This window comes from Lolium perenne, chromosome 2, assembly GCF_019359855.2.
Source record: "Lolium perenne isolate Kyuss_39 chromosome 2, Kyuss_2.0, whole genome shotgun sequence".
Taxonomy (NCBI): Eukaryota; Viridiplantae; Streptophyta; class Magnoliopsida; order Poales; family Poaceae; genus Lolium; species Lolium perenne.
This window is the reverse complement of record NC_067245.2, coordinates 219,704,277-219,775,882: the sequence shown is the minus strand read 5'-3', so window position 1 is coordinate 219,775,882 and position 71,606 is coordinate 219,704,277. Positions and strand designations below refer to the sequence as shown.

At 43.6% G+C, this 71,606-nt stretch overlaps 4 protein-coding genes across 7 annotated transcripts; all 4 read left to right on the top strand.

Moving 5' to 3' along the window:
• The first annotated feature begins 32,020 nt into the window (after window positions 1-32,020).
• Window positions 32,021-39,857, top strand: LOC127334934 (regulator of nonsense transcripts UPF3). 3 transcript variants are annotated; one of them, XM_051361495.2, is made up of 13 exons: window positions 32,021-32,509; window positions 33,510-33,616; window positions 34,685-34,780; window positions 34,870-34,968; window positions 35,090-35,169; window positions 35,260-35,364; window positions 36,389-36,485; window positions 37,244-37,341; window positions 37,441-37,894; window positions 37,983-38,045; window positions 38,143-38,261; window positions 38,337-38,390; window positions 39,088-39,857. In XM_051361495.2, the coding sequence occupies exons 1-12, from the start codon at window positions 32,370-32,372 to the stop codon at window positions 38,373-38,375; spliced, it is 1,497 nt and encodes a 498-aa protein (XP_051217455.1). In that variant the 5' UTR covers window positions 32,021-32,369; the 3' UTR covers window positions 38,376-38,390; window positions 39,088-39,857. The 3 variants fall into 3 exon arrangements, with proteins under 3 accessions (XP_051217455.1, XP_051217456.1, XP_051217454.1); XM_051361496.2 differs by having other exon boundaries at window positions 32,022-32,509; window positions 37,444-37,894; XM_051361494.2 differs by having other exon boundaries at window positions 32,023-32,509; window positions 37,417-37,894.
• Window positions 39,858-44,529: 4,672 nt separating this feature from the next.
• On the top strand, window positions 44,530-47,521 carry LOC127334936 (uncharacterized). 2 transcript variants are annotated; one of them, XM_071826494.1, is made up of 5 exons: window positions 44,530-44,790; window positions 44,879-45,001; window positions 45,531-45,749; window positions 46,671-47,103; window positions 47,168-47,521. In XM_071826494.1, the coding sequence occupies exons 1-4, from the start codon at window positions 44,629-44,631 to the stop codon at window positions 47,100-47,102; spliced, it is 936 nt and encodes a 311-aa protein (XP_071682595.1). In that variant the 5' UTR covers window positions 44,530-44,628; the 3' UTR covers window position 47,103; window positions 47,168-47,521. The 2 variants fall into 2 exon arrangements, with proteins under 2 accessions (XP_071682595.1, XP_071682594.1); XM_071826493.1 differs by having other exon boundaries at window positions 46,671-47,521.
• A 349-nt stretch (window positions 47,522-47,870) lies between these two features.
• LOC127334932 (protein TIC 40, chloroplastic) lies at window positions 47,871-54,776 on the top strand. The gene is made up of 14 exons (XM_051361492.1): window positions 47,871-48,207; window positions 48,594-48,708; window positions 48,792-48,849; window positions 48,946-48,963; window positions 49,531-49,792; window positions 50,029-50,147; window positions 50,236-50,299; window positions 50,449-50,527; window positions 52,356-52,396; window positions 52,486-52,531; window positions 52,801-52,898; window positions 53,814-53,917; window positions 54,142-54,189; window positions 54,289-54,776. Exons 1-14 carry the CDS (start codon window positions 48,024-48,026, stop codon window positions 54,340-54,342), a joined length of 1,290 nt encoding a protein of 429 aa, XP_051217452.1. The 5' UTR covers window positions 47,871-48,023; the 3' UTR covers window positions 54,343-54,776.
• Window positions 54,777-61,799: 7,023 nt separating this feature from the next.
• On the top strand, window positions 61,800-64,594 carry LOC127334935 (serine/threonine-protein kinase-like protein CCR4). The gene has a single exon (XM_051361497.2). It carries the CDS (start codon window positions 61,896-61,898, stop codon window positions 64,272-64,274), a length of 2,379 nt encoding a protein of 792 aa, XP_051217457.2. The 5' UTR covers window positions 61,800-61,895; the 3' UTR covers window positions 64,275-64,594.
• The last annotated feature ends 7,012 nt before the right edge of the window (window positions 64,595-71,606 follow it).

Genomic DNA, 71,606 nt, shown 5'->3' with positions numbered 1-71,606 from the left:
CATTTAAGTCTAACATGCTTCCTATGAAAAGGAATCTTGTAAATAAACAAGTTCATGAAGCATAATGCAACAAGCATAGAAAGATAAAACAAGTGTAGCTTCAAAAATTTCAGCACATAGAGAGGTGTTTTAGTAACATGAAAATTTCTACAACCATATTTTCCTCTCTCATAATAACTTTCAGTAGTATCATGAGCAAACTCAACAATATAACTATCACATAAAGCATTCTTAGCATGAGTCTCATGCATAGAATTATTACTCTCCACATAAGCATAATCAATTTTATTAGTTGTAGTGGGAGCAAATTCAACAAAGTAGCTATCATTATTATTATCATCATCAAATATAGGAGGCATATTGTAATCATAATCAAATTTATCCTCCATAACAGGCGGTACCAAAAGACTACTATCATTATAATCATCATAAATAGGAGGTAAAGTATCATCAAAGTAAATTTTCTCCTCAATGCTTGGGGGACTAAAAAGATCATGCTCATCAAAACCAGCTTCCCCAAGCTTAGAATTTTCCATATCATTAGCAACAATAGTGTTCAATGTGTTCATGCTAATATGTTCCATGGGTTTTTTAATTTTCGGATCAAACCATCCATGTCTTAAATCAGGAAATAGAATAAGAAGCTCATTGTTGTCCATTATGCCTTACTAGTGTAAACAAGAAACAAAAAGATGCAATTGCAGGATCTAAAGGAAATAGCTTCGAGCACAAACACAATGGCGCCAGAAAAGTACTGTTACCTGGAACCGGAGTATGAGTGCCTTTTACCTTTCCTCCCCGGCAACGGCGCCAGAAAAGTACTTGATGTCTACGGGAGCTTCTATTCTTGTAGACAGTGTTGGGCCTCCAAGAGCAGATGTTTGTAGAACAGCAGCAAGTTTCCCTTAAGTGGATCACCCAAGGTTTATCGAACTCAGGGAGGAAGAGGTCAAAGATATCCCTCTCATGCAACCCTGCAACCACAAAGCAAGAAGTCTCTTGTGTCCCCAACACACCTAATAGGTGCACTAGTTCGGCGAAGAGATAGTGAAATACAGGTGGTATGAATAAGTATATGAGCAGTAGTAACGGCGCCAGAAAAGTGCTTGCTGACGTGCAGTAAGTAAACATGCAGTAAAACAGTAAACAAGCGGAGATTGCAGTATTTGGGAACAAGGCCTAGGGATCGTACTTTCACTAGTGGACACTCTCAACATTGATCACATAATAAAACCACTCTACACTCTCTTGTTGGATGATGAACACCGCTATTTGTGTAGGGCTACAAGAGCACCTCAATGCCGGAGTTAACAAGCTCCACAACATTCGATATTCATGTTTAATTAACCTTAGAGTGCATGATAGATCAACACAACTATACCAAGTACTAACATAGCATGCACACTGTCACCTTCATACTATAAGAGGAGGAATAGATCACATTAATACCATCATAGTAATAGTTAACTTCATAATCTACAAGAGATCATAATCATAAACTACGCCAAGTACTACATGATGCACACACTGTCACCATTACATCATGAAGGAGGAATAGAGTACTTTAATAACATCACTAGAGTAGCACATAGATGAATAGTGATACAAAACATATTGCAATCATAAAGGGATATAAATAAGCACTTCACTATGCCATTCATAACAGTGAATAAGTATTCTGTGAAATATAGCCTAAGAGACCCACACGGTGCACACACTGTCACCTTTACACACGTGGGACAAGGAGTCTCCGGAGATCGCATAAGTAAAATTCACTTGACTAGCATAACGACATCTAGATTACAATCATCATCATATGGATCTCAATCATGTAAGGCAGCTCATGAGATCATTGTATTGAAGTACATAGGGAGAGAGATGAACCACATAGCTACCGGTACAGCCCCAAGCCTCGATGGAGAACTACTCCCTCCTCATGGGAGACAGCAGCGTTGATGAAGATGGCGGTGGTGTCGATGGAGAAGCCTTCCGGGGGCACTTCCCCGTCCCGGCAGCGTGCCGGAACAGAGACTCCTGTCCCCCAGATCTTGGCTTCGCGATGGCGGCGGCTCTGGAAGGTTTTTGCGGGTTTCGTCGATCGCCATAGGGTTTTCGCGACGGAGGCTTTAAGTAGGCGGAAGGGCAGCCTCGGAGGGGGCTGATGGCGTGTAACTCACACGTTCGTTGGGAACCCCAAGAGGAAGGTATGATGCGCACAGCAGCAAGATTTCCCTCAGAAAGAAACCAAGGTTTATCGAACCAGGAGGAGCCAAGAAGCACGTTGAAGGTTGATGGCGGCGGGATTTAGTGCGGCGCAACACCAGGGATTCCGGCGCCAACGTGGAACCTGCACAACACAACCAAAGTACTTTGCCCCAACGAAACAGTGAGGTTGTCAATCTCACCGGCTTGCTGTAACAAAGGATTAACCGTATTGTGTGGAAGATGATTGTTTGCGAAAACAAGAGAAACGATGTAAGAGATTGTATTTCAGTAAAGAGAATTGGACCGGGGTCCACAGTTCACTAGAGGTGTCTCTCCCATAAGACAAACAGCATGTTGGGTGAACAAATTACAGTTGGGCAATTGACAAATAAAGAGAGCATGACCATGCACATACATATCATGATGAGTATAGTGAGATTTAATTGGGCATTACGACAAAGTACATAGACCGCCATCCAACTGCATCTATGCCTAAAAAGTCCACCTTCAGGTTATCATCCGAACCCCCTCCAGTATTAAGTTGCAAAGCAACAGACAATTGCATTAAGTATGGTGCGTAATGTAATCAACAACTACATCCTTAGACATAGCATCAATGTTTTATCCCTAGTGGCAACAAAGACAACACAACCTTACAACTTTCTCATTGTCCCGGTGTCAATGCAGGCATGAACCCACTATCGAGCATAAATACTCCCTCTTGGAGTTACAAGCATCTACTTGGCCAGAGCATCTACTAGTAACGGAAAGCATGCAAGATCATAAACAACACATAGATATAACTTTGATAATCAACATAACAAGTATTCTCTATTCATCGGATCCCAACAAACGCAACATATAGAATTACAGATAGATGATCTTGATCATGTTAGGCAGCTCACAAGATCCGACAATGATAGCACAATGGGGAGAAGACAACCATCTAGCTACTGCTATGGACCCATAGTCCAGGGGTAGACTACTCACACATCACTCGGGAGGCGACCATGGTGGCGTAGAGTCCTCCGGGAGATGAATCCCCTCTCCGGCAGGGTGCCGGAGGCGATCTCTGGATCCCCCGAGATGGGATCGGTGTTGGCGGCGTCTTCCGGAAGGTTTTCCGTATCGTGGCTCTCGGTACCGGGGGTTTCGTCACGGAGGCTTTAAGTAGGCGGAAGGGCAAGTCAGGAGGGGGCACAGGGCCCCACACCATAGGCCGGCGCGGCCAGGGGGCCGCGCCGCCCTAGGGTTTGGGCACCACTGTGGCCCCACTTCGTTTCGTCTTCGGACTTCCGGAAGCTTCGTGGAAAAATAGGCCCCCGGGCGTTGATTTCGTCCAATTCCGAGAATATTTCCTTACTAGGATTTCTGAAACCAAAAACAGCAAAAAATAGCAAGCGGCACTTCGGCATCTTGTTAATAGGTTAGTTCCGTAAAATGCACGAATATGACATAAAGTGTGCATAAAACATGTAGATAACATCAATAATGTGGCATGGAACATAAGAAATTATCGATACGTCGGAGACGTATCAGCATCCCCAAGCTTAGTTCTGCTCGTCCCGAGCAGTAAAACGATAACACGTATAATTTCTGGAGTGACATGCCATCATAATCTTGATCATACTATTTGTAAAGCATATGTAGTGAATGCAGCGATCAAAACAATGTATATGACATGAGTAAACAAGTGAATCATAAAGCAAAGACTTTTCATGAATAGCACTTCAAGACAAGCATCAATAAGTCTTGCATAAGAGTTAACTCATAAAGCAATAATTCAAAGTAAAGGCATTGAAGCAACACAAAAGAAGATTAAGTTTCAGCGGTTGCTTTCAACTTGTAACATGTATATCTCATGGATATTGTCAACATAGAGTAATATAATAAGTGCAATAAGCAAATATGTAGGAATCAATGCACAGTTCACACAAGTGTTTGCTTCTTGAGGTGGAGAGAAATAGGTGAACTGACTCAACATTGAAAGTAAAAGAATGGTCCTCCATAGAGGAAAAGCATCGATTGCTATATTTGTGCTAGAGCTTTGATTTTGAAAACATGAAACAATTTTGTCAACGGTAGTAATAAAGCATATGCATCATGTAAATTATATCTTATAAGTTGCAAGCCTCATGCATAGTGTACTAATAGTGCCCGCACCTTGTCCTAATTAGCTTGGACTACCGGATCATCACAATGCACCTGTTTTAACCAAGTGTCACAAAGGGGTACCTCTATGCCACTTTGTACAAAGGTCTAAGGAGAAAGCTCGCATTGGATTTCTCGCTATTGATTATTCTCAACTTAGACATCCATACCGGGACAACATAGACAACAGATAATGGACTCCTCTTTTATGCATAAGCATGTAACAACAATTAATAATTTTCTCATTTGAGATTGAGGATATATGTCCAAAACTGAAACTTCCACCATGGATCATGGCTTTAGTTAGCGGCCCAATGTTCTTCTCTAACAATATGCATGCTTAACCATAAGGTGGTAGATCTCTCTTACTTCAGACAAGACGGACATGCATAGCAACTCACATGAAATTCAACAATGAATAGTTGATGGCGTCCCCAGTGAACATGGTTATCGCACAACAAGCAACTTAATAAGAGATAAAGTGCATAATTACATATTCAATACCACAATAGTTTTTAAGCTATTTGTCCCATGAGCTATATATTGCAAAGGTGAATGATGGAGTTTTAAAGGTAGCACTCAAGCAATTTACTTTGGAATGGCAGAAAATACCATGTAGTAGGTAGGTATGGTGGACACAAATGGCATAGTGGTTGGCTCAAGTATTTTGGATGCATGAGAAGTATTCCCTCTCGATACAAGGTTTAGGCTAGCAAGGCTTATTTGAAACAAACACAAGGATGAACCGGTGCAGCAAAACTCACATAAAAGACATATTGAAAACATTATAAGACTCTACACCGTCTTCCTTGTTGTTCAAACTCAATACTAGAAATTATCTAGACCTTAGAGAAACCAAATATGCAAACCAAATTTTAGCATGCTCTATGTATTTCTTCATTAATGGGTGCAAAGTATATGATGCAAGAGCTTAATCATGAGCACAAAAATTGCCAAGTATCACATTACCCAAGACATTAATAGCAATTACTACATGTATCATTTTCCAATTCCAACCATATAACAATTTAACGAAGGAGAAACTTCGCCATGAATACTATGAGTAGAAACCAAGGACATACTTGTCCATATGCTACAGCGGAGCGTGTCTCTCTCCCATAAAGTGAATGCTAGGATCCATTTTATTTAAACAAAACAAAAAACAAAAACAAACCGACGCTCCAAGCAAAGCACATAAGATGTGATGGAATAAAAATATAGTTTCAGGGGAGGAACCTGATAATGTTGTCGATGAAGAAGGGGATGCCTTGGGCATCCCCAAGCTTAGACGCTTGAGTCTTCTTAGAATATGCAGGGGTGAACCACCGGGGCATCCCCAAGCTTAGAGCTTTCACTCTCCTTGATCATGTTGCATCATACTCCTCTCTTGATCCTTGAAAACTTCCTCCACACCAAACTCGAAACAACTCATTAGAGGGTTAGTGCACAATAAAAATTAACATATTCAGAGGAGACACAATCATTCTTAATACTTCTGGACATTGCATAATGCTACTGGACATTAGTGGATCAAAGAAATTCATCCAACATAGCAAAAGAGGCAATGCGAAATAAAAGGCAGAATCTGTCAAAACAGAACAGTTCGTATTGACGAATTTTAAAATGGCATCAGACTTGCTCAAATGAAAATGCTCAAATTGAATGAAAGTTGCGTACATATCTGAGGATCATGCACGTAAATTGGCTTAATTTTCTGAGCTACCTACAGGGAGGTGGACCCAGATTCGTGACAGCAAAGAAATCTGGAACTGCGCAGTAATCCAAATCTAGTACTTACTTTACTATCAAAGACTTTACTTGGCACAATAAAACACTAAACTAAGATAAGGAGAGGTTGCTACAGTAGTAAACAACTTCCAAGACACAAAATAAAAACAAATTACTGTAGGTAAAAACATGGGTTGTCTCCCATAAGCGCTTTTCTTTAACGCCTTTCAGCTAGGCTCAGAAAGTGTGTATCAAGTATTATCGAGAGACGAAGTGTCAACATCATAATTTGTTCTCATAATAGAATCAAAAGGTAACTTCATTCTCTTTTTAGGGAAGTGTTCCATACCTTTCTTGAGAGGAAATTGATATTTTATATTACCTTCCTTCATATCAATAATAGCACCAACAGTTCGAAGAAAAGGTCTTCCCAATATAATGGGACAAGATGCATTGCATTCAATATCCAAGACAACAAAATCAACGGGGACAAGGTTATTGTTAACGGCAATGCGAACATTATCAACTTTCCCCAAAGGTTTCTTTGTAGAATGATCAGCAAGATTAACATCCAAATAACAATTTTTCAACGGTGGCAAGTCAAGCATATCATAAATTTTCTTAGGCATAACAGAAATACTTGCACCAAGATCACATAAAGCATTACAATCAAAATCTTTAACCTTCATCTTAATGATGGGCTCCCAACCATCCTCTAGCTTTTTAGGAATAGAGGCTTCGCGCTCTAGTTTCTCTTCTCTAGCTTTTATGAGAGCATTTGTAATATGATGCGTGAAAGCCAACATTATAGCACTAGCATTAGGACTTTTAGCAAGTTTTTGCAAGAACTTTATAACTTCAGAGATGTGGCAATCATCAAAATTAAAACCATTATAATCTAAAGCAATGGGATCATCATCCCCAATGTTGGAAAAAAATTCAGCAGCTTTATCACGAGCGGTTTACAGTTTTAGCAGTTTCAGGCAGTTTCTCGCGCTTTGCATTAGAAGTGGAAACATTGCTAACACCAATTCTTTTATTATTATTAGTAGAAGGTGCAGCAACATGTGTAGCATTAGCATTACAAGTGGTGGTAATAGTCCAAACTTTAGCTATATTCTTCTCTTTAGCTAGTTTTTCATTTTCTTCTCTATCCCACCTAGCACGCAGTTCAGCCATTAATCTTATATTCTCATTAATTCTAACTTGGATGGCATTTGCTGTAGTAACAATTTTATTATGATGATTTTCATTAGGCATAACTTTCAATTTCAAAAGATCAACATCAGCAGCAAGACTATCGACTTTAGAAGCAAGTATATCAATTTTCCCAAGCTTTTCTTCAACAGATTTGTTAAAAGCAATTTGTGTACTAATAAATTCTTTAAGCATGGCTTCAAGTCCAGGGGGTGTGTTCCTATTATTATTGTAAGAATTCCCATAAGAATTACCATAGCCGTTGCCATTATTATAAGGATATGGCCTATAGTTGTTACTAGAATTGTTCCGGTAAGCATTGTTGTTGAAATTACTATTTTTAATGAAGTTTACATCAACATGTTCTTCTTGTGCAACCAATGAAGCTAATGGAACATTATTAGGATCAATATTAGTCCTATCATTCACAAGCATAGACATAATAGCATCAATCTTATCACTCAAGGAAGAGGTTTCTTCGACAGAATTTACCTTCTTACCTTGTGGAGCTCTTTCCGTGTGCCATTCAGAGTAGTTGATCATCATATTATCAAGAAGCTTTGTTGCTTCACCAAGAGTGATGGACATAAAGGTACCTCCAGCAGCTGAATCCAATAAATTCCGCGAAGAAAAATTTAGTCCTGCATAGAAGGTTTGGATGATCATCCAAGTAGTCAGTCCATGGGTTGGGCAATTTTTAACCAGAGATTTCATTCTTTCCCAAGCTTGAGCAACATGTTCAGTATCTAATTGTTTAAAATTCATTATGCTACTCCTCAAAGATATAATTTTAGCAGGGGGATAATATCTACCAATAAAAGCATCCTTGCATTTAGTCCATGAATCAATACTATTCTTAGGCAGAGATAGCAACCAATCTTTAGCTCTTCCTCTTAATGAGAAAGGGAACAATTTTAGTTTAATAATATCACCATCTACATCTTTATATTTTTGCATTTCACATAGTTCAACAAAATTATTAAGATGGGCAGCAGCATCATCAGAACTAACACTGAAAATTGCTCTCGCATAACAAGATTCAAGATAAAGCAGGTTTAATTTCAAAGAATTCTGCTGTAGTAGCAGGTGGAGCAATAGGTGTGCATAAGAAATCATTATTATTTGTGGTTGTGAAGTCACACAACTTAGTATTTTCAGGGTTGGCCATTTTAGCAACAGTAAATAAAGCAAACTAGATAAAGTAAATGCAAGTAAACTAATTTTTTTGTGTTTTTGATATAGCAAACAAGATAGCAAATAAAGTAAAACTAGCAACTAATTTTTTTGTATTTTGATTTAGTGCAGCAAACAAAGTAGTAAATAAAACTAAGCAAGACAAAAACAAAGTAAAGAGATTGAGAAGTGGAGACTCCCCTTGCAGCGTGTCTTGATCTCCCCAGCAACGGCGCCAGAAATCTAGCTTGATGGCGTGTAACTCACACGTTCGTTGGGAACCCCAAGAGGAAGGTATGATGCGCACAGCAGCAAGATTTCCCTCAGAAAGAAACCAAGGTTTATCGAACCAGGAGGAGCCAAGAAGCACGTTGAAGGTTGATGGCGGCGGGATTTAGTGCGGCGCAACACCAGGGATTCCGGCGCCACCGTGGAACCTGCACAACACAACCAAAGTACTTTGCCCCAACGAAACAGTGAGGTTGTCAATCTCACCGGCTTGCTGTAACAAAGGATTAACCGTATTGTGTGGAAGATGATTGTTTGCAGAAAACAAGAGAAACGATATTGCGGTAGATTGTATTTCAATAAAGAGAATTGGACCGGGGTCCACAGTTCACTAGAGGTGTCTCTCCCATAAGACAAACAGCATGTTGGGTGAACAAATTACAGTTGGGCAATTGACAAATAAAGAGAGCATGACCATGCACATACATATCATGATGAGTATAGTGAGATTTAATTGGGCATTACGACAAAGTACATAGACCGCCATCCAACTGCATCTATGCCTAAAAAGTCCACCTTCAGGTTATCATCCGAACCCCTCCGGTATTAAGTTGCAAAGCAACAGAGACAATTGCATTAAGTATGGTGCGTAATGTAATCAACAACTACATCCTTAGACATAGCATCAATGTTTTATCCCTAGTGGCAACAGCACAACACAACCTTAGAACTTTACATTCTTTGTCCCGGTGTCAATGCAGGCATGAACCCACTATCGAGCATAAATACTCCCTCTTGGAGTTACAAGCATCTACTTGGCCAGAGCATCTACTAGTAATGGAAAGCATGCAAGATCATAAACAACACATAGATATAACTTTGATAATCAACATAACAAGTATTCTCTATTCATCGGATCCCAACAAACGCAACATATAGAATTACAGATAGATGATCTTGATCATGTTAGCCAGCTCACAAGATCCGACAATGATAGCACAATGGGGAGAAGACAACCATCTAGCTACTGCTATGGACCCATAGTCCAGGGGTAGACTACTCACACATCACTCCGGAGGCGACCATGGCGGCGTAGAGTCCTCCGGGAGATGATTCCCCTCTCCGGCAGGGTGCCGGAGGCGATCTCTGGATCCCCCGAGATGGGATCGGCGTTGGCGGCGTCTACGGAAGGTTTTCCGTATCGTGGCTCTCGGTGCGGGGGTTTCGTCACGGAGGCTTTAAGTAGGCGGAAGGGCAAGTCGGGAGGGGGCACAGGGGCCCCACACCATAGGCGGCGCAGCCTGTGGGGGCCGCGCCGCCCTAGGGTTTGGGCACCCGTGGCCCCACTTCGCTTCGTCTTCGGACTTCGGAAGCTTCGTGGAAAAATAGGCCCCCGGGCGTTGATTTCGTCCAATTCCGAGAATATTTCCTTACTAGGATTTCTGAAACCAAAAACAGCAGAAAAAAAGAATCGGCACTTCGGCATCTTGTTAATAGGTTAGTTCCAGAAAATGCACAAATATGACATAAAGTGTGCATAAAACATGTAGATAACATCAATAATGTGGCATGGAACATAAGAAATTATCGATACGTCGGAGACGTATCAGGGGCCTGGTGGGCCCACACACTAGGGGGGCGCGGCCCCCCCTCTGGCCGCGCCAGGGTGGCATGTGGGGCCCCCAGGGCTCCTCTCCGGTACTTCTTCGATGCTCTGGAAGCTTCCGGGAAAAATAGGGATCTGGGCGTTGATTTCGTCCGATTCCGAGAATATTTCCTTACTAGGATTTCTGAAACCAAAAACAGCAGAAAACAGGAACTGGCACTACGGCATCTCGTCAATAGGTTAGTTCCAGAAAATGCATAAATATGACATAAAGTATGTATAAAACATGTAGATATCATCAATAATGTGGCATGGAACATAAGAAATTATCGATACGTCGGAGACGTATCACATATCTAGGTTTTTCCATTGATCCTAGTGATGAGAAATTGACTCCTATTAAGCTTGATATTGCTGCTATGAAGTGTCACCAATTTGTCACAACTGACTCTAATTTAGAAAATATTGTCTATAGAATGTTGTTTATTGACGAGGATGAGAGGGAAATCCCTTTGCCGCAGGCCGATTTGTTCAGTGTTCGCAGGAAGCCGTGGTCGCGTTCCAAGGAGGAGGTGGATGAGCAGCTGAGGATACTTGGCTTTCACCAGCAGCACGACTCCGAGGACGCCGAGCCCTCCGATGGGTACACTGTCACATATCCCGGTGCGTCCTCCAGCATGTACCAAGGACAGGCTCCTTCTTCATCATACTACGGAGGTGCCACCTCATGGGCACCGTGGGATTGATCTCCACTTAGGCCAAAAGCCTAAGCTTGGGGGGTATGCCGACATCACTCATTCATTGCATATTACAATTGCCGGTCATTTGTATATACTTGTTTCGCTTCTTTTGATTGTTTCTCTTTCGGTTATTTTCATTTTCAGTAGGTTCTTATTTTAGTTTTTGAAGGTTGTTACTACTGTAGTGACCTTTACTTTTACGTTTTTATTTCATTTGTGTGCCGATGGTTGCCTCTAATATGAGGAAGATGATATTTGGGGAAGTGCTGTCTAAAAAACAGATTCTGGACTGATACTAAAAATATTCCTAAAAATAGCCAGAACGTTATTTTGAGAAGCCAATTTTTGTGCATATTCCCCATATTATTATCTAACTTTCATTAGTTGAGCACTTTTCGAGTTGAGCAGCGGAAGATTTTCGAAAAAAATAATTACTGTACTGCTATCAAGTTTGACGGATTTCTGCCACTTTGTGTTTGTGTGACTCTTTTAGTTTTCATTCTCTTGTTTTTGCTTTGTTTCTTTTCTAAAACATAAAAAGACCAAAAATATTTCTGTTGTTTCTCTTGATCATTTGTTTATTTGGTTTCTTGTTCCTATTTTTTTATTTACTATCGTTAGTTTGCTATGAGAAAATCCAAAAAGATTTTGCTTTGTTTGCCTGTTTCCTTTTGTTCTTGTTTCCAATTCAAAAAAACCAAAAATATTTGTTGTTCTTCTTCGGTTTTGTAAAGTTTACTATGGAGTTCAGCGGTCTCCGGTGGTTGGAGCTTGGTTTTCATTTCATATTATTCAAGCCACACAAGTGAAAGGCAATAATGACGATCTACGACAACTCGACTGTGGTGAGAGGCTGGTATGAACTCTATTTGTTTTCATTTTTGTACATATACTCGTCTATGTGAGCATGCTTAGTTGGTTCATGTGAGGTATATGTCATTTAATGAAAGTCTAGTAGTTCATGATCTCTCATGCTTAGCTCCAATTTATTAATAATGAGTAGCAGGTCATAAATATTTGCTTGCATTGTTTTATTCATAGATAGGTATGACATTGTGGTATCCTCCTCTGAACAATTCACTTGAATTGACTTGGCACATGCTCACGCATGCATATGACTGAAAAACAAAAGTCAATTAAGCCTCGATGATTTACTTTGCTTCAGAGTTCTCGTATCACTTTTCTGCCTTCGTTAATTTTATTTTGTCACAAGCATGATTATGACAGTTATTGCTCTCTTGATTGTCGCTTCCCAGTCTATTGCTAGCCTTCACTTGTACAAAGCGGGAATGCTGCTCGTGCTTCCAAATCCCTGAAAACCAAGTTATTCCAAAGTGTCCACCATAAATACCTATGCATGGCATTTCAAACCATTCCAAGTAAATTTTCATGTGCTGCCTTTAAAACCTTCAAAGTACTTCTCAATTTGTGTCAATGTTTTATAGCTCATGAGGAAGTATGTGGTGTTTCATCTTTCAACCTTGTCATTTACTCCTGACAGACTTTCACCAATGGGCTAGTGGTAGATCCGCTTATCCAATAATTTTGCAAAAAGAGCTGGCAACGGGGTGCCCAGCCCCAATTAATTAACTTTCATCGATAATTCTCTTCACATGTTTTGCCCTGATTTATCAGTAAGAAACTTAATTTGTAAATAGACACTCCTCCATTGTATGTGAATGTTGGAAGGCACCCGAGGATTCGGTTATCCATGGCTTGTGTAAGCAAAGGTTGGGAGGAGTGTCATTGATGTCTACGCACGCTTCTATTCCTGTAGACAGTGTTGGGCCTCCAAGAGCAGAGGTTTGTAGAACAGCAGCAAGTTTCCCTTAAGTGAATCACCCAAGGTTTATCGAACACAGGGAGGAAGAGGTCAAAGATATCCCTCTCAAGCAACCCTGCAATCATGATACAAGAAGTCTCTTGTGTCCCCAACACACCCAATACACTTGTCAAATGTATATGTGCACTAGTTCAGCGAAGAGATAGTAAGATGCAAGTGATATGGATGAATATGAGTGGTAATAGCAATCTGAAATAAATATGGCAGCGAGTAAACATGCAGTAGAACAGTAAATAAGCGGAGATTCGATGTTTGGAAACAAGGCCTAGGGATCATACTTTCACTAGTGGACACTCTCAACATTGATCACATAATAAAACCACTCTACACTCTCTTGTTGGATGGCAAACACCATTAATTGTGTAGGGCTACAAGAGCACCTCAATGCCGGAGTTAACAAGCTCCACAACATTCGATGTTTATATTTAAGTAACCTTAGAGTGCATGATAGACCAACGCAATTATACTGAGTACTAACATAGCATGCACACCGTCACCGACAGACTATGAAAGGGGGAATAGATCACATCAATACTATCATAGTAATAGTTAACTTCATAATCTACAAGAGATCACAATCATAACCTATGCCAAGTACTACATGATGCACACACTGTCAACATTACATCATGGAGGGGGAATAGAGTACTTTAATAACATCACTAGAGTAGCACATAGATTAATAGTGATACAAAGCTCATCATATGGATCTCAATCATGTAAGACAGCTCATGAGATCATTGTATTGAAGTACATGGGAGAGAGATTAACCACATAGCTACCGGTACAGCCCTTAGCCTCTGGGGAGAACTACTCCCTCCTCATCATAGGAGACAGCAGCGGCGATGAAGATGGCGGTGGTGTCGATGGAGATGCCTTCCGAGGGCAATTCCCCATCCCGGCGACGTGTCGGAACAGAGACTTCTGTCCCCCGAATCTTGGCTTCGCGATGGCGGCGGCTCTGGAACTTTTCTCGTATCGTGACTTATTCGTCTAGGGTTTTCGCGACGGAGTCCTTAAGTAGGCGGAAGGGTAGCCTCGGAGGGGCTCTGGTGGGGCCACACAATAGGGGGCGCGCCCCCTATGGCCGCGCCGCCACCACGTGTGGGGCCCACAGGGCTCCCCTCTGGTCCCTCTCTGGCTCTCTGGAAGCTTCCGGGAAAAATAAGGTTCTGGGCGTTCATTTCGTCCAATTTCGAGAATATTTCCTTACTAGGATTTCTGAAACCAAAAACAGCAGAAAACAGGAACTGGCACTTCGGCATCTTGTCAATAGGTTAGTTCCGGAAAATGCATCAAAACGATATAAAGTGTGAACAAAACATGTAGGTATTGTCATAAAACAAGCATGGAACATCAGAAATTATAGATACGTTGGAGACGTATCAGCATCCCCAAGCTTAGTTCCTACTCGTCCTCGAATAGGTAAATGATAACAAAGATAATTTCTGAAGTGAGATGCTACCAACATGATCTTGATCATACTATTGTAGAGCACATGAAATTAATGCAGCGATTCGAAGCAATGGTAAAGACAATGAGTAAACAATTGAATCATATAGCAAAAACTTTTCATGAATAGTACTTTCGAGACAAGCATCAATAAGTCTTGCATAAGAGTTAACTCATAAAGCAATAAATTCTTAGTAGAAAGTTTTGAAGCAACACAAAGGAAGATATAAGTTTCAGCGGTTGCTTTCAACTTCAACATGTATATCTCATGGATAATTGTCAACATAAACAATATAACAAGTGCAATAAGTAAACATGTAAGAATCAATACACAGTTGACACAAGTGTTTGCTTCTAAGATGGAAGAAATAGGTAAACTGACTCAACATAAAAGTAGAAGAATGGCCCTTCGCAGAGGGAAGCATTGATTACTATATTTGTGCTAGAGCTTTTATTTTGAAAACATAGAAACAATTTTGTCAACGGTAGTAATAAAGCATATGTGTTATGTATAAGATATCCTATAAGTTGCAAGCCTCATGCATAGATTACCAATAGTGCTTGCACCTTGTCCTAATTAGCTTGGATTTACATGGATTATCATTGCATAGCATATGTTTTAACCAAGTGTCACAAAGGGGTACCTCTATGCCGCATGTACAAAGGTCTAAGGAGAAAGTTCGCATTGGATTTCTTGCTTTTGATTATTCTCAACTTAGACATCCATACCGGGACAACATAGACAACAGATAATAAACTCCTCTTTAATGCATAAGCATTCAACAACAATTAATATTCTCATAAGAGATTGAGGATTACTGTCCAAACTGAAACTTCCACCATGATTCATGGCTTTAGTTAGCGGCCCAATGTTCTTCTCTAACAATATGCATACTCAAACCATTTGATCATGATAAATCACCCTTACTTCAGACAAGACGAACATGCATAGCAACTCACATGATATTCAACAAAGGTGAAATAGTTGATGGCGTCCCCAGAAACATGGTTACCGCTCAACAAGCAACTTATAAGAAATAAGATACATAAGTACATATTCAATACCACAATAGTTTTTAAGCTATTTTTCCCATGAGCTATATATTGCAAAGACAAAGAATAGAATTTTAAAGGTAGCACTCAAGTAATTTACTTTGGAATGGCGGAGAAATACCATGTAGTAGGTAGGTATGGTGGACACAAATGGCATAGTTTTTGGCTCAAGGATTTGGATGCACGAGAAGTATTCCCTCTCAATACAAGGCTTAGGCTAGCAAGGTTGTTTGAAGCAAACACAAGTATGAACCGACAAAGAAAAACTTACATAAGAACATATTGCAAGCATTATAAGACTCTACACTGTCTTCCTTGTTGTTCAAACCCTCACCAGAAAATATCTATACTTTAGAGAGACCAATCATGCAAACCAAATGTCAACAAGCTCTACAATATTTCTTCATTAATAGGTGCAAGGTACATGATGCAAGAGCTTAAACATGATCTATATGAGCACAACAATTGCCAAGTATCAAATTATTCAAGACATTATACCATTTACCACATGAAGCATTTCCGTTTCCAACCATAATAATGATGAACGAAGCAGTTTCAACCTTCGCCATGAACATTAAAAGTAATGCTAAGAACACATGTGTCCATATGAACGAGCGGAGCGTGTCTCTCTCCCACACAAGCATGAATTTATTCAGAGAATAATGATGTCTACGGGTGCTTCTGTTCTTGTAGACAGTGTTGGGCCTCCAAGAGCAGAGGTTTGTAGAATAGCAGCAAGTTTCCCTTAAGTGGATCACCCAAGGTTTATCGAACTCGGGGAGGAAGAGGTCAAAGATATCCCTCTCATGCAACCCTGCAACCACAAAGCAAGAAGTCTCTTGTGTCCCCAACACACCTAATAGGTGCACTAGTTCGGCGAAGAGATAGTGAAATACAGGTGGTATGAATATATATGAGCAGTAGTAACAGTGCCAGAAAAGTGCTTGCTGGCGTGTAGTAAGTAAAGATGTAGCAGAACAGTAAACAAGCAGCGATAGCAGTATTGGAAACAAGGCCTAGGGACCGTACTTTCACTAGTGGACACTCTCAACATTGATCACATAATAAAACCACTCTACACTCTATTGTTGGATGATGAACACCAATTGCGTAGGGCTACAAGAGCACCTCAATGCCGGAGTTAACAAGCTCCACAATATTCGATATTCATGTTTAAATAACCTTAGAGTTCATGATAGATCAACACAACTATACCAAGTACTAACATAGCATGCACATTGTCACCTTCATACTATGAGAGGAGGAATAGATCACATTAATACCATCATAGTAATAGTTAACTTCATAATCTACAAGAGATCATAATCATAAACTACGCCAAGTACTACATGATGCACACACTGTCACCATTACATCATGAAGGAGGAATAGAGTACTTTAATAACATCACTAGAGTAGCACATAGATGAATAGTGATACAAAACACATTGCAATCATAAAGGGATATAAATAAGCACTTCACTATGCCATTCATAACAGTGAATAAGTATTCTGTGAAATATAGCCTAAGAGACCCACACGGTGCACACACTGTCACCTTTACACACGTGGGACAAGGAGTCTCCGGAGATCACATAAGTAAAATCCACTTGACTAGCATAATGACATCTAGATTACAAGCATCATCATATGAATCTCAATCATGTAAGGCAGCTCATGAGATTATTGTATTGAAGTACATAGGAGAGAGATGAACCACATAGCTACCGGTACAGCCCCGAGCCTCGATGGAGAACTACTCCCTCCTCATGGGAGACAGCAGTGTTGATGGAGATGGCGGTGGTGTCGATGGAGGAGCCTTCCGGGGGCACTTCCCCGTCCCGGCGGCGTGCCGGAACAGAGACTCCTGTCCCCCAGATCTTGGCTTCGCGATGGCGGCGGCTCTGGAAGGTTTTCTCTGGTTTCGTCGAACGTGATAGGGTTTTCGCGACGGAGACCTTAAGTAGGCGGAAGGGCAGCTTCGGAGGGGGCCTGGTGGGCCCACACACTAGGGGGCGCGGCCCCCCCTCTGGCCGCGCCAGGGTGGCGTGTGGGGCCCCCAGGGCTTCCCTCTGGCGGCTCTCGGGTGTTCTGGAAGCTTCGTCCAATTATAAGACTCTGGGCGTTGATTTCGTCCAATTCCGAGAATATTTCCTTACTAGGATTTCTGAAACCAAAAACAGCAGAAAACAGGAACTGGCACTTCGGCATCTCGTCAATAGGTTAGTTCCGGAAAACGCATAATAATGACATATAATGTGTACAAAACATGTAGATATCATCAATAATGTGGCATGGAACATAAGAAATTATCGATACGTCGGAGACATATCAAATAACAAAACGAAAATAAAAGCACACAGACGCTCCAAGTAAAGTACATAAGATGTGACGGAATAAAAATATAGTTTCAATAGAAGAAACCTGATAAATTGTTGATGAAGAAGGGGACGCCTTGGGCATCCCCAAGCTTAGACGCTTGAGTCTTCTTGAAATATGCAGGGATGAACCACAGGGGCATCCCCAAGCTTAGACTTTTTACTCTTCTTAATCATATATCATCCTCCTCTCTTGACCCTTGAAAACTTCCTCCACACCAAACTCAAAACAAACTCATTAGAGGGTTAGTGCATAATCAAAAATTCACATGTTTAGAGGTTACACAATCATTCTTAACACTTCTGGATATTGCCCAAGGCTACTGGAAGTTAATGGAACAAAGAAATCCATCCAACACAGCAAAAGAGGCAATGCGAAATAAAAGGCAGAATCTGTCAAAACAGAACAGACCGTAAAGACGAATTTTTCTGGGGCACTTAACTTGCTCACATGAAAATGCTCAAATTTAAAGAAAGTTGCGTACATATCTGAGGATCACTCACGTAAATTGGCAGATTTTTCTGAGTTACCTACAGCGAACCCTGCCCAAATTCATGACAGACAGAAATCGGTTTCTGCGCAGTAATCCAAATCTAGTATCAACCTTACTATCAAAGACTTTACTTGGCACAACAATGCAATAAAATAAAGATAAGGAGAGGTTGCTACAGTAGTAACAACTTCCAAAACACAACAAAACAGTAGCAAAATAAAGACATGGGTTATCTCCCAAGAAGTGCTTTCTTTATAGCCATTAAGATGGGCTCAGCAATTTTAATGATGCACTCCCAAGAAATAAGAGTTGAAGCAAAAGAGAGCATCCAAAATCAAATAAGAAACACTTTTAAGTATAATCCACTTCCTATGAAAAGGAATCTTGTAAATAAACAAGTCATGTAAGCATAATGCAATAAGCATAGGAAAACTAGACAAGTTCAACTTCAAGATTTTCAGCAAAAAGAGAGGTGTTTTAGTAACATGAAAATTTCTACAACCATATTTTCCTCTCTCATATAGATTTTCAGTAGCATCATGAACAAACTCAACAATATAACTATCAAATGAAACATTCTTATCATGAGTCTCATGCATAAAATTATTACTACTCCCAACATAAGCATAGTCATTTTTATTAATTGTAGTGGGAGCAAATCAACAAAGTAGCTATCATTATTATTCTCATCATCAAATATAGGAGGCATATTGTAATCATAATTAATTTATCCTCCATAGTAGGCGGCACCAAAAGACCACTATCATTATAATCATCATAAATAGGAGGCAAAGTATCATCAAAGAAAATTTTCTCCTCAATGCTTGGGGGACTAAAAATATCATGCTCATCAAAACCAGCTTCCCCAAGCTTAGAATTTTCCATATCATTAGCAACAATGGTGTTCAAAGCGTTCATACTAATATCATTGCTACTAGCATGCAAAATAGGTTTTTTAATTTTCGCATCAAACAATCCATGTCTTAACTCAGAAAATAGATTAAAAAGCTCATAGTTGCTTTCCATTATGCCTAACTAGTGAAATAAAAACAAGAAACAAAAAGATGCAATTGCAGGATCTAAAGGAAATAGCTTCGAGCACTTACAACGGCGCCGGAAAATAGCTTAGTTGCCTGGGACCGGAGTGTGAGTGTCTTTTACCTTTCCTCCCCGGCAACGGCGCCAGAAAATAGCTTGATGTCTACGCACGCTTCTATTCCTGTAGACAGTGTTGGGCCTCAAAGAGCAGAGGTTTGTAGAACAACAGCAAGTTTCCCTTAAGTGAATCACCCAAGGTTTATCAAACTCAGGGAGGAAGAGGTCAAAGATATCCCTCTCAAGCAACCCTGCAATCACGATACAAGAAGTCTCTTGTGTCCCCAACACACCCAATACACTTGTCAGATGTATAGGTGCACTAGTTCGGCGAAGAGATAGTAAGATGCAAGTGATATGGATGAATATGAGTGGTAATAGCAATCTGGAATAAATATGGCAGCGAGTAAACATGCAGTAGAACAGTAAATAAGCGGAGATTCGATGTTTGGAAACAAGGCCTAGGGATCATACTTTCACTAGTGGACACTCTCAACATTGATCACATAATAAAACCACTCTACACTCTCTTGTTGGATGACAAACACCATTAATTGTGTAGGGCTACAAGAGCACCTCAATGCCGGAGTTAACAAGCTCCACAACATTCGATGTTCATATTTAAGTAACCTTAGAGTGCATGATAGACCAACGCAATTATACCGAGTACTAACATAGCATGCACACCGTCATCGACAGACTATGAAAGGGGGAATAGATCACATCAATACTATCATAGTAATAGTTAACTTCATAATCTACAAGAGATCACAATCATAACCTATGCCAAGTACTACATGATGCACACACTGTCAACATTACATCATGGAGGGGGAATAGAGTACTTTAATAACATCACTAGAGTAGAACATAGATTAATAGTGATACAAAGCTCATCATATGGATCTCAATCATGTAAGGCAGCTCATGAGATCATTGTATTGAAGTACATGGGAGAGAGATTAACCACATAGCTACCGGTACAGCCCTTAGCCTCTGGGGAGAACTACTCCCTCCTCATCATAGGAGACAGCGGCGGCGATGAAGATGGCGGTGGTGTTGATGGAGATGCCTTCCGGGGGCAATTCCCCGTCCCGGTGACGTGCCGGAACAGAGACTTCTGTCCCCCGAATCTTGGCTTCGCGATGGCGGCGGCTCTGGAACTTTTCTCGTATCATGGCTTATTCGTCTAGGGTTTTCGCGATGGAGTCCTTAAGTAGGCGGAAGGGTAACCTCAGAGGGGCTCTGGTGGGGCCACACAATAGGGGGGCGCGCCCCCCTATGGCCGCGCCGCCACCACGTGTGGGCCCCCAGAGCTCCCCTCTGGTCCCTCTCTGGCTCTCTGGAAGCTTCCAGGAAAAATAAGGTTCTGGACGTTGATTTCATCCAATTCCGAGAATATTTCCTTACTAGGATTTCTGAAACCAAAAACAGCAGAAAACAGGAACTGGCACTTCGGCATCTTGTCAATAGGTTAGTTCCGGAAAATGCATCAAACGATATAAAGTGTGAACAAAACATGTAGGTATTGTCATAAAACAAGCATGGAACATCAGAAATTATAGATACGTTGGAGACGTATCAGTCATCCATAATGAAACTAAAGTACATGTGTAAAGAAAAGAGAAGAGGGATGATTTACCTTGCTGGTAGAGATAACGTCCTTCATGGGAGTTGCTCTTGAAAGTCTGGTTGACGAGGTAGTTAGAGTGCCCACTACCATTCGTTGACAACAACAAACACTTCTCAAAACAATTTTACTTTTGTTTTAAAAATGAAAAGCTCTAGCACATGTTAATCTCTGCTTCCCTCTGCGAAGGGTCAATCTTTTACTTTTATGTTGAGTCACCATCCTTTCTTTGAGCACCTTCTTGAGAACATAATTGTCATTCTTAGTATAATATGTTTGTCCCAGAATATGATTAACTGTGGTATAACTTTGATGCTTTTATCTTTGATAATCTTTACTTCCAGTCTTTCCATGAAATTCAGAGGTGCCTGGGCATTTATGTTTTGCTATACAAATACGGGCAAGCGAGATACCACTTTATCATATCTTTTTATGAGCATTGCAATCTTGCTGATAGACATGTTTCATGATACTTATTATTAATTTGTTGGTATCTTTTTCATGATAGACATAACTATTAGATGACTTTATTTGCATTTATCTTATCATGAATTGCCTAAGTACTAGTCCATATAATAAGAATGTTTACATCATATGAGCAAATGTGTTTGTGAAAGCTCTTTTATCGCACTCAGTTGTTAACTGAATTGCCTGAGGACAAGCAATAAGCTAAGCTTGGGGGAGTTGATACGTCCAAAACGTATCTACTTTCCCGAACACTTTTGCTATTGTTTTGCCTCTAATTTGTGTATTTTGGATACAACTAACAAGGACTAACGCTGTTTTTAGCAGAATTGCCCTGGTGTCTTATTTTTGTGCAGAAAATCAACTTTTAGGAAAATCCCCGGAAATAATTGCAATGGGCCTATTTTCACAGAAGACCTACGGAGCCAGAAGACGAGACGGAGGAGGGCCACGAGGGGTGCACACCACATGGCGGCGCGGTGGGCCCCTGGGCCGCGCCGCCCTATGGTGACGCCCCCTCGGCCAGCCCCCGACGCTCCCCTCTGGACTACTTAAAGCCCTTGACCTAAAAACGCACGGGGGTTCGACCCATTTGCCAGAAGACATCCAGAACTCCGCCGCCGTCGCGAAACTCAATCTCGGGATCGGAAACTCCATTCTGGCACCCTGCCGGGACGGGGAATTGGAGGAGATCATCGCCATCATCGCCATCGGTGCCTCTCCATCAACCATCCATGCTTCCCCCATCCATGTGTGAGTAAATCCCTCGCTGTAGGCTAAAGGGGATGGTAGGGATTGGATGAGATTGTTCATGTAATAGCCATAAGATTGTTAGGGCATGGTGCCTAGTATCCGTTGTTGGTACTTTTATGATATTGTTGCAACTTGTTATGCTTAATGCTTGTCACTGGGCCCGAGTGCCATGATTTCAGATCTGAACATGTTATTGATTCATGATGATATTCATTGTTTTATGATCTTACCTGCAAGTTGTATACACATATTGCTGTCCGGAACCCGAGGCCCCAAAGTGACAGAAATTGGGACAACCGGAGGGGAAGGCTGTGATATGAGGATCACATGTGTTCACGGAGTGTTAATGCTTTGCTCCGGTACTCTATTAAAATGAGTACCTTAATTACCAGTAGTTTCCCTAGAGGCCCGGCTGCCACCGGCTGGTAGGACAAAAGATGTTGTGCAAGTTTCTCATTACGAGCACGTACGACTATATACGGAACACATGCCTATGGTTATTTAGTACTTAGGTACTGTTTTATTATTATCTGCAAATGCCTAGTCTTGATTATTACATGAGTTATCTTATCCATGCAGCCCGTTCATCCATCCCTATGCCTACAGTATTTTAATCCTGCTGTTTACTATAATCACTACTGCTGTCTTTATTACACTGCTGCTTATATTTCACTACTGCTACTGCTATAAAATTGTTGCTACTGATAAACTATTGCGAGCAAGTCTGTTTCCAGGTGCAGCTGAATTGACAACTCCGCTGTTAAGGCTTACAAATATTCTTTGGCTCCCCTTGTGTCGAATCAATAAATTGGGTTTTACTTCCCTCGAAGACTGTTGTGATCCCCTATACTTGTGGGTCATCAGGTCACACAATAAAATTCTAGGGTATTCGTACCGTATTGGTTGGTATGAGGTTTCATACAAAACAACGCAATACAAGAATACAATGGCCTAAGTGACTGACAAGGAATATGGTAGGAATGCACGTCTGGAACAAAATAAAGTGTTATTATGTTCGTCGTTAGCATTCTACCTAGCCCGATTTATAATAAAGAACTTTATAATTGTTATTTTGTTCTGGTCAAATGAAAACAATGAGTTGTTCAAATTATTACAGTATTCCATGCACGATGGATAAGTTATTATAAATCTATATGGTGAATCACACATGCATAACACTGACGCTAAAATGCCATAAGGCAAATGATGTGAATTCCACTTACTAGTGGAACCGCCGTTTAGGTCATGTTAGAAAGAAATGCATGAAGGAACTCCATGCAAATAGATTTTTGGAGTAATTTGATTTTTGATTCGTTTGACGCTTGCAAATCTATTCTAAAGAGAATGACTAAAACACCGTTCATAGGCCAAGAGTTGAACGGGCAACTAACTTAGTGGAAACATACATGATGATGTTAGTGGAAACATACATGCTTGCAAGTGAGCCATATGACATTTGACCGGCTCATGCTTGAGTTTATTGTTAATGTAGTAATGTCATTCCTATTTGTACACATCCGTATTAGCTTCAAAACATATATAGGTGCATGTTTATTGTATGCTAGCTTGATCTCTTGTTTTATCGCACATATTAGCATTTTAATAAGTTTAATTGTGTATGATACCATATTTCTCTTATAACAGGTGTCGGTATTTCGAGAAACTTACCCTGGCATTTATGATTTATGATAAATTTCGAGCACTGAGGTATTGTGTCAATTATGTTGTGAAGAAGACATTTTTAGACAAGCGCAATTTATGTCATTTATGTGTTACGCAGGTAGTGATGGCTAGATAGACCAACCAAAATTATATTAACTTCCTATATCCCGAGAAAGAAATAAGTATGTTATGGATTCATCCTCACTCAAAGCTCGAGGAAGATGAAATATTAGAAAAAAGGGAGAGTAGTGTGCAAGTGGTCATGCACATGTACCCCGTGGCCTTCGGTGGGCCAATCAGATAGTGGTGGCATGCTACCGTAGAGGGAGCCCTGAAGCTAGCTGATTTTTGCAACACGCTATGATTGTAAAATTGAGATTGTATAATTGATATAGTGCTTTCTCTCCTGGTGCAACGCGTGAGTACATTTCCTAGTCTATTCTAAAGAGAATGACTGAACACCGTTCATAGGCCAAGAGTTGAACGGGCAACTAACTTAGTGGAAACATACATGATGATGTATATGATTCATTGGGCATAGTTGTGTGCGGGAGATTCTTATACTTCATGAAAACTTCCAACGATGAATTGAGTGTATATATAAGGATATATTTATTCGATAAGGAAGAAGTTTGAAACATTTGAATAGATTCAAATAAATTTCAGCATGAAGTGAAAATCATCGTAATAGAAAAGTCAAATATCTATGATTGGATCATGGTGGAAATATTTGAATTACGAGTTTTAGCGAACATCTCAGAGAGTTATGAAATTGTTCTACAACTCACGTTTCTTAGAGTATCATAGTGATGATGGAGTATCTGAGAGACGTATCCAAACCTTGTTGGGTTAATGATGAGATAAAATAAAATAACGCCATTATATTTTTATGGATTATGCTTTAAAGACTGTCGCTTTTACGAGCGTCATCATAATCCGTTGAAATGACACCATATGAATTATGGCATTGGTATAAACCCTAATATTCATTTCTTAAATTTTGGTATGCGTAGCATAAGTAAATTAGTTTACAACCAAAATCAGTTGAATGTCTTTGTTAGTTATCCCAGAGAATTGATTGGGAATTCTTTCCACTATGAAGTCAAAGATAAAAGTGTTTTCGATGTTTCTTACTTACTTCAAAGAAATTGTTCTAGCGAAGTATTTGAGTGGGAGGACAATGGAACTTTATAAAGTTTATGAACCTAAGCATGATGATCAGAGTAGCGCAACATCGGAAATGATTCTGGAAGCGGCCATGACGATCATAGCTCCCATGTCTACAAAGAGTTATAGTCATGGAGATCGAAGTACCCACTGAACCTTGTAGGTATGGTTTACTTTGTGATCAAATAAATGATTTATGGACAAAGGATTGATTTGAACCAACTACATACAAAGAAGTTATGATGGGCCCTGACTCCGTTAAAATGGCTAAGTGCCATGAAATTCAAGATAGGTGAATACTTTTTGAAAGTAAATAGATCTATAAAATTGATGGACTTGGATGCAATATTCTTGAAGAAGCTCGACTTGTCAAAAAGTTTTTTACGACAAAGTTCAAAGAGTTGACTACGATAAGATTAGATCTTCCGTAGCGATGCTTATAGTCTATGTGGATTATTCTAGTAATCGCTACATATTTCTTTTATGAGATATGATAGTAGGATGGCAGAAATATATTTCTTACCAGAAGTATGTATAAATGATGTATACTAGATACAAACCAAGAGTTTTGCTAGTCCATGGAATACTAGATAGGTATACAAACTTCATTGGATGAAGTAAGTATCACGGAGTTGGATTATTCTAGTAATCGCTAAATATTTATTTTATGAGATATGATAGTAGGATGGTAGAAGTACATTCCTTACCAGAAGTATGTATAAATGATGTACACTAGATACAAACCAAGAGTTTTGCTAGTCCGTACAATACTAGATAGGTGTACAAATTTTACTGGATGAAGTAAGTATCACAGAGTTAGAATCTTCACCGGATGAAATAATCAAAGGTTTTGATTTCATCAGAAACGATGACGATGCTTGCATTTGCAAGAAATTAAGTGGGAGCACTGAGACATAGTTATAATATTATATGTGAATAACATATCATTGATTATAAATAATGTAATTATGTACTTGATGTGATTAAAAGGTTTCATTGAGAATTAACTTCAATGAAAGGATATGGACTAAAAATATATTTAGCGTCAAGATCTATGAAGATAGATTAAAGCACATAATAAGTTTAAGTCTAAGTACATAGAGTAAATATTGAAGTAGTTTACTATGAAAACGTCAAGAATGTGCTCTTTTCCATGTTGAGGTTTTAACAAGACTGAGTGTATTTGACACTCAATGAGTAAAAACACATGAAGTGATTTTATACCACGAATAATATGTACATAATCAGATGTCCTATGCTCTAAAGTGTTACGAGCATATACCAGAATGATTCGTGTGATGATCATTGGACAACAGTAAGAATATCCATGAGTACTTTAGAAGAACCAATGATATATATATAATTTTGTATGGGGTAATGACAAACAAATCGATGTAAGGTGTTGCAGCGATATTAGTTTGGTCACATAAAAAAATGAATTTCAAATCTCAATTAGGCTAAGTGTTCATTAAAATGTAGCACAATGCTAGATTTAGATGAGTTCTAAATATTGTGATGGATTCTACAAACGAATGCAAAGTATGTCATTGTTTTGATAATGATTGAGGGTGTTCGAGTCAAGGAGTTCTTTGAGAACTTGGTATAGTTCCGGTAGTGTCAGAACTTTGAAGCTATATTGTGTGTGACAATATTAGTGACATATTTCATACCACGGAATTAAGGTTCCACCAGAAGACTAAGCATAACGATCAATACCGACTCATTTGGAAAATGAGTGATGCGTGGATACGAAAATGAATTGCAAAATACATACGTTTCTGAGCGTGTCAGATTCGTTGACTGAAACCTCTTCTATGAGCAAAACATGATAAGCACCAGAAGGCCAAGGTGTTATATCTTTACCAATGTAAACTAGATTATTGACTCTAGTGCAAGTGGGAGACTGTTGGAGATATGCCCGAGAGGCAATAATAAAGTAGTTATTGTTATAGCTTAGTGTTCATGATAAATGTTTACACCCCATGCTATAATTGTATTAACCGGAAACATTAATACATGTGTGTTGTGTAAACAACTAGAGTCCCTAGTAAGCCTCTTGCTAAACTAGCTTGTTGATTAATAGATGATCATGGTTTCCTGATCATGAACATTGGATGTTGTTAATAACAAGGTTATGTCATTGGGTGAATGATATAATGGACACACACCCATAATAAGCGTAGCATAAGATCAAGTCATTAAGTTCATCTTGCTATAAGATTTCGATACGTAGTTACCTAGTCCTTCGACCATGAGATCATGTAAATCACTTACACTGAAATGGTACTTTGATTACATCAAACGCCACTGCGTAAATGGGTGGTTATAAAGGTGGGATTAAGTATTCAGAAAGTGTGAGTTGAGGCATATGGATCAAGAGTGGGATTTGTCCATCCTGATGACGGATAGATATACTCTGGGCCCTCTCGGTGGAATGTCTTCTAATTATCATGCAAGCATGTGACAAGGTCATAGATATGACATACCATGGTACGAGTAAAGAGTATTTGTCAGTAACAAGGTTGAACTAGGTATGGAGATACAGATGATCGAACCTCGGACAAGTAAAGTATCACGTGACAAAGGAAATCAGTATCGTATGTTAATGGTTCAATCGATCACTGAGTTATCGCTGAATGTGTGGGAGCCATTATGGATCTCCAGGTCTCCCGCTATTGGTTATTGGTTAGAGAGGAGTCTTGATCATGTCCGCATAGTTCACGAACCGTAGGGCGACGCGCTTAAGGTTCGATGTTGTATAGTAGCTTCGGAATATGAGATGGAGATCGAATGTTGTTCGGAGTCTCAGATCGGATCCAGGACATCACGAGGAGGTCCGGAATGGTCCGGAGAATAAGATTCACATAAGGGAAGTTATTTTCCGGGGTTCGGAAAAAGTTGCAGTGTTTGACCGGAGCTTCTAGAAGGTTCTAGAGGTCCACTGATGGGCCCACCACCCCGAGAGGGACAACATGGGCCAAGGGAGTGTAGCCTGGCCTAATGGGCCAGGGGCACCAAGCCCTCAAGGCCCAGTCGGCTAGCCCCCTAGGGACAAGATCAAATCCCTAAAATCGAGGGAGCAATTTTGGAAGAGGAAGCAAACTTGGAAGGGGATGATTTCTGATCCTCCCTTCCTTCCGTGCGCTAGTGGGGCCCAAGGGGCTGCCTTGGCCGCCCCTCCCTCTATAAATATAGGAGAGGGGCAGCCGACCCCTTGCCCCTTCACATCAAAGTCTGGCTGCCCCTCTCTTCCTCCACCATAATTCTGCTCCGGCTTGGCGAAGCCCTGCAGTTTTTCTCGTCCACCACCACCACCACGCCGTCGTGCTGCTGGAATTCCGAGAAGAGGTACCACAACTTCGTTCCCCGCTGGAACGGGGAGATGATGGACATCATCGACACCGTACGCACGACCGAGTACGTAAGTGCTGCCGGATTGCAGCACGGGACGATCTACTACATCAACAACGAGATATGATCTTGTAAGGCTTTGGATCTTCGAGGGTTAGTATCTCATACATCTCGTTGCTTAGAACTTCATAGATTAGATCTTGCTTCTTCCTAGATTGGATCTTGGTTTTTGTTCATGTTCACGGTAGATTTTTTGTTTTGTTTTACATGCAACGAACCCATCACTTATTCCCCCCTATGTGAGGATCCCTCCTTTGGGGTACCGTCGAGTAGGCAACGACATTAGGCAACCTAGATGATATTGCAAGTAGCGCAAGCACGAAGGCTCTCACAGGATAAATAACTGAAAGCACGCGGAGACGAAGATGTGTTCCCGTGTTCCCTTCCTTTGCAAGAAGGTACGTCACATTTGGAGAGGTGTGGGATCCCACGAAGGATTTTCCAAGCGCCACGAAGGCTCACCCTCTTCTTCGAGCTTATCCCACGAAGGAATCGCCCTTTCACTTGTGGTATACTTTGAGGCAGCCTCCAAACCTTCACAATGTTTGTCAGGAGCAAATCCATAGCCTGGATGCTTCTGGACGATTTTTCTGACCTAGGGTTTCCAAGAAACCCTAGAGATAAGGTACCTTGAAGAATACAAGGGGAATAAGATTTGGCTCGATGAGACTATAGATCAAGACATCCTCTTGCTTTTTACCGAAGGGATTTGAGTTTGGGTGGAGGAGGGAGATCTGAAACTTTTGGTGCTTGCAACAATGGAGTACGAGAGAGAGAGAGAGCTCAAGAACAGAGCATAGTGTAGTGCCTAACCATTCTGAGGTAGGTGAAGGGGTATTTATAGTCCAAGGAGAAAAATAGCCGTTTGGAAGAAGACCTGCGAGTCAGACCGGCAGCGAAACCGACAGAGCCAGTTCTCCTCCCGAAATTTCCGACGACCAAACCGGTCAGCCGGACCGTGCGCTGGTTTTGGACCGGTCCACCGGAACAGTCCCGAAATAGCCGGAAACGCTTCCAGTATTGCTTTCCGGCGAAACCAGAATGAAACCGACAGACCCGGAAATTTTCGGCGGTGGAGCCGGTTCCGCCGAAACCTGCGCCGGAACTTGCTAGTCTCTTTTCAAATGGCGATTTCTCCAAAACTAACCTTCTTCAAAAAATGTGATGGATCAATATGTGGTAGGATGTGTATGTATAGAAGATGCAACATCCATAAAGAGCTCATCGAGACAACCCCTCTTGAGAGAAAAGAGCCAAAATACCGTCGCTTCTTGTGAACAACAAATGGGGGTCACACACCACCTTGCAATCCCACATGCGGACTAAACCTGTGTATATACTTAGAGAAACCATTAGTCCGCACAATAGCTCCGGTGTTATTGTTAACCAAAATAATGGTTAAGGGTAAAACACCCTTACACTTTTTCATATGCAAGTTTATGATGTTGTTCTTTATTGTCTCCATGTGTGAGTAGTTCATCCCGTTCTTGAGGGAGATGGAGAAACCCTAGTAGTACTATTATATGAATTAAAATGATTTATACCTTTGCACTATGATTGTATGTTAGTTTTCTCTTGTGATGTTGCATGATGTCGACCATGTAATATTTGCCTAAAGGTCACAGGAGGGAGCTACCTGTCGAAAGTTCGGTAGTGTATACGGCGGGAAGTGACATCCTGTGTTCGATGCACTATTGTACGAAAGAGGGGGATAAGAAGGGACTCGCAAGCTTAACAAGTAACCATGCAACAATCCCTTAATTGTAATGGATCAATAGGTGACTTGCCGAAGGTCGTTGCAGTGGTTACTCAGAGATGTGTTATGAGATACATATTCCAATTCGAGTATTTTCCACGTACAACGAGATCTAAGATACGATATGATTTATCTAGTTTGTGTCTTTAGTTAATACTAGTGGAGAAACCAACAACCCCTGAGAAAATTTTAGTCTTATCGTAGTTCAAACACGATCTTTAGTTGAATTTACATTCTTCAATATTCTTCAATATCAGATATTTACTCTACAAAAACACCTACAAAACCTTTTCTATTTTAATCATTCGCCTGAAATTTGAGACAACTTTCAGTAACTTTAGATAAATAAAATAGTAACACAGGGTATTAAGGTCATTACTAGTAGCTCCTCGTAGTTTGATTCTCTTATTTCGAAACTAGCTACAACTGATCAATGTTCTTGCAGTCATCAAGCTATTTTCTGGCACCGTTGCCGGGATCTCAGCGCTTATGGTCTTTGCTTTTTAATTGCTAATTTATTTATCATTCTACTTTAGTTGTTTTTGAGTTACATGTGAAAAACCATGGAGGATTACCAACGCGAGATACAGCTTCAAGCTGTAAAAAGCATTCTTTGGACGTATTGATTATCTAGAAGTTTCTTATTCATTTTCCCCTTTACCGTGTCATGTTCAAAATCTAAATGAGTTATTTGGACCATAGTATTTCACCATGAATTTCACATGAATTTACCTCATTCCTAGGGTACTGAACAATCCATAACGATTTGTTAATCAAAGGTAAGGACATTGCCTCTCTGAAATGAAGAAACGTAATCACAACAAACAAAAAGAGCATTGGGTGGAAAGGGTTCACAAGTATGAAGGTATAGCACTCCTGATCCTGATGCATGCATGGGCGACAAACATACCATGTGCTGAAAAAATAACTATGCCATGTGCAGTTAGCATACATTTTGCATAAGCCATAAGAAATGCAGATTCTGTTTAATAACTGAATCGACTTAGATTCTTCTCTTTCGCACGTCTAGGGATGATGGGGGATCTCACTCCACCATCAAATTCATTGACCTACATTAGAGGCTCGGACAATCAAAAATCAGTAATGATCTGAATCAAAATGTTACTTATCACCGGGGAAAATACATTGTATCCACGTTCCCATGTGTCCCCAACCTAAGAACAACAAAAACACCAGATCCGTGCGTTGTCATATACATGTCTGAGATGCGAAGGCACACAAAGCGGAGCCACAAAGAAAAAATGTGCCTATCCTACCGGCGACGCAACCTCCTACCGCCTCCTCGAGACGGTGGACTCGCTGAAAACTTTTGGAGGAACCTGAATCCTCGACCTCCACGCAAACTCATGCCTCTCGCACCCATACCACGGCAAAAACACAGGGAGGGGGACGAGCGGGCTTCACCGATTCAACCCTCGTCGCGGAAGAACCCATGCCCTCCACCATGGGAGAGCCACCACCACCCACGACCCCCCTCGTCTGCAGCTCTCTCTTCCTTGTCAGAGAAAAAGGGAAAATGAGAAATGAAGATAGATACTGACAAATGAGCACGGGCCAATAAAAAACCGGTCCAACTAAAAAAACGAGGCTAAAGAGAAACCGGCTGAGGTGTGGTAGGGGGACGAGCGCAACAAGATTCGTGCCACAATTCGGAACGAGTGAACAAGGATCTGACGTGAGGCGAATTGAGATTTCAGCTAGCTGAAAAATAGGAAAAATGTTTTTTTTTACATGACTTGCTCTTATCATGACTGTTATTTTAGGATATCTTTTCTATTGCTTTTTTTTCCTTTTCCTTTGTTGCAGTCTCGGCTTTTCGTCTCGTCCTCCTCCTCGTCCTCCTCTCTTCTTCCGCTTCCCCTAATCTCCGACAGTTTCCAATTTCTCATCTCCAAACCCAAACCCCAACCAGAGAGAGACCCAAAAGAGTCGCACGCGACTTCGCCAGATAGAGAGCAGACGCGAGAGCGAGAGGCCTCCTCCTTCCCCGGCCCGCTCCAAACCCTAACCCTCCTCCTCCAGATCTCGCGCCCGCTCGCCCGCCCGCCCCGCCCTACCCCGATGTGACGCGGCCCCTAGGGTTTGCCCCGGTGCCGCGTGCTCCCTGTTCGCGGGGCGGTTTCGTACCATAAGGGGGTTGGAGCTGGCGGCGCGCGCGCACATGAAGGACCCGGCGCACCGCACCAAGGTGGTGCTCCGCCGGCTGCCGCCGGCGATTTCGCAGCAGGCCGTCGTGGACCAGGTCGACGCGCGCTTCGCCGGCCGCTACGATTGGGCTTGCTTCCGCGCCGGGAATGCCAGGTCAGCGTCCCCCCCCCCCTCCTCGCTCCCCGAGTCTGCTGCTCGTTAGGTCTGGATTGGGGTCGTAACCTAGGAATTATTATGGTTAGGTGGCTAGCCGTGTCCCATATTTCTAATACGTAGAATTTCGTGCTGCTGCTGCTGCTTAAGTGATTAGTTTGGTTACTACTAGCAATTAGCTTGCCCGTCTCTGCAATTGAGATGCGACTTGTACTTTTCTGTGATCTCGTGGAACTTTACAATGTGGTGCCGCTTACAGTCCCAAGCTATCCTTGCGTGGTGAAACCAGAATCAACTGTGTGGTGCAAAACTCTTATCAATTTGCGCGTGTATATATCAATTGCTTTAAAACTTGTTGACGATTTTAGCTCAACTATTGGTCACGGATAGAGGTTGCCTTATTAGTTATGTCACCGTGTATGCTTTCGTCATCATGTTAATAACATCTCCTTACTTTGTCGCTCACCTTTCTGTGGTCTTATTATGGTAAGCCAAAAAGGGCTGTATTTATGATTGAGTAGAATTCTTCATTTTTTCTTTCTATTATGTTTGATACAGGAGCCAGAGGTTTTGTTCTTGTTTCCATGTGTGCGCGTGTGAGATTGGCTTAGGAAGTGCTTGTTATGGAACAAGTTTCCTTAGGAACACTTGTAGGATTCAACTTTTTTTTACCTGCTAGCCTTGTACCGCGTCTTGTCTTGTCTGATGACTTGCTTATTGATTTCTTGCTTTAATTTTTATATCCTTTAGATTCTTTTTCTTAAAGTATAGGATTTCCTTAATCATTATACCTAGCAGTGGGATCTAAACAATAATGACATTCTTGTTTGTCATCGTCTTCTCCAAATAGGCAAACACATTTTTTCTATCCAGCCGAAAGATTCGTAGATATTCTTGTTTCTAGCTTAACTTTAAGATTCCAGAAGATGTTGAAACAGTTGCAACGTTCTTGTTTGTCACCATCTTTTTTCCAGCTGGCTAACAAAAATATTCTATCCAGCCAAAAGAATCATCGATATTCTCGTCTCTACCTCAACTTCAAGAGCCCAGAAGATGTTGTTGAGTTTGCTGAGTTCTTCAACAATCATGTATTTGTGAATGAAAAGGGTAAGCTTTTCATTCCTTAACAATATGCTATTTTTGTTTCATTTCTCAGGATCCAGAACTCATATTCACATTATGTCCCCTTGTTGCTGGTGCATGTTAGAGATATAAGCACAGTAGTGAGGCACCTGTTGCATTCTTCAGTTCCTACTGTTTGTTGTAGTAAGCACATCACTGCACATGTGATCTTTGCGATGACCGTATTATTTTGTACAAGACTACAAACATTAAATGTTGATGCCATTCACATGGCCATTGAACTTGCATCACCTTGATTAGGTCTAGCTAGCAAATAAATATTGGCATATCGCGTTTCTCCTAAGACGAGCAATGCTTACTCACCCAGTTGATTTTCCCTTCAATCCATGAACAGCGCAGAAACAATACATTATGAAGTATGAATTCTCAGGATCCAGAACTCATATTCACATTATGTTCCTTTGTTGCTGTGCATGTTAGAGATATAAGCTCATTAGTGAGGCACCTGCTGCATTCTTCAGTTCGTACTGTTTGTTGTATTAATACATTATGAAGTATGAGGAGACTAGTAAAGTACAATACGAGGCACTGGTTTCAATTGGAAATTGGACTGAAAATCTCCTTGTTTAGTGCCATTTAAAATTTAGAAGTGCTACCATTGTTGCTTTAAAATGAGCTTCTCCAAAAATGAAATTAATCATCAATTTTTTCCTTTATAGCCTGTTTAATAGTTTCATTACTAAATATACCAAGCTGAGCCTTCTGTGCTCATGGTCTAGACTTGTTTGGTTAGGTATTGTAGGTAGTGAATGAAAGCAAGAGCCACCCACGTTAGTTTGTTGGCATGGGGGGATATTTAATCAATATCCTATTAGGCTTGATTTGATCAGTACCATTGCCATAAATATGTTATTCCCTCTGATTCATATTGCCACTAGTATGGATGTACCTAGAGCTAAAATATGTCTAGATACATCTATATTCGAAGGGAGTATAGATTTACGAAATTATATTTTCTGACACTCGATTATATATTGGGCTATGCATCTATGCATGTTTTTGATTTGTATGTCGTCCATGGTTCTCTGCCAGGTGCTCAATTTAAAGCTCTTGTGGAATATGCACCATCACAACAGGTTCCGAAGTCAAATATCAAAAAAGATGCTCGTCAGGGAACTATAACAAAAGGTCCTAAATAAACACTGTTGTCCAGTGTGTTCCATTCTTCCATGTTCTCCATTTTTCAAACTTGACGTATTCTCTTGTCGAATAATTAGATCCAGAATACTTGGAGTTTCTTGAGCTTATATCAAAGCCTACTGAACATTTGCCAAGTGCTGAAATTCAGCTTGAAAGGAAAGAAGCTGAAAGAGCAGGTAAAACACGTCATTATTTTCTATTTGTAGTACTCGTAATACATTCTTGCTTCATTTATATATGTATTCAAAGGTGCCAAGCATAAAAGAAAGTAATGCCTTTACTTGGTTACTGTTGCAGCTGCTGGAAAGGAGCCACCAGTTGTTACACCTCTCATGGTTTATGTTCGTCAGCAAAGGGCAGCTAAGAGTATGGCTCAGGTACGTTAGTTGAAATTGATTATGATATTGGGTTCTATTATTGTTAATCAACTGTCGGGTGTCTACTAACTATCATTTCATACACCACAGAGGTCTGTAAGCAGTAGACTAAGCAGAAAAGTTTCAGGTGTGGTAACTAGCAGTTCTAGTCCTTCTAAAAGGGCCTCTGAAAGGCGCAGGGCATCCACTTCATCGGTAATATGCTTGGTTGAGAACTTGCTGAAATTTTCTGTTGTCAATGAAATGGATCTTATCCTTTCATTTGTATATAAATTATTTTCGGTAATTAATTGTGTAACTTCGAAACAGTAACATGCATTGACCACTTTCTTTTCTAAGCTTGGATAAGGCAACACATACTATTTTTGTATTGACCATTTGGATTGTAGAGTGTGATAGCAGGTGGTGCCAAATGACTGCACATTATTGTGTTATATTTTGCAGAAGTATGTTTTGTGTAGGGTACTCTTATGCCTATTTCTGTGTAGTGCACACTTTGCCTAGACAAGTAGGCATAGAGTCCTTACTACATTTTTTCGATAAAGAGTCCTTACTACATGTTTTCATTTTATATTGCAGCCAAATTTTCCAAAATGAGTGGTGCTCTCTGTTAATACTTAGATTTGACAACAAGAACAACATCAAAGCCTTTTTCCCAAGCAAGTTGGGGTAGGCTATTATACATTTGACATGATAAAAAAATTCTTCTGTTTCCTTTCATGTTATATCACCAACTCATCACAGTAAATCAGATGCTCTGTACTTTGGCCTAAGGTTACGTTTTCGTTAGCATGACTACTATCATCGTGCCATTTCTGCCCAATGCAAGCTGTGTTGCCCTGGTGTTTACGAATTTTATACTCCTATATGTTTTTTTTATATATATATTTCAGCTGCTTCAGAATTGTTTTATTTTGGGGTTATGGTGTGGAGTTCTCGTAGTTTCTTTTTGCCATAGACAAGTATGACACAGACCCTAGCAATGCTTGCACCTCAGCTCTGTTACTTTTAAGTGTTGGACCATTTTTTGCGGTAGTCTATAAAAAGTATTACATGTTTTCTTGAGACTGTTTTGGTGTCCCATAATAGGCCATAACTCATCTCTCAGAATGATTACCTGTCAAAACCAAGAAAACAGCAAATGCTACTTTCTGTTTATTATCCGCAATGAATTATGACCTGAAGTGTTAATTTTCTGCTTTTCTGTGATATCTGTCAGTATGTTGTGCGAGAAAATGCTAAGGAGAAGCCAACTTACATCTTAGCGCCGAAGAGAGATGATCATACAAGAGAGAAAATTATTGCTGGAACTTCAGGTTGTACTGTATAAAGAATTGTCAATTGTTATTAGCTTGTTATAGCTGTTGTCAGTATTCAACAGTACTCGGATGTTGTAGTCTATTACTAAGTGGACATTCTGATATGACCCTTGGTTAGTGTTGTTAAAATGCTGTATCAACTAGCGAACAGACAATAGTTCCTTCACTTGAGCCCCACTATCAACTTGAGCTAAATTCTTAACATGAGAATGGTGCATGCTGCACATTTCAAGTTTATAAGAACCGAGTCATGGCTGAGTTTGTTAGTTTACTGCACTGTGCAGAATGTAGCTAATATAGGATCCGTTACTATCTTGACTAAAATGTGTTAGCTGTTGATGTTCTCAGCAATGGCAAATAAGTATGCTTTTGAAAAACACCCTTAATGCAAACACACATCTTCGGTTTGATGGCTGTCACGTGGGATGTGGAGGGAGGCTAAGTGGATGTTTTGTATGTCTATACACATGCAGTCCATTCATGGGAATGACACTTGTCCTACCTGCATGCTGTCATCCACTTTTACGTTATTTTTCGTATTCAACAAATTAGGTCTTGTATTTTCATTTATTTATTTATAAGCATGGAGCTGTATTTCCTTTCCAAGAAGGGTAACTGTCTAATTCTTCTTTTGTCCAATTAAACTTTTCTCTCGTGTTTTGTGCTTTACTCTTTCCATCCTTGTGATGAAATACAGATGATTGGTTCTTCTATGATGTTATTTATTGTAGTTTTGTTTTTGTCCCGTCTTGTAGATGGTGCAAGTGGAGGGCCATCTGGGTCTCCTCAGGTTATTGATGGTAAAAAAGACAAAATTGTACTTTTGAAAGGGCGAGCAAGGGTTGATTCCAATGTAAGCATAAATGTTCCATGAGGATTTTTACCATATGATTAGTATGGACTGTCATTTTATCTGCTATTGTCACAGATATCTGATAGCTCAACTCCGCAGCAGTCTCTGCCTCCTTCGAGAAATACGCCCCCATCAAGTTCTAGACAAGACCAGCGCCATGAGGCCAGTGGCAGAATTATTAAGACTATACTTTCAAACAAGGAAGGACGCCATGGAATAGCATCCCAACATGAGCAAGAAGGTCACATGGTTAATGCTGACAAGGATAAGCGTCCACCACGGGTTCCGAATTCGCGTTCCATTGTGAAAGATCAGATTATTGAAAATGCTGAGAAAAGCCACTATGATGACAAGCTTAATCATGTGCATGGTTCTGGACCTATCGGTGAGAAGATTGAAAGGCAGGCCAGAAATAGAGATAGGCCTGACCGTGGTGTATGGGCCCCTCGTCGCTATGATAAGTCTGCAACAGGAGGTAGTACGCAAGCCTCATCGTCTGAGTTCCAGCTAATGCAGTCACATTCTGAGGACAATTTCGCTCAGCAAGCAGATGGTACAAGTCTCAGTTATATGCTGTTATTAACTTATTATTAGTCATTTCTGATGCTTGAGTCACTTTAATAACTGAGCTGATTATGTAGGCCATGGAGAGAGAAAAATAGACACAAGGAGTCCTGGTGGCCGTGGAGGCCTTGTGGAGAATGGTTTGTCTTTATCTAATCATAGTTAGTGATTAGTAAACACGTTGCGCAAAGTTTTTTTCAGTGCCTTTACTATGGTTCATTATGCGTTGTTATTCAGGAAACAGGCATGGCAACCGCCGTGGTCCGCCACGTGGGCTGAAGGAGATGGAGATCTCTCCTATTACATCTGATGGAAAACCTCCGAAGAGGGGCCCTGCTAGCTATGGGGCTCATGAGGTATGATTTTAGTTTATAAGCTCCTACTTGCCTTGGCTGATTCCAGAAGTCTAATACCATAAATCCTGTCTGCAGAGACAAGTATGGGTTCAAAAGTCAAGTTCAGGATCGTGACTTTGACCATTGATGGTACGTCTATGTTCCTGTAGTTTATTCAACTTGTATTTGCTCCTATAATTGTGTGTGTACATCGATCCTCATCATCTGTTGGACGTTTTGTCTCCAGATTTTATCTAATCTCTTGCTGGAAAACACATGCACCTAAAAATGTCTTGAAAACTCAAAAAGAAGTTATTACAAAATACTAGAATAGATTTTGTTCTTTCAGGTGCATGTGTTATTGGGAATTTAGGAACACTTAATGCTGAAAACTATATGATCTTACATAGACATTGGGAGTAACTATGTACTCCCTCTGTTTGCTTTTGTAAGATGTTGGAGCTTATTTTAGATTCACTCATTTTTATTTGTATCTAGTCTACCTTTAATGTATAGGTTCACTTATTTTGGTTTGTATCTAGTCTACTTTCAAATATCTAAAGTGTCTTATATTAGTGAACAGAGGGATTACTACGCTACTGGCAAACATTTCTGCGAAAATATGTGCAATGTGTGTTAATAAAATAAGAGGGAGGATGAATTAGCAAATATAAGTGTGCATTTTGTTGTACCACAAATGGACATAACTTTTGCACAAAGTTTCGCTAGTGTATTTTTTTACAACATATTTCTTTGATATGTTATTAAAGCAATTTTTCCCTACCTGGGTACCTTTGCATTTGCCTGCCAAATATACACCTGATTTATCAACTTACCTATCTTGCAGATACATTCATCAAAACAGGTGTTGCAAGTTGTGCAAAAGTTTCTGCATTTTGCAGCTCATTCTGAAGTCCGTGAGTGAAATTGATGAGATGGTTCTATGAAGTGCAATCCCAGATTTGTCAATGGAAGTCTGAGCTATAGCTGAAAAAGAAGCTCTTTGATTCGATTCACAGAATCACAGCAATAGTGAAGTAACATAACCCCCCACCAGTAGGTAGCTCTCCACTTTGGGTGAGGTTTGATTTTGGACCCAAAGTTGATAGTTCTGGAGCGATGGATGGAAATTAGGCTGGCATCAGTACCTCGAGACAGTGGTCACATATTTCCAAGACCCCTGGAGGCTATACACAAACCCGGTGATTCATCAGTGATGATGGATGTACATATCTCTAGAAAAAGAAGAGGTCTGGTTCTGATTACTGTTTACAGGTTAGAGGTGCCATGTATCTACAAAGAGATAAGACTACCCAGTTTGCTAAATAAAGGCAAATTCTTAGTTAGTTGATTATGAGAACCCCTGTACCAGGGCGACTGCAGTTGTGGTCGGGTACAACAGAAGTTACCGTGGAGTGCAAAGTGGAATCACACGTTCTTGTTTTATGTGCTCGGGTAAATGGAATGTGAGGTTATTTTGGCATGTTGAAGTTTCTGGTGTGTGTTTTGCTGTTATGTCTCACCAGATAACTTTTGTGGGGTTATGTTAAGAATGATATGATGGTGTGCAGCGTCAAAGGTTGCTATTTTTAATGTCACGAGTTATGGTAACTTGCATTTTCTTTGTCATTCAAGCAGAGCAAAGCCCTGCCGCAATTAATCTAAGCATTGCCACAAAAAATATGGAATGACGTGCAAGCGCCACCTGTGGGGCCTATGCCCATTGAGCAGCATGGGTGACCTAAATTCTTGAAAGTGATCTTTATTATCGCAATAGAATGTGGAAATTTACCCCAATGGGCAAATAATAACTGACCAGCTAAAAGTAAATGTGTTGATTTGCCTTTAAAACTATTTTGGCTGTAGAAAAAATGCAGAAATTGTGAACACAAATAAATGGTCTGTTTTCTTCCATAATTCTATGGAAAGTTCATGGAACAAAAGATTCCTATTTATTTAACCACAATGGCACGCATTACCATTTGTAATTCGCTGCACTCACTTATTATACTTTTATCGCAGTTCAATATACTCCCTCCGTTTTAAAATAAGTGTCGCGATACGAATCGAAGAGAGTAGTTCCTATAGAGAGATATTGTGTGCCATATTGCGTTCTTTGCATGTGTAAAAGTAAGTGCAGCCAAATGTGAATGTTTAGCTCGATCATGGAAAAACTACTATAACTTTTGCTTCCATAGTTTTGTTGGAGGATGGTAAAATTGGGGACATGATGATCCATCGAGGACCAAGCAATCACATAGAACATGACGATACCAAGATTTTTAACAATGTTTTATGTTTATCGAGCTTCAAGATTAACCCAAAAAGAAATGTTGATACATCAATAACACATCTTTGCCTTTTGAAGTTTATTATTATTGTATTAATTCTCATGTTTTTAGCAAATATTATTAATTTTATTTTAATGCTTTACTTGATTACCGAGAACCCATTTATTTGTTATTAATCGCGGAAGGCATAAAAACCCTTCGTGTATTTTTAAGTTTAATGAAAATTTTAGAGCCTAATTGAAAGGATCGATATGGCCGACTAGACATGGCTGACTAGAGGTGGTGGTGGTGTTGGGGCAGGGGGAGGGTTAAATAGGCGACTAACAATTTGTATTGTCCTTTTCAATTTTAAGGCTTCACAATAAAATAAGTTGTCTAAATGTGCGACTAGGTACACAACATATATGATAAGCAAGCACAAAGCAAGTAAACATGATGTAAGTAAATAAATGATATAAATAACTGCAATGGAGACACGAGGATGTATTCTCGCGGTTCTTTCCTTTTGAGAAGCAGTGTGTCTATGTTGGAGAGATATGGCGCACGAAGTCCACCAACGCCACAAATGCTCACATTTTTTTCCTTATACCCACGTCACAAAGGAGATCACACACTCCAGTAACTCTCGATCTTCTTGAATGCGGCAACCTAAACATTTACAAACGGTTTGGCACACTCCACAACTTAATTGGAGGCTCGCAACATAACCATGAAGCTTCACAACAGGAAGAACTACCCCCGTGGACAACCTCTTCCATCCAAGGTTCCAAAGTAAGAGTAACAAGTTTCACAAACCAAAGTAGGGAAATCAAATTCCTTTGGTAAGATGGTAGATCTAGGTTTTGTCCTCCAAACCCTAGAAGGGCATGAGGATTGGGTAGCTATAAGGAGAGAGATCTAGGAAAAATTGAGGTTGTATATTAATGGAGGAGATAGAGAGAGTGATAGGCCGTGCCCCCCTCTTGGTAAAGAAGGTAGGTCCCCTCAAAATATGACTATTGCAGAGTTTTTACATGGAATATTGAATTCTGTGGGGAAATATCCTATGAAATCTCTAGTTCATGTTACATGAGCTGCATCACTCAGTCTCGACTAAATGTAGAAAACGCCAGAGATTTCAACCGGATACTTGGGAGACAGATAGAAATTCTGGTATATACACACAAGAAATCCTGGCGTTTCTACCTTGGAATACTCCGGACTAGAACTTAGGAACACCATATTTCAAGGGTTCTCTCAAGAAAACTATAGGAAGGTTTTTGTGAGTGCAATATATGTTTGTGTGCCTCATTTGATTTCACCTAACTTGCAATGAGCAACCCCTCTTGATAGCACGTGTTTCCTAGGACCAAAAAGCTAAGAATCTATGGAAACATGATTGTATAAGCATTAAACACCCAAACCCATTTAGGGAGGGACATGCTCTTTCACTATTTCTTAACCTCCATAAAAAAATCATTGAATTTTAAGAATTATAGAATACAATAATAAAAACACATTAATTATTTGGATTGGATGTCATGTCCTACATGTTCTCACATGACTAAAAATATATATAACCTTGAAGGTCATCACAGATGACTTGGAATGATGAATAGAAATAAACACATTATTTTAGAGAAACTAAAATTAAAGGAAAGAATGCATTAGCTAGATTTTATATGGTAAATATGTAGTGATTCCGAGTCATACGATCAAGGACTATCAAAGGAAAAAAGTTCCAAATGATATAAACTCTTCAAATTCCATATGCACAAACACACGCAAGTCTACTTGTAATCATACCTTACTTAGTGCATCCATTAGTCCTCTAATTGCTAAAATTAATTATAAAATGAACATGAGGCCTAGATGTCGTTTCAATTATAACATAAAGAAGCGAAGATCAAGATGGATCACCCTTTATTATTTGAAAAAAGGACTTTACTTACACATTTCTCTCTCCCTGATAGACCTTACATCCTACTTGGTCACAACTCACAAGCCTAGAAAAAAATATGTATGCATCAACATCATCTGCACATGAACCCATACAAACATAGATGTATAAAATTTCTATTTTGACATATGCAAATAAATAGACTAACGATTATTATTTTGATAAACTATTATAAAATACTCATGAGATAAACCGCTAGCATTCTTTGAAATATTCTAGATATCTATTTTTTTCATGTGAATGACGTACCGTATTTTTAATTGAAAGATGAAAAATCTATTGCCTCACCGCTATTCGGTGTAGGTAAACCTTTTTTTTTTGGAGGTACGGTGTAGGTAAACATAGGTTTTTTTAGAACAACTTAGCTTGCTTTATTAATCAGAATTCAGATACAAAAGGATCATCCAGGATCATATGATTCCAAGAACCACACGACGTCCCTGGCCTAGCGACAAAGCGTAACGGGCTAAATTGTGAGCTTCCATGTTTTGCTTCCTTCTGAGGAATTCCGAAGAGTGCAAACTGATCTCCTCAATTACCGAAGCATAAACACCACATGTACCTTCAGATATATCTTGAACGACCCCTTTACAATCAGACACTACCATGAGAAAACTCAGTCCCAAATCATCAGCAAACACAAGAGCCTCTCTGCAAGCCATAGCTTCAAGGGTAAGAGGATCGACAATTGAGGGGAATACCACTGCCCCACTGCCGAAGAACCCAAATACTTTCCCACATGATCCCTTACTACCGTGGCCACCGAACCAGTCATACTATTGCGTGAGATAGCTCCATCCACATTTACCTTCGCAATGTTCTCAGATGGAGGGATCCACTTGCCTCTTGCACAAGGCTGATTGGCGATCGAGTTTGCCTGTAATGCTGATCCCTTGAGTAACTCTAGATCGCTTAGATAACTTGTGATGAAAAAGTGAGTAGAGAGAGGACTTTGATAACCTTCTCATGCACCGCCTTCAGCCTCGCTTGCCCATATGGCCCAAAAGGTTACAAGAACTTTTTTTTTGAGCAAAACCACACCGCCTTTATTAAGATTCAGAAACGGAAATACAACATCCGTCACGCGGTATGACTAACCAAACACTTCTACCCTGATTATTGTTCACTACACTTCTCGCAAGGTTGTGAGCATCCTTATTGGACCTCCGTCCTTCATAGCTAATGACGAGTTCTTCGAAATCCCCTCGGGCTTCATTGATCTCTCGAGCAATATGCGCATAGACTCCCATTGTTCCTTCATCCAGGCTTCGAACGACATTCTGACAGTCAGTCGCCACCTTGACTCGGCGAGCATGGATATCCTTTGCCAGCGCGATAGCTTCTCTGCAGGCCATAGCCTCTAGAGTCTCAGCCATTGTGCACCCTGGAAAGACAATTGCCGATGCTCCCATGAACACACCCAGCTCACTTCGTGCCACAGCAGCTACCGAGCCTCTCCTGGTGTTCTTCCCCACCGCTGCATCTACATTGATTTTCACCATCCCTGGAGGAGGCCTAATCCATCCTGGTGGCGATTGGGTTCCAGTTCTTACCCTGTTCTTGCCACTCGGGTCATGGCAAAGACTTAGATCCGCAATAAACCTCTCGACGAAGCAGTGTACAGTTAAGGGGCTCTGATACAACTATTCGTGGATAGCCTTCCTTCGCGCATGCCAAAGTGCCCACAGCTTCACAAACACCCTCGTTTGTTCTTCCTTCTTCAGTGTGGCAAGCCAGGCACGCGCATCTCTGTCATCTGAGCATGACATGTGCCCAAAAGGTTACAAGAACTGAATTAAATTCTTAGGTGTAACGTGTCAAACCCAACCTGACACGTTTTTTTTGAGGATAAGCCCAACCAGATACGTGGCTAGCCTGCGTCAAACCTGGGCCGTTCCTGGGCCTCGTCCGGGAGCCCACATGCTGGCCGGCACGACCTGTTCATGTTTTTCCTATTTTCCGAAATAACAGCGGTCAATATGAAACGGGCCGGCTCGTTTAATTACTGGGCCGGCTTGTTGGCCAGCTTCGGTGTGGCCTAGTGCTCTCATCACCCCTGCTCCGAACCGGAGTCCTGCCGAAGGAGAGAAATCGAAATTCACAGGCTAGGCTAGGGTTTGCTCCCCATCGAATTCCGAAGCTCGCCACAGACGCCGGGATGCAGAGGTACGGGCTGCAGCTCCGCAAGAAGCCGGCGGCGTCCTCGTCGTCGCGACCGGCCCCGCCGGCGCGCCCCCTGGCGGCATTCGCCGACGACGGAGACAACGACGTCGAGGCCGACATCCTCCGGCAGTCATCCAAGAAGCGCGCCCTCCAGAAGGTAACCCGACAGCCCGGATTCCAGGCCTTTCAGCCCCCTTCGTTGGTTTTCAGCTTAGATTGTTGATTGGGGTTGTGTGCTCGCGCAGGTGGAGGAGCTGCAGAAGAAGGCCATCGAGGAGGATCCCTCGGTGTTTGCCTACGATGAGGTGTACGATGATATGAAGGAGAAGGCCGCTCGCCCCAAGATGCAGGCCAAGGTCGTTCGCCAGGTAATTATTCGTCCTGTACTATCAAAAATTTTAATTGGTTCGATCCGTCTGAGTGCTTCGTTTGTTCTTAATTGCATGCACTACAAATTATAACATGAAGAAGTATGGTGTTTGATTCAGACCGGCTGGGAAGCAAATTTTACTTTTGTTAGGAGCAATTTCCAGATATTTGTTGTCCAAATGTTTGGAACATAACCTTTTAACACAGAGAAGTTGCAGATTATCTACCTTAATTATTCTGAAACATAATTGAAGGCCAAACTTGGATTCGAAAACTTACATAAATTGGCCTCCATGGGTGGTTTGTATACCTTTGAGGGTTTGAATAGTACTCCATTGTCATAGGGAGGTAGTAAGTTATGTTAAGTCTGTAATAGAGACATGTATCCAGAGACAAGCACATAATGTAAAGGTGTGGTCAGTTGAGCAAAGGCAACCCGTCACTACTAATCGGAATCACACGATGGGGCTAGAATGGACAGATATTGAGATATTCTAGCCTGGCGTCTAACTCTTTACTTGTTTGCAGTCAAAGTACATTGAAGCACTCAAGGAGAAAGCAGAACAACGTAAGCGAGAGCAGGACATAGTGTATGAGAGGAAGCTTCAGAAAGAGAGGAGCAAGGAAGACCACCTGTTTAGTGACAAAGACAAATTTGTAACATCTGCGTACAGGAAGAAACTTGAGGAGGAGAAAAAATGGCAGGAGGAAGAAAGACGGCGGCTGATTCAAGAAGAAAGGGATGATGTAAGTTTTGCTCATTTGTTCATCATTGTGCATGGTTCTTATGTGCTGCTTATCTTCATGGTTCATATTTATGTTTTGTAAGTTGCACGTTTTCTGCTACGGTTATAGCCTTTACTTAGTTCTACCAGAATTACGACCATGTGAGGTAACTAGGGTTGGTCTGTCAAAGTATGCATGGAACTTGGAATAGTCTGATGCAAGTGTGGTTTGTGGCGGTATTATCCCATTCATCTTGTATATGAACGAATATCCAGTTTGCGTTGCTAGAAGAGTTGGAGATTACTGGGCTTTGGTACAATGGTACCTTTGAATTCTGATGTTGTACAACTATAGAAATTCACTTCTCATTTTTTACAAATTTTCCCTTATTTTGAATGATTGTCTTCACTTTCTACTTCTTGATGATGCAAAAAATTTGATATGTTGGCATGTAACTTGGAATAGTCTGATGGTTGTGAATGACGATGACCAAACTTTTAATCTGAATTGTGCCATTTTATCTGGTCATGCAAGTGTGATGTGTGGCGGTATTATCCCATTTGTCTTTTATATGAACGAATATCCAGTTTGCTTTGCTAGAAGAGTTGAGATTACTGGGCTTTGGTACAATGGTGCCTTTGAATTCTAATGTTGTACCACTATAGAATTTCCCTTCTCATTGTTTACAAATTTTCCTTAATTTTATAGGATTGTCTTCACTTCCTTGTTTTTGTTTGATCATGGAAAAATGTGATATGCTGGCTTGTGGAAACATCATTTTAGTAATCTGTATTAACTTCACGAAATTAGTGCAATAAATCTTGCTTGCCTATAGGTTTATATCCTAATCAGATCCTTGCAAAGAAAACATATATCTAATGTTTCACAATTATCGTGTCTCTTGGCCAACTAATTTGATTTCTTTTATCTGTTCTTATGTAGGTTACTAAAAAGAAAGACTTGAGTGACTTTTACTTTGGACTTGCTAAGAATGTTGCTTTCGGTGCACGCACGCATGATGAGGCTGCTGAACCTGAAAAGCTGGACACTAAAGCAGATGATATTCAAGCTAGCAAGTCTGACGCCGAAGGATCTGCCCGTTCTCCTAAGCGCAGGAGGGAATCCTCTGAAGGATCAGAGAAAGCACACGAAAGTAAAAGTGCGGAAGAACCTGCAACAACTGTACCGAAGGATTCAGCAGCTGCTCGATCTACTGAGAAAGATGCCGATGCATCAGCGGCTGCTTCACAAGCTTCACAGAGTACTCAGCCAGCACCAATCACAGATGAGCACTACAAGAGGAGTAGCGACGCACTTGCTGCGGCCAGAGAACGAGCCCTGGCTCGTAAGAGAGCGAAGGAGCAGCTAATATGAAGTAAGAAGCAGATATACTGTTACCATGTTGTTTTGGTGCTTAAGCTTTTTCCTGGTTATTGCAGCATTTTCAGTTGGTGATGCATGTATTTCTCACCAAAAAGAACCCTTTGGTTTGATTGTCATGATGCTTCAACTTATATGATCCGAACATCTGTATATTGACAATGAAACACATAGGACATGAGAATGTTACTATCCTTTGCATAATCAGGAGAGGAGAGGTCAAAGAAGCCCATTATATTTACTGGTCATTCCTGCTTCCAAAAAAAATAGAAACAGCTTGGCACTGGGAACTGAAGGCTGCACGCATTTGTGCCCACCCATGTATACTATTGTAATCTGTAACCAGTGGTTTGTAAACATGATTTCTGTAATGACTGAAAATCAGTAGTGAGATGATGTTTTACTTCTTTCAAGGATGATGCATCATACTTTCTGGCTTGCGAGTTTTTCATGATTCTTATTTACATGTCCGGATTTATTAGGCCTTACAAGCCCGTGTCAGCAAATTGTGTGCTAACCTAATATGCGGCATGCCTTTTCTTTGTGTCAGCACCATCATTTTTTGCAACGAGCTGGTAAATTTTAGCGGAATACACTCATGGTATGTACTGTACTTACCTTGGAAAGACATGATTTCATGAGGATGATGATGCTTAATTTTGTCTCTTAAACCAGACCTTGCTTGTGCGAGTGGATAGACGTTGCTCTCCTGATGAGGATGATGATGCGTACTGTTATTACAGCCTCCTGCTAACCACCACTACAGCGAAAGGGGAGAAGAGGGGGCTTTGGTTTCACCATCCACTCCCAGTCGCAGCTCGGCTTCTCCGCACGCAAACCCAAAACCCTAGCGCGAGCCGGCGGCCTCGTGACCCGGAGCACAGGCGCAGCTAGGTTCCCCCTCGCGGCCGCGGCATGGAGAGCCTCGTCCTCGCCTCCTCCTGCTCCGCCTCTCCCCTCCTCGCCGCCGCCCGCCGCCCCTCGCGGCCCCTCGCCGCCGCCGCCGCCGCCGCGCCGCTCTCTTCCGCCGCCGGGCGGAGGGGACCCGCCAGGAGGCCCAGGCTCGTCTTCTCCGCCGCGTCCCGCGGATCTAGGAATGGTAAGGGAACGCCTTCCTATGCTTGCCCTCCACTGGATGCGGCCTCCGATGCGCTGTTTCATTAGGAGCGAGTGCCGAAACCTCGTGCACCTGATTCCGAGCTCTAGTTTCTGCGCCAAGTGAGATTGTACGGACTTCTGCTAGATTTACGGCTGCGAATTCGATGTTGATGCACCATGCATAGGCAGCGGAATTCTCCTGCTAGATGCTCTGAATGCTCAGCTTATCCATCTATGTTTGTGACACACTAGAGAATGTCCACCTTATCCATTCATATTTGCATAGTTAGCTGATGCTAGTTGGCTTTCGTTTGCCCCCATTTTCATATTCTATTGGCATCTCCTTTCTTCTAGATTTTGTGTATAATAAATTGCTTCCTGCACCAGTTTTCGATGGACTCAACACAAAGGGCTTCGCGAGCGTCTCGTCTTCAACAAGCAGTCAGAATACGTCAACAGGAACTGGTACCCTGCCTCCCATGCCGCCCCCGTCATCCTATATGTGAGTTTTTTTTCCTTGTTTGTTCCGTCTACACTGCTCTTAAGTATACCCTCACATGATGTCATGTTCCAAAACCTCTGCAGCGGTTCACCCGTCTTCTGGATCGGAATTGGTGTGGCATTATCTGCGGCATTCTCGATGGTGTGGATTTCTGCTTCCTGTTATTATGCCTTAATTTCTCCTCTTGCATATCTTCTCCTTTGGTAAATTAATAATACTTGTTGGTTGGTGTATCAGGTCTCGTCAATGGTAAAGGTGAGCTCACAGCTATTTTTTTTTTCCTGCACTCCAAACAGAGTATGTATCCTTTATAATTTGCACCGTGCTCCTAAGAATGGCCTGTTGTGTTCCTTTGCATAATGTGGAACAAGTCAGGGAGGTAAAATATTGAGCTACTTTCTGCTTGCACCTGCTTGATCTTGGAATACGTTTGTGCTACACCAGTTCACTTTGATATTTCGGACTTTGTTTCTAACCTCTTACTTGGTTCAAGCATAGTATCTGGTCCTATGAAGGTTGCCTTTTATTTTACTTTGACGCCCATTCATTTTCATTTTATGTCATAGATCTTGTGGGTTTATACTACCATTTTCATAGTTACTAAGAACCAATTTTCCTCGAATGATATTATGATAAATACCTTTTTGCATGGCTTTGTGCGTTTTTGCATGGCTTAACGTTGCACGGTATTATGTTTGTGTGCTTGTTCATACATACTTTGTTCTTTGCCTTGACGGTATTTGTTGTATAGGTGCTTCTGTACATGACTGACGTTAATGTGCTTCCCCATTACCTTCTTAACACGTTACTAATTTTCTGCAGAAATATGCAATGGAACAAGTATTCAAATCGATGATGACACAGGCACAACCAAACACCTTTGGCGCAGCAAACTCGCCATTCCCATTTTCCATGCCACAGCAGGCAGGCCCCACAGCACCAATCAGTTACCCATACTCTGGACCAAGAAAAAGTACGCCTACAAAAGGTGCAACTGTTGATGTTTCAGCTACTGATGTGGCGGCGACTGGAACTTTGGAAGCGTCCGATGTGGCCGAAACATCAAAACCGTCAAAGAAATTTGGTATTGACCTTCCACATCCATACTTTTTTCTCCAACTAAGTTGTATGTGGAATGTGCTCTTGTATTTGTCCAATTCTCTATAACATGCTAACTTTATCTCTTGATGCATTTATTTTATATTTGTGTGCTCTTATATTAGGAAGTACGCTCTTACATTTTATTAGTGCTTATAATCATTTTATTCGGATATTTGGCATCTGCATCTAACTGTCGTATTCATTACAAAATGTTTGCAGCCTTCGTTGATGTTTCTCCGGAAGAATTGCTGCAAAAGGAGCTTCAATCTTCATTGGAGACAGTTGATGTAAAAAGTGATAGCGCTAAAAGTGAAATTAAGGAGGATACGGAGCAACAAGTAAGTTTCTTTCAGAAGCTTGGTAACAGGCTTCTTGTACAAATTTGTAGTTAACTTGTTATTAATACGTGTCCGTTGATTCTTATAGGTTTTTACAAATGGAGCTGCTTTTAAGCCTAATGAAGATTCCTCTACTGGGCCAACTGAATCCAGTTAGTAACTGCAAATTTATCTACACAAATTTAGGATTGTATTTTTCCACACCAGTATTTTCTTTAAAATGATGTTGTAATATTCTGTTTATCTGTTTTTCCTGTGTGTACAAAATGCAAAAAAATGATTCTGATTTTATACTGTGTAGGTAAGCCAGGGCCTATGCTATCTGTGGATACGATTGAGAAAATGATGGAAGATCCAGCTGTGCAGAAGATGGTTTACCCGTAAGTCCACAACCAACTTCAACATTGCATTTTGTGCTCACTGTCCTAAAATGTGTCTGTTGGCTGCCTAGGCGTTGGGCACCTACTGCCTTTACAAACAAATTGTGCCATGTTTTCCCTTCGTATTTCCATAGGTTAGTCGGTGCATTGGCCATTTGGTTGCAAGAGTTCAATAAAGTCCTCCTGGTCATCAGTTAAATGCTTCATATACTACTAAATAGCACATGTCATCTACACCTTGCATCTGCAAACCTGACCTATTACACCATATGATCACGCGGAAGGATAAATGCTTTATGTCGCTGTTTGTCTAAAGCACTGGTGCTTGTGGCATACAGAGTTTCTTGTCAAATTATATGAGGCCAAGTAGTTCTATATGGAGTAATGCAGCAATCACAGCAGTGGCATTCAATATGCCACTAATAATCTCCATCCGTAGAGGTTATCTGGATGATGCCGATAATTAAGCGATTCACAATACCAAAATAAGTACTTTGGTTAGGAGGTGAAGAATTCAGTACTGAATTTTACCAGTTCAGTAGGCTTCCATCTGTTGGTGAAAAAATGGTTATGCTCAGATTAATTCTGCATAGATGGAAACTCTTGTCTTAAAATAATTTGTATACACATTAGTATTTTGTCAGCGTTGCGATCATGGCTTGATGAGGTCATCGTACTTGCACTGCCTCCTGTATAGTGCGCAGCAAATGGCCAGCTTCAGTAATCTCAAGTTGTTAATTTTTGTATATTATAAAATTACGTGTAACGTATATCTCTTTTAGGGGCACTTCTTTTGGGCTTCTAGAGCTGCTTCTAGGTACCAAATGGGTGAAGCCCAAAAGAACTCTCCTGCTTAACTCAGGCTTATTTCCACCGAGAAGCCCACACATAGTGCAATTTTAGAAACTGCAAGAGAGCAGTTTCCCGAGCTTCTGCGTCTGAAACCGAATCGGTATGTGAACCCACCCCTTAGAGCAGTTCTATTTACGGCAGCATGCCACTCCACCAGTCCACCTGAGGTAACGTTTCAGCCAAAGAAAAAGCATCGCACTGGAGCAAGCCAAATAGGATAGGGTTCATCGGTCCCGTGGTCTCGCCCCTCGCCCGCCGACGCCGCCAGCACCTCGCCCGCCGGCGCCGCCGGAACCTCGCCCCTCGCAGCCGCACTCGCCCGCCGGCGCCGCTGGCCCTCGCCCCTCGCAGCCGCACTCGCCCGCCGGCGCCGCTGGCACCTCGCCTCGCCCCTCGCAGCCGCACTCGCCCGCCGGCGCCGCTGGCCCTCGCCCCTCGCAGCCGCACTCGCCCGCCGGCGCCGCTGGCACCTCACCCCTGGCAGCCGCACTCGCCCGCCGGCGCCGCCAGCACCTCGCCCCTCGCCGCCGCCGGTTGTCAGCTCCGCCGTTCGATCTAGGAGCGCCGCCCTCGCGTCGTCGCCGTGGTGCTCCACCTCTTCACCGGACACTTCACCTCGCCGTCCTCCGTGGAGCTACACCTCATCCCCGACCAGTTCCACCATGCTGTTCCCATCTACAGAGACAGAGGTTCTTCTTCTGGAGGATTTGGAGAATTGATGGGTGTATGCTAGTAATGATGGGATTTTATCCGTTAAACATGACACAATTCATGTCTAGGGGTGTTGTAGACTTTGCACAACAAACATGCCCAAATTCAAGAAGCCCAAAAGAAGGGGAAGAATAGTTTCTAGGAGCTTCTCCTCACCGAAGTTTCTCTCCACCGGTTTCCATAAGCTAGCTTCTCTATAAGCATAAGCCCAAAAGAAGTGGCCCTTAGTATCTTATAAGGATGCTGATTTCTTCACATGTGCCAGCTACTTGCCCGAGGAGATGAGGAACCCAGATTCATTCAAGTGTATGTTCCTGTAAACTTATTTGAACACTTCTGTATCACATAATTGGGTTTATTTTCTCTTTTGATATGGTGAGATGTTTATTTTCCAGGGATGCTTCAGAACCCGGTGTACCGCCAGCAATTGGAGGAAATGATGTAATATATTTATTCATTACCCCTGATTTATGCTTTCAAATTGGAAAGTAAACCTGTCCAACAGTATTAAAAGAATAGAACAATAATCCATGTCGTAGTGATGTATATTGGTATTGAACAATGCTGTTGTGGACTTGTATAAGCTTGTCGGGCCGCACCTTATATGTTCCGATTAATGCCACTACATGTTTATGTAACTTATGCTAGCCCAGAACTCATACTACTATACTAGTATGCCAATTGCTTAATGGAGTTTTGTGTATTAACAGGAGCAACATGGGTGCATCTCCTGATCAATGGGATAACCGCATGGTTGATCACTTGAAGAACTTCGACCTTAGCAGTCCTGAAGTAAGGCAGCAGTTTGGTGAGTGAATCAACACTTGTACATTTACTTGGATCTTGTTTGGAAGTTGGAACATGTGAATTCTGCAGGAAATTTCCCATTATCTGTCATCCTATGCATTTTCCCTTTTCAAGCTATATGAAAACTGTGAATACCTATTTGGTTTCGCCTTCCCTACAATTCCTGTATGCTATATTATTGACCAACGATATTCTTTTAGTATCCTTATTATTTTATCGTTCCAACCAAGGATTACGAGTCGAAGAGTCGAGCCGAGTCGTTGGGGTACCGACTCATAGACATGTACTTTGACAGTAGTTAGTATAAGATACTATCATATGTAGCAACCAGATAGGGGATTTAGTAACTAAAATCGACATTTGTTCAACACAAGTTACGTAACATAATAATGCTATAACCTAGACAGTTATCCACCGATACCTCTGGACAGTTGTTCATGCCCAAAGTGAGTCGATCGAGTCGAATTACCACGACTAGTCTAGACTAGTCCATGACTAGTCGCTCGACCGCTGGACTCTATGAACTAGTCGAGTCGAACAAGCTAGTCGACAGTCAAGTTAGGACTCATAGACTAGTCGGGCGACTAGTCTAGACTAGTCGTTAGACTCATAATCCATGGTTCCAACTTCCTAGCATGGCTTTGATACTTGCTCCTGTTATTTTAGTTCTTTTTGTGAACTTATTAGTTTCTTGTTGTAAACGTCTAGCATAGTTTTGACACATGCTCCCATTTTTTGGTTTATCATTGTTACTATTATAGTACTTGGTTGGTGATGGTAATTGTTGAAAAGGTTTGAATAAAAACTCCATACTTCCCCTGAAGCAATTTTTAGTGCTTACCCATACAAGACCTTAATTTGATTTCAAATTAAAATGAGTAGGTGCGAATGCTGAACTCTTTTATCGTCTGTACAGCGCAAGTTGGCATGACTCCGGAGGAAGTAGTGTCGAAAATAATGGCAAACCCAGAAGTTGCTGTTGCATTTCAGAATCCAAAAATTCAAACGGCCATCATGGATGTAAGTTTTATTGTTTCGGACTGTTTTTAATCATTGAGAAATTTGGATTTAATGCACTACACAGTTTGTTTCTTTGAAAAAATGTTGTGGGCTGTCTTAATGGCATGTGATACCCACTTGTTGCTCTCGTAGTCAGTGGCATTTTCCAAATTGAAATGTTACAGTTATATATCGAGATATCCATAGCTATTTGATTATTCTGACATGGCATCTTTTTGATGCAGTGCTCCCAGAACCCTCTGAATATTGTAAAATACCAAAATGACCAAGAGGTATATTTTAATTTTATTAACTTGCGTCATCTGCTCACATGGTAACTTTATGATCTAACTCACCGGGTTTGCCTTTCACTCGTATGTCTCTTATGCTAGGTCATGGATGTTTTTATGAAGATATCACAAATCTTCCCCCAAATTAATGGCTAGTCGATGTACATCATGGAATCGAAGTTTTTGGCCTGCCTCCAGTCTTAAGTGCCTGCAGTAGCATCTGTTAACTGGCTGAGGAACATAATGAAACTTCATGTGTTCAGTCATTACGTGCAAAGATGTACCCTTCCCGTCAAAGGTTTTTGAGTTGCCAATGTACATCCTATGATTCTAGTGTCTCGGTTTGGTCGCCAACCGTTCCTAGAGCCGGAGTAGTGACGTAGCCAAGTTTGAGATATATATCTACATCACTGCTACGTAAAATAGTGTAGTAAGTGCTTTGACATTATATGGTTTGCTGTAGGGTGTGAAGGTGCGGTTGTAGTTGATATCACCTCAATTTTGATACATTGTGTTACCATGACAATGCATGAACATGTTGCTATGTTCTCTGGCAGTATTTTTTGTGGAATGTAGCCTGAGTTTCATGACCTGTGGAAGTCTGTTTTGACATTGCTTTGGAATCACTTTTGTTGGGAGCTTGGAAGTCATTCCTCAAGCGAGATCAAATGAGCACAGTGCATCTCACATTTGCTGGTTGGATCCCAGCAGACCAGCACACGACCGGCGCACCTCGTTTGGCAACTGGGTCAAGATCTCACCACCATATGTCTACGTACTGAGTACTGGTACTGAGTACTGACCACCGTTCCGTCCGACTTCCCGCTCAGTTGTAACGGCGTAGTGTACATGTTCCCGATTCTCTTCCTTCTCCGGCCGGGTGGGAGTGCGCTTCAGCGGCTCGTCGACACGAAGCCTGTTCATGAACATGAGGCTTCCGCAGCTACCACGCAAAGTTCCGAGGATGTCTTGCGTACTGGCCAAACGCAGCTACTCCGAAGTCCGAATACAACGTTGAATTAGCTCCTGAAGTCCTGGTGCTAGCTTGCTCTCTGCCAGGCCTGCCGAATTCAGTTCGATTTCTTGCGATCTGTTCAAACTCTCATTTTTTTCGAGCGACTGGAAAATCCATTCTGTTGAAACTCTAGTCCACTTACCTGAAAATCCAGGGTAAATTATTGGTCAACAGGCGGAGTTAATTTCGAAACTGTGGAACAGAAAAGGGAGAAGGTTGCCATTCTGTTCAACAGATCATAATGTTTTGGCAGGGCAATTTGTGTCTGTACACAAGCTGTGACGATGACGCATATATAGAGATACTATTGTTTCTCGTTGTTGGCCAGATTTCTCAATATCCACTTGGAGAGATACCCATCTAGAATATGTGGTAGAATTAGCTTTTTCCTATGCAAAAAATGAGCTGTACAAGGTTTCCTGCTGTTATGCTGTTCCCTTCAAGAACCACCAACCCTTCCAGTACTACATTAGTACCGTCCCACTCGTTACCCCTTTTGTTGCTTTTAAATGGATCCTGGTAATAATTTATTTTAAAAAAGGCATATGGTAGAAGGTTGACGTCAAACTGCTTTGCCACATTCGCAACCGAGGACTTATTATATACTTTACAGTTCCTAAAACCGGCAAAGTAAGTATGAACTCCAGAATACATACTTTTTGGATTTGACATGTGCTGAATCAGGCTGCAAAATTAGTTTGTAGGCCCCTCAGGAAACAATTCAGCGGCGGCCACTTTATTGTAGACGCGGTGGTTTTGTCAATGTGGAATAGATTAAGAAACATGGTCAACGGAATCCAACTTCCACTACAAGATTCAGATTAGTCTGAGGAAAACAGCTTTGCTCTCGCACTGATATTGGTGAACCAATGGTAATCGAATTGTATAAAAAGGTTCAGGGCTATAATATTTGAAAGCAAAGGTATGGGGTTAGTTGTTCGTTTTGATGGACCATCGTACACTGATTAAGCGAGGACTTGAGATCTGATATAAAAATCTGGGATTCCAGGAAATTCACAAGAAGTGCTATGCCATTATGCGATAGTGCGATACATATATATGTGGAAAGCTTAAAAGTTCAGGTGAGATTTCTCTATCCTGGAGAAGCTCTGAACATTTCCTAAAATGAGCAGGTAAAACTGGTTTTGGTCCAAACTTGCGGATTGATCTAACACCACACTTGGTCTACTCGCACACTAATGTTCAACATGAAAGGGCGACGCGCGCTGGAAAGGTGCGGCACCCAGCGTTTGGTGTTCAGATTGTTACACACTTCACTCCTCCATCTCGGTGCTAAGCAGCCGGGTTAGACAAACAGCAGTAGTAAAATATCTCCTGCACCAACCCGACTATTCATTCATGTCTGCATAAACAACACCGCACGGTTAGGAAAACAAAGGAGGGAAGATCGATGTACCAAGATCTTCAAGAAAGAAGAGGAACTGTACATCAAGCATGACCGCTTGGAAGACAACTAATTGTACTGTAGTGGCTAGCAAGATCCCAACACAATTCTAACAGCTCGGAAGACTCAACGAGTGGCTGTACAAGCTGGCGTACACTTCCGTTTTACTACGAGTCTACTGCGCGTAGAAACATTTACATACATGGACCACGTCTGTTTCTTCCTTCAGTGATCGAACGTCTCCAAGAGGATGGAAAGAGGCACTGCATCCTTTTCTGCTACTGCATCTTGGACGTCGTCGCAGGTAGCCAGGAACGAGTAGCAGAGACCGGCCTTCGTCTCAGTGCTCTGGTCAGAGCGTACGTACGTACGTTGATGGTCAGCGCGCGAGTCTAGCTAGATTCCTGAAACCGCGTATGGCCTTTCCAGTCTGAAGATCCCTGTCCCGTGACATCTTCGCCTATGTCTTATACGGCGAATGGATCCAAGATTTCACAAGCCAATCGCATAGCCATGCCTGAAACCCTGGCTTGCAAGTGCGATCTTACAACTAACCAAGCAGATCATCTGACTTGTAACGATCACGGTTACTAGCAATACCTTCAGCCATACGTTGAAAACCATGCACCTGGGGCCGGGTGGTTTCTGCGCGATAAAACCCGTCCATGTTTATGTAAAATCTACCTCATGTATATCCTAGAGAGTCATGGTCATATAGTACAAGAATTGTTTCTACATCTGGAAGTAGCTCGTGTTCTTTTCACGTCTTCTCGCTTTCGCGAAAACAATGGCTCCACTTTGTTTTGTGTACGGAGCGAGACGACTGGGACGAGCACGATGAACATATCATTTTCTCCCACTTCGCGGGTTATTAGACGGAATCTGGACTCTGGACGCACTGCTGGAGCTAACGCTGAAAAATGCCCCACGTGGAGATTTAGATGGATTGTTGTTTCACACGTTATGGAGGAAGAAAAGGTTGTGATAAAATTATCTTCCTTTCCTTCAGTAATCGCATGTGTACAACAGTCAATAGAGATCATTACCACATTCTTATGCATTCATGACGCTGCAAGCCTGCAACGAAAACCTAATGGTAGTGCTGGTCAAATTGATTATTATCGCCTCGATGACAATGAGACGGAAAATGACAACAGTTATCAATTCTCCGTGACAAGAAGGCTAGAAAGAGCACGACCTGATCTACTGGAAGAAGCGAAACCGATAATTACGCCATGTTATGTGGATCCAGTTTTTATTTCTTTAGAAAAAAGCAATGCATTCTGCTTTAAATTAATGATAAAGCCCTAAAGAGCTGAATACAAGTTGCCGAGGAGAACAACTTATAGAAACCACGGACAAAGCAAATAAAAAACAGTGCAACTTGAAAACACCTAAGTCTTCAATCACTCAAGCGCTCGTTAAGTAATCAAGAGAGGAATGCATGGCCAACATGATATCAAGAAGAAGGGGTCTTGAGTTCATGACATGTTTGACCAATTTGAATAAAAAGTTATAGTCCACTTTCGATCCATATATGCTTAGGATGCTCTATTTCCATGGTCTACATGTCATAGCCCATTGGACGGGACGATAGTTAAGCTCACCTAGATCTTGGAAGGGACTAGAGATGATGTCTCTAAGGAGGTCACAACGCCAAGTCATCGCGTCTCCCCGGTTCGACAAACCGAACCAAGGGTTTTCACGTAGAGCCAAATGTGTAGGGGCGTGTATCCACGGCACAACTTCCAAGGTGGAACAACACACTTGTAGCGCGCCATCCGCCCAAGAACTAGCATTGTGAGTTAGAGATTTTCCCTGGATACCAATGCCACTCTGCCACCCGAAGCCCGACCAACAAGGTGATGTGAGTTCGGAAGAGATCAAAGTAGACACTCTCCGAATGTGGATGAGGCAGCTTGCACCCATCAAGCCGAGTAGCAAACCAACACCCGTTTTCAGTACATTCACATTTACTATTTGAAGCCTCCACTACGGCGTCCTTAAAGCCAACCTTGCCTACGACCCGCCAGTCAACAAACCATAAATACGCAATCAACCAACCCAGTTGTCGCACCAACGCTACTCCACAATTACCTGAATTCTACCTCTAACATTGACGACACCTTGACGATTGACAAACATCATAGATTTAAATGTCATGTATTTCAAAATCAAGGAACCCCCACCATATTCATTGATTAATGCTCACAACCATATATTATCAATTATTTAAAACAATGCCAAGCACAATGGCAAACAAATCCTCTCAAAAAGAAGAAAAGAAAACCCAAGGACACCCACCGTCATTCCAAGCGCCGCTCGGGTGCCTCATCATGAGGAAAGCCCCGCCGCCTTCTTCACCGACAGTTGCGCTCCTTCGAGACAACAACCTCACGAGGCGGCGAGGACATGGAGGATAGGAGAAAGAGGATGATGACGATCAATCAACCAACCAAAAAACCAACCAAAAAAATGTGCGGCTGTGTGCATCATGTTATGCAGAGGCTGGGTGTAATACTTTTCTAAAGTAATGAAAGCGCCCTTTATCGAAAAAAACCAACCAAAAAAGCAAAAAAAAAAAAAAAACCCACAAGCAACCCGAATTGTGCCTTGTTTTCTCATCAAGTATGGGTTCAATACATTGCAGTATCGATTGGGCGAGTCTTGACTATACTCCTCATGATCTTTCTGACCTCGATGCGCCCTTCAGTGCTCAGGAAATTCGGGACGCGGTTTTCTCGCTACCCTCTGTTAAGGCCCCTGGGCCGGATGGCTTCATTGGAGCTTTCTTCAAGTCCTGCTGGGAGATTATCAAAGCGGACATCACGGCTGCGATCATCCATATGTCTCATTTGCGCGAGGGTTGTGCTGGCCTTGTCAACTCGGCAAACATCATCCTCATCCCCAAGAAGCCGGACGCCTCGTCTGTGGGGGATTTTCGCCCCATCAGCCTCATTCATAGTCTGTCCAAGGTTTTCTCCAAGCTTCTGGCCAACCACCTTGCGCCCATCCTGCCCGACATCGTTTCCAAATGCCAGAGTGCTTTCGTGAAGAAAAGGAGCATTCATGACAACTTCTTACACGTCCAGAACTTCATCAAGGAGCTCCATTCCTCGAGAACCCCATGCCTTTTCCTTAAGCTCGACATCTCCAAGGCCTTCGACTCGGTGGGGTGGGCCTATCTCCTTGAAGTCCTTACGGCTTTGGGCTTCGGGCAAGCTTGGAGAGACTGGATCTGCCTCTCGCTGGCCTCTGCCACGTCCAGGGTGCTCCTGAATGGTGACGCCGGACGCCCTTTCTGCCACAAGAGGGGTCTACGCCAAGGCGACCCTTTGTCGCCTATGCTCTTCATCCTCTACATCGACCCCCTGCAGCGCATACTCTCCAAAGCTACCCTTTATGGCATCCTAAGCCCCATCCGCTCGCGGATTACCAGATGCCGCATCTCGCTATACGCCGACGATGCGGGAATCTTTGTCAACCCCCTCAAGGAAGAACTTCAGGCCATCTCCTCCATCCTCCACTGCTTCGGCCAAGCGAGCGGTCTCATCACCAACATGATCAAGACGGAGGTCTTTCCGGTGCGCTGCGATGAGGTTGATCTAGCCGATATCCTCGCTGATTTCCCCGCCAAGACTGCAACCTTCCCCGGAAAATACCTTGGCCTACCCCTGCACTTCCGTCGCCTTCGCAAAGTGGACTTACAATCGCTCATCGACAAGATCGTGGGAAAGCTCCCGGGTTGAATGGGGAAAAATATCGCGCGCCCGGGGAGGGTCACGCTCGCAAAGTCGGTTCTCTTCGCGACTGGGATATATCATGCCACCGCCATCCCTCTATCCAAATGGGCAAGAGATAAGATCAACAGGATTGCCAGAAACTTCATCTGCGTTGGGGATGAGGGTGAACACGCTGCGCAAGGAAAGGCGCTTGTCAACTGGAAGACAGTTTGTAGGCCTAAAGGTCTGGGCGGCCTTGGGATGCCTGATCTTGAGAGAACGGGGCGAGCCTTGCGGCTACGTTGGTCTTGGCTAAACTGGACGGACCCTGATCGCACCTGGGATGGCTCAAAGCTTCCATGTGATGAAAAGGACATGACCCTATTCAGGACCTCCACAAAGATTACCATCGGTGATGGGGAAACTGCCTCCTTCTGGCACGACAACTGGTGCGGCCACGGACCTATGGCCACATGGGCTCCTGATCTTTACTCCATTGCCTCAAGGAAAAACCGCCCAGTCGTAAAAGAGCTACGAGACAACAACTGCATTCGTTCTGTAGCCAGGATCAGCTCCCCTATCCAGCTGACGCAATATCTTGAGATTTGGGACATCGTGCATGCAACCACCCTCGACCCGCTGCGTTCGGACTCCATCTCTTGGCTTTTATCCCCCAGTGGGACCTATAGCGCCAGTTCGGCCTACAAGGCCCAATTCCTCGGTAGCCACCCCAGCTTCGTTGCAAAAAAGATTTGGGAGGCTCATGCGGAGCCTAAGTGTAAATTGTTCGCATGGCTGGCGCTCCATGGGAAGCTTCTCACTACTGACATGCTTGCTATTCGGGGTTGGACCCATGACCCGACATGTACCCTCTGTCAACGCGCCCCTGAGACGGCCTTGCACCTCTGCAAAGATTGTCCTTTCACTACAGCCATCTGGAGCATGGCGAAGGGATGGGACAACGACGACTCCCCAGACTCCAGAACCTCCTTCACCTCCATTTCAGAGTGGTGGGACGATATGATCAAGGGCAAACCCAGAGTGGAGAAACGACGTATCAGCGGGCGCTTCCTCTACGTGCTCTGAAACGCATGGAAGGAAAGGAACCGTCGCATTTTCACCGGTCTTCGACTGACCTACCCCGAGGTTGCGGATATTGCCAGAGAAGACATTTCTCAGCGGCAGCGTGCCTTTGCTAGCTTTGGGCCGGCCATTCCGGCCGAGCCAGATTAGTTCACCTTTTGTTTTCCTTTTGGTGGGTTTTGCCATGTTACCACCTTAATCTAAACATGCAACTCTATGTACAGTTTGGTTCATCTTTCCCCCTTGCTTAATGAAGAGGCAGTGCTCCCTGCCGGTTGCTCAAAAAAAAAAAAAAAATACTATTCAAAACAAGGAAAGAAAAATGGGAAATGAAAGGGACACCAACCTTTAAACCTCCTGCCTTCCCTCGTTCCCCGTTCTCTCTTCCCTTCCTCCTTCCTCACCTCGCCACAACCACAATGGTCGTCTACACAATCTCCTCTCCCTCTCCTCTCGGTTCTTGCCCAAACCTCTCCCCAACCCAATGTCTCCCAATCTTTCACGCTCACCTCTACCCCTGCTCGCTCTCCTCCTCTGCCTCGCATCCCGAGCCGCCGCCTCCTCCTCCTTCCCCCTCCCCACCATCGCCATCGCCGCCGTCGGCACCAACACCACCTCCCCGCACCACCTCGCCTGCGGCCTCGTGTCCACCGGCACGGGCTACCAGCTCTCCTGCGCCAGCGTGTCCAACCGCTCCGCTAGCCCCCGCAACTATGGATACGGCGGCGGCAGCAGCACGCCCTTCTCGGCCATCGTCGCCGGCGACGGCTACCTCTGCTCCGTTGGGCCCACTTCGTCGCCGCCAATGTCCATGCGGTGGTGGGATTTGAATGGCAGCGATGACTTGTCCAAGAGGGTGTACAGGGGAGCAGGGCTGTCCGCCGTGGCGGGCGGCGGGGAGTATGTGTGCGCCCTCGTGGATAACAAGATCAAGTGCTGGAGGTGGGCATGGGGGGCCCTGCCAGAAGACGTGGGTTTCTCGGCGATGGCCGTCGGCGGTCGGTTCGTCTGCGGGCTGGTGGTCGGGACAGGGGAGGTCAAGTGTTACGGCGATGGCGACGCGGTCGGCCGGGAGCCGAGGGGCAGGCACATGCTGATCTCCGCCGGCGAGAGGCACGCCTGCGCCGTCAATCACGCTGGTATGCTGGGGTGCTGGGGAGAGACAGCGGCTATCGCGGCCGCGGCGCCACCGAAGCTCATTCGCGCGGTGTCCACGGTGGCCGTGGGCGACGCGCTCACGTGCGTGCTGTGGGGGAACTGGACCGCCTCCTGCTGGCCGGAGGAAGTGCCGCCGGAGCTGGCGCAGCAGCAGTTCGTGGCGCTCGAGGCGAAGGGGAAGGTGGTGTGCGGGGTGCTCATGTCCGACTACGCGCTCGTGTGCTGGGGCGGAGGCGTCGCGACCGGGGTGAGCAAGGTGTTCGACAAGGTTCTGCCTGGTCCGTGCGCGCCATCCAAGTCGTGCCCGTGCGGCGTCTGGTCGGGCTCCGCTCCGCTCTGCGGCGTCGGCGGCGGCGCTGCCATCTGCTACCCCTGCGGCTACACTCCTCCCCTGATGGCGCGCACGCCAACGTCTAACTCGTCAGAGTGGACACCTCACGTCAGGAAGAAGCGGCGGCCGAGCGATCTCGTGATCGCAATGATCAGCGTTGGAATTGGTTCAGGCCTCGTGGCACTCTTCGCCGCGTTCTTGGTCGCTTACTGCCTGCGCCGGCGCAGCCGCAGCCGCAGCAGCGCCTCTCAGGATTCCGGGCGCATCCACGCGGAGCCGGCGATAACCCCGGCGCCGCGCGTGCCACGCCGGCTCAGCATGCTGCTCTCCAAGGGCCCGAACACGACGGTGGAGCAGTTCCCCCTGGCGGCGCTCCGGGCCGCCACGGACGTCTTCTCGCCAACCCACCGCATCGGGTCCGGCAGCTTCGGCGCCGTATACCGCGCGTCCCTCCCCGACGGTCGCGAGGTCGCCATCAAGCGCGCGGAGCGGCGCGACACCGGCGCCTCGTCCTCCGCCGCCGCTGCGGCGGCGCGTCGCGTCAACCACGAGTCGGCCTTCATCTCCGAGCTCTCGCTCCTCTCGCGGCTGAACCACAAGAACCTGGTCCGCCTCCTCGGATTCTGCGCCGACGGCGGCGAGCACATACTCGTGTACGAGTTCATGCGCAACGGCACCCTCCACGACCACCTCCACAAGCGCCCCGCCCCGCTCTCCCCGCCGCTCGCCTCCTGGCCGTCCCGCCTCCGCCTCGCCCTCGGCGCCGCGCGCGGCATCGAGTACCTGCACACCTACGCCGTGCCCCCCATCATCCACCGCGACATCAAATCCTCCAACATCCTCCTCGACGGCTCCTGGTCCGCCAAGGTCTCCGACTTCGGCCTGTCGCTGCTCAAGAACCTGGGCACCGGAGACAATGCCGCCGGCGACGACGCACCGTGCGTCACGGCCGGGACGGTGGGGTACATGGACCCGGAGTACTACCGGCTGCAGCGGCTGACGGACAAGAGCGACGTGTACAGCTTCGGGGTGCTGCTGCTGGAGCTGCTGTCCGGGTGCAAGGTGATCCAGAGGTACGAGGGGAGCGGCACGCCCAAGAACGTCGTCGAGATGGCCGTGCCCTACATCGAGGCGGACCGCGTGCACCGGGTGCTCGACATCCGGCTGCCGCTGCCGACGCCGGGGGAGATGGAGGCCGTCGCCTACGTCGGGTACCTGGCCGCGGATTGCGTCCGGCTGCCCGGACACGATCGGCCATCCATGAGCGAGGTTGTCGGAGTGCTCGAGCGGTCCGTGGCGGCATGCGAAGAGTATGAGGACGGCGGCGAGGCAGCGCTGTCGCGGTCGTGCACGGATGGGTCGACGACAATGTGATGTGGCAAATCGAAGGCATGCCGTGCCATTCACCCTGCTTGCAACAACACTGGGGAGTTTCTAGGATTTTTTTGTTTTGTTTCTTTTCTCTGTTTTGCTGATATCTATCATTGACATATTGCTAGTATTAGTTACACATTCGTTTAAAGGATGGAAATATTAGTGTAGATAGGGGTTTTCTTTCTTGCAGTTGTAGATCCTTTAACTGGAGACTTTTTTTTTGCTTTACTTAGTTGGTTGGCCTGAAAACAAATGTACATTCCTAAGTTTTATTATAAGCTGACTGTGATGTTGGTACTGAATAAGTAGAGAACAACATGCTGTGCTAAATTTGTTTTTCGAATTTTCACCGGGGGGGGGGGGGGGGGGGGGAGGTTCCCCAGCAGTTTGGCTCAATTTGATTCCATTTTCACGCTGGCGGCTGTGTTCTTTCTCTTATTGTACACAAAAGTTCAATCGCGCTCTCGCCAGGTACAACAAGATAAACATTTTGCTTGAATAGTAATTTACATTTGTTTATCTTATGACATTTCAGAATGTTTCAACTAATGCCTTCTTGTTGTTGCACCACCAAGATCATACCGTTGCACCTTAAACGCCATTTCTAAGGGAACTTCGTCAAATTGAGTACCGACGAGGAGCCGACAATGTCGGCCACCTATATACATAGTACAGTGGATAAAGCTGGCCAGTCCATCTACATTCCTTTATTTTCAAGAAATAACAATTCAGACTCCAAAGACATCCCAATTAACCTTTCAATCTTTCATAGGCAATGTTATCAATTTCATTCTATTTTTTCGCACATGCCACACAATTGCACTATATTTCCTCCAAATGGAGGTAAAGACTTGCATGATTCCATTAATTTAGAAATAGCTACGACCAGTCGACAAAGAAATCAAAAAAGGGAGAATAACAAATAGGTTCTACACTCCGGGCATGATATTTCCAAAGTACTTCGCTCTAGCCTTGACCCATGGCCACCTCGTCTTTAATCTTTTGAAAGCATAATAGTTGTCATAGTTGAGGTTTGTGACAAAACCCGTGCGTTTCTTTCAATTTAAATTGTTCAAGTGACAAACATTGCGAGGATTCCCATTTCCATTGTTTGTTGATTTTAACACGTCATTTCTTCATCCACCATTCTCTAACCAAGTGGCCATCGCCACGAACGACGATGTTGTATCTAGATTGTCAAGGCCAAGACAGTCGTTAAGCATACCAAATGCATGTGGTGAAACAACATTGAATTACGATATGAATCGTCGTCTCAGGTCCCCTCTTACAAACAGGGTAAAAGACACAATTCGGCCAACCCTGTCGGTGAAGATGGTCAGCCGTCCAATCCCTATTTTGAATACTGAGCGATGCAATAATTTTCATTTTGAAGTTGTCATTTGATTCAACTGGTAGGTGTTGCATCATCCATGTAGTTGCCCCTAAATATTGGGTCTTGTATGACGAAGAAACGATGTATACTCCATTAACATTGAATTTCCAAGTGATATTGTCCACCTCATTGTTGTTAAGCTCGATTTGACCAATCTTGATCCAAAGTTGTCATCAATTTGGAAGCTTGTGAGGACCTGGTCTGATAGCTGAATCTGCGTAATCCAAGCATTTGTATTCGTAGCCTCATAACACTACTTTTTTTTTTTTTATGAAAGGCGGGGCAACTCGCCACAAGAAAAATACACACTAAAAACAATATACATTGTCTCACGTATCTGTTCCAAAAAATTTACACACACTATGTCCCCGCAGTGAGAAATGCCATTTATACCATAAACTTTCTTTAGGTCACATACTGAAGGTTCTTCTACTGAATGATATTTCTTTGCTGGGGTTTGCAGTTATCATGGTTACCCGAATGAGACCTGGATCACCAATAGCTCAGGACCGCAAAAGTTCTACAGCCAACAATTCCTTACAAGAGCATCTTTTAGAGATATGACTTGGATACAAGTAGACTGTTAGATTCTGTATATATTAGGATGTACGTGTATTGTAATCCTACCTGTACTTGTATTGTACCCCTATATAATGCAAAGGCCACCCCACGTTGGAGGTGTGCCACAAACCCTTAAACCCTTGTTTAATATGGTATCAGACGACAATCGATCTATGTCTTCCGCTCCGCCTTCTGCCGCCGTCGCCTCCAGCGAAGCTGCTGCCGCGGCCGCCGTTGTCGCCCCTGGCACGATCGCCGCCCTGGCCTCTGTCCCTGCTGCCGTGCCGCCGGCCTCCGTTCATCTGGACAATGCTTTCCTCCGCCGTTCCTCGCGCACCTTCTCAATGGTGGGACGGCGCCCTACACAACGGTGGCTTCCCTCGGCCCCCTGCAGTCCCGATCTGCTGGGGCTCTTTTCGCCGGCCCCGTCTCCTCACTCTACGCGGGTGCGTCCTCGACGTCCTCGCCCACGGCGGCTCGGCCCCCTCTCCCGTTGCCATCTGCAGCTGCTCCGCACCCCTTGGTGCCTGCGCCGCTGCCACCTCCGGCTGCCGCGCCCCCGATGGCGCCCGAGCCGCCGCTCCCGACTGAAGCACATCCGATGATGCGCGCGGTCGTGCCTGCCCCGTCTACACCGCAGCGGGTCCTGCTGACTCCGACCCCGCTACCGCCGTCTATCCTGGCTATGGTGGCTACCCGGGCTACCCTCTTTATGGCGCTCCATATGGACCTCCGCCGACTGCGCTGCCTTCGTATGGCGCGTTTCATGGCCCCGGTGCATATGCGCCAGCGCCACAGTATGGTGCACCGCCGTCGCCCTATGCTGCCTCGCCGTATGGTGTCCCACATACGTACGGCGCCTCGTCGCTGTATCATGCTACTGCGGTGCCATCTACTTCTGCGCCGCCTCGTGCACCTTCCATGGACGTTGAAGCTGCTCTGCCGCGATCCCCTCGCCGCCGTTCATATTTTCGCATCTTCTCCCGGTGAAGCTTAAGCCGGATAACTATTTGTATTGGCGTGCTCAGGTGCTCCCACTCCTTCGCAGTCATTACCTGGAGGGATTCGTTGCTGGCACATTGCCGTGTCCACTGCCGCACCATCCGATGTTCCGTGCGTGGGTTGCTCAAGATCAAGCCATTCTCTCGGCGATTCAATCATCCCTTGGTGAGGGTGTTGCTGGGCTGGTCCTCTTTGCCGCGACATCACATGAGGTGTGGGACATTCTGGAGTCGAGTTTCTCGTCCCAATCAACGGCCCAGTCCATGGCTATCCACACGAAACTTGCCGATACTCGCAAGGAGAACGGTACTTTGGTCGTCTACTACAACAAGGTCAAGAAGCTGGCTGACACCCTTGCTTCCATTGGTGAGCCTCTCCGCGACACCGGGTTCACCTCCTACATCCTCGCTGGCCTTGACAGCGACTATGACTCTCTCGCCGAGGTTATTAAGGAACATACGGTTCCTATTCGCCCTCAGGACCTCTACAACCGCCTCCTCTCAACGGAGCAGCGGCTCAACGCGCGCCGCCCTGACGTCTCCTCCGACCCGACCGTCAACGCCGCGTACCGTGGCAAAGGGAGCGGCCGTGGTCCCCCTGCTGCTCCCTCGCCCGCAGGTTCAACCAAGCCTGGCGCCCCGCCTGTTCAGCAACAGGCCGCGCGTCCGGGATCCTCTGTGATTGTTGTTGATGGTCGGCCTCGCGCCTGCTGTGCTGCATGTGGTGTAGCTCAGCCGTGCCAGCTCTGCGGCCTGCTGGGCCATGTTGCCTCCCACTGTCATCGTCGCTTCAAGACCGACTTCCTTGGTCTCGGCAACAATGGCAAAGGCAACGATCGCCAGGTCCACATGGCGCACCAGGGTCACACACCGTCATACCCTGTCGACTCTTCTTGGTACATGGACACTGGTGCTACGGATCATGTGACGAATGAGCTGGAAAAGCTTGCGGTTCAACAACCTTACCATGGGCATGACAAGGTTCACACCGCTAATGGGGCAGGTATGCACATCTCACATGCTGGTCAGGCATCACTTCTCACAAACACCTCTAGACAATTGCATCTCCCACTGTTGCACGTAACTTACTATCTTACTATCTGTTCCTAAATTTACTCAGGATAATAACGTGTTTTGTGAGTTTCACCCGTTTCATCTCTTTGTTAAGGACCGTGCTACGAGGGACGTTCTTCTTAGAGGTCGCTACCGCCATGGCCTATATGCCCTTGATGAACCATCTGCTGCCCCTGCACCTGCTGCCGCGTTCCGAGTCTTCAGTGGTGTTCGTGTGTCCCCATCACAGTGGCACGCTCGCCTCGGTCATCCAGCTTCACCCATTGTTCGCCATGTTCTTCACCGCCATGAGTTACCATCATAGTCTAGTAATAAAGATGCTATCGTCTGTGATGCCTGTCAGCAAGGCAAGAGTCATCAATTGCCTTTTTCTGTTTCCACTCATATAGTTAAAACTCCTCTTGAGCTTGTGTTTTCAGATGTATGAGGTCCTGCCCAAATGTCTGTTAGTGGTCATGAATATTATGTCAGTTTTATCGATGCTTACAGTCGGTTTACATGGATTTATCTTCTTAAGTGCAAGTTTGATGTGTTTGATGTATTCTTAAAGTTTTAAGCCCATGTTGAGCGTCTCCTTAACCACAAAATCATTCACGTTCAGTCAGATTGGGGGGTGAGTACCGCAATCTTAGTACGTTTTTTGAGAAACTTGGTATAGCTCATCGTGTGTCTTGTTCACATACACATCAGCAAAATGGTTCAGCTGAACGTAAGCATCGTCATATTGTAGAAACTGGGTTAACCTTGCTAGCTCATGCTTCTGTCCCGTTTCGTTTTTGGAGTGATGCCTTTACCACGGCCTGTTTTCTCATTAACAGGCTTCCATCACGCCTCCTCCACATGAAAACTCCGCTTGAACTCTTGCTTGGTCAGATTCCGGATTACACCTTTCTTAAAGTTTTTGGGTGTGCCTGTTGGCCGCATCTCCGCCCCTATAATAATCACAAGCTTGAGTTTCGTTCCAAAAAATGTGTCTTCCTTGGGTATAGTTCCATTCATAAAGGGTATAAGTGCCTTCATGTACCGTCCAATCGTGTGTATATCTCACGTGATGTTGTCTTTGATGAGCATGGTTTTCCTTTTTCTGCTATCCCAACTCCTGCCACCGTTTCCACACCGCCAGTACACAACTTACCTATGTTGCCTGATCAATTTGTAGATGCTGCACATTCGCGTTCCTTGTTGTCTAACCATGGTGCAGGTATTGGGAGATGCGCGCGGTTGCAGCTATTGGACGAGGCTGCACTAGCTCCTGCCTCCTCCGGTGTTGACGTCGATCGGCCGGCCTGCATGCCCCATGCAACGTGCCCGTCCTCTGTCCCTGTGCTGTCCATCAGTGATGCGGCCCAGCTGCTGCCAGTACCGTGCCTCACCGCCACGGTACAGCAGCACACCTCCTCAGCCCCTGCGCCTCCTACGCCACCCGCTGGGCCGTCTCCGCCTGGCAGCCCACCGCTGAACGCGTCGCATGTGCGGTTCTCTGCGCCCAGCTCGCCTGGGCCGATGTCCCCGCGTGGGCCGTCCCCTGCTGCCTCGACGCCATCGCTGTCTCCTGCACTGTCTCCTCGACAGCAGGGTTCACCGGCATCATCGTCGACTTCTGCATCTTCTGCAGCTGCTGCACCGTCCTCGACATCGTCACCGACTACCTCACCACCTACTCCACCTCCTCCACCTCCTGCGCTGCGTCCTCATACGCGCAGCAAAAGTGGGGTGGTTCGTCCCAAAAAACGCACCGATGGCACGGTTGCGTGGCTTGTGACATGTATGGCGCAGGCTCAGGAGGATCCTACTGCTGAACCTAGGCATTTTCATGCTGCTATGAGTATTCCTCACTGGCGCACTGCTATGGAACAAGAATATCAGGCTCTTCTCAAGAATGAAACATGGCGTTTGGTTCCTCCAAAGACTGGTGTCAATGTCATTGATTCCAAGTGGGTGTTCAAGGTTAAGAAACATGCCGACGATTCTATTGAGAGGTACAAGGCTAGGCTGGTTGCCAAAGGTTTTAAGCAGCTCTATGGCCTTGATTATGAGGATACCTTCAGTCCGGTGGTCAAGCCCACCACTATTCGTCTTCTGCTCTCTCTTGCTGTCACTCGAGGCTGGTCTCTTCGTCAGCTTGATGTTCAGAATGCTTTTCTGCATGGTGTTCTTGAGGAAGAGGTATACATGCGTCAGCCGCCTGGTTTTGTTGATCCTACACATCCACAACATCTGTGTTGTCTTGTTAAGGCGCTTTATGGTCTGAAGCAAGCTCCTCGTGCTTGGCATGCATGTCTTGGCACCGCTCTTCGGGCTCTTGGCTTTGTTCCATCTAAGGCTGACACCTCACTGTTCCTTCTTCAGCGTCCGATGGTTACTATGTATCTGCTGGTTTACGTTGATGACATTATCCTTGTCAGCTCTTTGGCAACTGCTGCAGATCGTCTAGTTTCTGCTTTGAGTGGTGACTTTGCTATTAAAGACCTTGGCCGTCTGCACTATTTTCTTGGTTTAGAGGTCTCTCACTCTGCTTCTGGTTTGACTCTCACTCAGCAGAAGTACTCTATGGATCTTCTCCGCCGCTCTGGTATGCTTGAGTGCAAGTCTGCCACTACACCTATGTCCTCTACTGACAGACTGTCTGCTCTAGATGGTGCTCTTCTTTCTGCTGATGATGCTACTGAGTACCGCATTATTGTTGGAGGTTTGCAGTATTTGACTATCACCCATCCTGATGTTTCTTATGCTATCAACCATGTCTGTCAGTTTCTTCATGCTCCTCGGGATTCTCACTTTACTGCTGTTAAACGCATATTGCGTTATATTTGGTTCACAACCTCCTATGGCTTGCTTCTGCAGCCGGCGCCTTTTGGAGTTCTTTCTGCGTTCTCTGATGCAGACTGGGCTGGTAGTCCGGAGGACAGGCGATCCACGGGGGGACATACAGTGTTCTTTGGTCCTAACTTGATCGCCTGGAGTGCTCGGAAACAAGCGACAGTGTCCCGCAGTAGCACTGAAGCTGAGTGCAAAGCAGTTGCAAATGCTACAGCTGAGATTATTTGGATACAGTCTTTGCTCCGAGAGTTGAGAATCTCTCAGAAGCAGCCGCTAGTCCTTTGGTGTGATAACATCTGTGCTACATATCTGTCTTCAAACCCAGTATTCCATGCCCGAACGAAACACATCGAGGTTGATTTCCACTTTGTTAGAGAGCGTGTTGCTCAGAAGCTGCTACTTATCAAGTTTATCCCTTCAAAGGATCAACTTGCTGACATCTTCACAAAGCCACTGCCATTACCTTAGTTTGAAGGCTGTAGG

Bases quoted from the DNA above. Each gene is read 5' to 3' on its own strand.
- LOC127334934 (XM_051361494.2), top strand. From the start codon at position 32,370: ATGAAGGACCCGGCGCACCGCACCAAGGTGGTGCTCCGCCGGCTGCCG. The intron at 34,969-35,089 runs GTAAAACACGTC...TTACTGTTGCAG, and splicing joins GAAAGAAGCTGAAAGAGCAG to CTGCTGGAAAGGAGCCACCA. The intron at 38,046-38,142 runs GTTTGTCTTTAT...GTTGTTATTCAG, and splicing joins TGGAGGCCTTGTGGAGAATG to GAAACAGGCATGGCAACCGC.
- LOC127334936 (XM_071826494.1), top strand. From the start codon at position 44,629: ATGCAGAGGTACGGGCTGCAGCTCCGCAAGAAGCCGGCGGCGTCCTCG. The intron at 44,791-44,878 runs GTAACCCGACAG...GTGCTCGCGCAG, and splicing joins AGAAGCGCGCCCTCCAGAAG to GTGGAGGAGCTGCAGAAGAA. The intron at 45,002-45,530 runs GTAATTATTCGT...ACTTGTTTGCAG, and splicing joins AGGCCAAGGTCGTTCGCCAG to TCAAAGTACATTGAAGCACT.
- LOC127334932 (XM_051361492.1), top strand. From the start codon at position 48,024: ATGGAGAGCCTCGTCCTCGCCTCCTCCTGCTCCGCCTCTCCCCTCCTC. The intron at 50,300-50,448 runs GTTAGTAACTGC...TATACTGTGTAG, and splicing joins TACTGGGCCAACTGAATCCA to GTAAGCCAGGGCCTATGCTA. The intron at 54,190-54,288 runs GTATATTTTAAT...CTCTTATGCTAG, and splicing joins AATACCAAAATGACCAAGAG to GTCATGGATGTTTTTATGAA.
- LOC127334935 (XM_051361497.2), top strand. From the start codon at position 61,896: ATGTCTCCCAATCTTTCACGCTCACCTCTACCCCTGCTCGCTCTCCTC.